The sequence below is a fragment of the Nelusetta ayraudi genome, unplaced genomic scaffold (genome assembly GCF_046127955.1).
Source record: "Nelusetta ayraudi isolate G7.1 ecotype Tasmania unplaced genomic scaffold, CSIRO-AGI_Nayr_v1 ptg000155l, whole genome shotgun sequence".
NCBI classification, from domain to species: domain Eukaryota; kingdom Metazoa; phylum Chordata; class Actinopteri; order Tetraodontiformes; family Monacanthidae; genus Nelusetta; species Nelusetta ayraudi.
The window spans coordinates 222895-290381 of NW_027466205.1; the positions used below are offsets into that span (position 1 = coordinate 222895).

At 47.0% G+C, this 67487-nt stretch overlaps 6 protein-coding genes across 9 annotated transcripts in view; 2 read left to right on the top strand and 4 right to left on the bottom strand.

Annotated features, from left to right (window-relative positions):
* Positions 1–284: 284 nt before the first annotated feature.
* On the bottom strand, positions 285–17062 carry LOC142880057 (enoyl-CoA hydratase EchA19). Its single transcript, XM_076013683.1, has 7 exons — positions 16750–17062; positions 15685–15855; positions 11320–11417; positions 10165–10309; positions 2091–2240; positions 561–676; positions 285–457 (listed from the first exon to the last, which is right to left on the bottom strand). The coding sequence occupies exons 1-7, from the start codon at positions 16883–16885 to the stop codon at positions 350–352; spliced, it is 924 nt and encodes a 307-aa protein (XP_075869798.1). The 5' UTR covers positions 16886–17062; the 3' UTR covers positions 285–349.
* A 246-nt stretch (positions 17063–17308) lies between these two features.
* Positions 17309–36283, bottom strand: pdcd6 (programmed cell death 6). 3 transcript variants are annotated; one of them, XM_076013686.1, is made up of 8 exons: positions 35997–36283; positions 35617–35816; positions 31346–31446; positions 26729–26790; positions 20215–20259; positions 19106–19276; positions 18602–18711; positions 17309–18268 (listed from the first exon to the last, which is right to left on the bottom strand). In XM_076013686.1, exons 3-8 carry the CDS (start codon positions 31426–31428, stop codon positions 18170–18172), a joined length of 570 nt encoding a protein of 189 aa, XP_075869801.1. In that variant the 5' UTR covers positions 31429–31446; positions 35617–35816; positions 35997–36283; the 3' UTR covers positions 17309–18169. The 3 variants fall into 3 exon arrangements, with proteins under 3 accessions (XP_075869801.1, XP_075869799.1, XP_075869800.1); XM_076013684.1 differs by lacking the exons at positions 35617–35816; positions 35997–36283 and adding an exon at positions 32840–33269; XM_076013685.1 differs by lacking the exons at positions 35617–35816; positions 35997–36283 and adding an exon at positions 32840–33255 and having other exon boundaries at positions 19118–19276.
* A 6538-nt stretch (positions 36284–42821) lies between these two features.
* LOC142880092 (uncharacterized) lies at positions 42822–44476 on the top strand. The gene is made up of 4 exons (XM_076013744.1): positions 42822–43131; positions 43532–43631; positions 43713–43836; positions 44359–44476. Exons 1-4 carry the CDS (start codon positions 43004–43006, stop codon positions 44448–44450), a joined length of 444 nt encoding a protein of 147 aa, XP_075869859.1. The 5' UTR covers positions 42822–43003; the 3' UTR covers positions 44451–44476.
* Positions 44477–44503: 27 nt separating this feature from the next.
* ipo4 (importin 4) lies at positions 44504–55131 on the bottom strand. Its single transcript, XM_076013745.1, has 31 exons — positions 54987–55131; positions 54676–54876; positions 54414–54500; positions 54066–54145; positions 53916–53957; positions 53679–53808; positions 53402–53581; positions 53249–53314; positions 53042–53143; positions 52144–52227; positions 51777–51932; positions 51211–51264; positions 51006–51115; positions 50788–50896; positions 49914–50043; positions 49689–49802; positions 49486–49599; positions 49287–49410; positions 48795–48906; positions 48508–48650; positions 48355–48432; positions 48160–48217; positions 47966–48071; positions 47673–47866; positions 47509–47559; positions 47198–47323; positions 46694–46920; positions 46447–46579; positions 46239–46343; positions 45648–45717; positions 44504–45531 (listed from the first exon to the last, which is right to left on the bottom strand). The coding sequence occupies exons 2-31, from the start codon at positions 54739–54741 to the stop codon at positions 45401–45403; spliced, it is 3282 nt and encodes a 1093-aa protein (XP_075869860.1). The 5' UTR covers positions 54742–54876; positions 54987–55131; the 3' UTR covers positions 44504–45400.
* A 2508-nt stretch (positions 55132–57639) lies between these two features.
* nanog (nanog homeobox) lies at positions 57640–59860 on the top strand. The gene is made up of 4 exons (XM_076013740.1): positions 57640–58246; positions 58563–58939; positions 59043–59207; positions 59440–59860. The coding sequence occupies exons 1-4, from the start codon at positions 57847–57849 to the stop codon at positions 59776–59778; spliced, it is 1281 nt and encodes a 426-aa protein (XP_075869855.1). The 5' UTR covers positions 57640–57846; the 3' UTR covers positions 59779–59860.
* A 403-nt stretch (positions 59861–60263) lies between these two features.
* tm9sf1 (transmembrane 9 superfamily member 1) overlaps positions 60264–67487 on the bottom strand; it is an 8277-nt gene continuing 1053 nt past the window's right edge. For both annotated transcript variants that reach the window (XM_076013739.1, XM_076013738.1), the window contains 8 exons: positions 67260–67470; positions 66347–66478; positions 65393–65515; positions 64962–65284; positions 64251–64405; positions 63979–64164; positions 62624–62897; positions 60264–61667 (listed from right to left, as the gene is read on the bottom strand). In XM_076013739.1, coding sequence (XP_075869854.1) covers positions 61274–61667; positions 62624–62897; positions 63979–64164; positions 64251–64405; positions 64962–65284; positions 65393–65515; positions 66347–66478; positions 67260–67466 — 1794 coding nt within the window. In that variant the 5' untranslated portion in view covers positions 67467–67470 and the 3' untranslated portion in view covers positions 60264–61273. The remainder of the gene's footprint in view (positions 61668–62623; positions 62898–63978; positions 64165–64250; positions 64406–64961; positions 65285–65392; positions 65516–66346; positions 66479–67259; positions 67471–67487) is intronic.

The window sequence follows — 67487 nt, forward strand, 5'->3', positions numbered from 1 at the left end:
AGCTTTGATGCGTGTGTGTGTGTGTGTGTGTGTGTGTGTGTGTGTGTGTGTGTGTGTGTGTGTGTGTGTGTGCGTTCAGTGCACGTGTGTGTGTGTGTGTTTGAATACTGCTACATGCAAAAAACGAAGCAACGCAAAAAAAAAAACAGGTCCTTCAAACAAATTGTGCAACTTTTTCTCGCTGGTATTTCTCAACATGTTCAATCACAGTTTGGTGTCACAAGTCAAACGCAAAAGGAGGACGAAAAGAGCCGTTTCCCGTCTTTTACAGTTTTACTTCAACGTTTTGCGGCCCATACAACCGTGTAGAAAGTGCAGTACTTGATCCACTGGAGGTCGACTCGTGGCCCTACGAGAAGGTCCCTCCTCTCCCTGCTCCTGTGGTGAACCTGGCGGCGCCGGCGACAGACTCTCCCAGGACGACGGGACTCCCGCGGTCGATCTCGTACTGCATCGCCTGGAAATTACGAATGAAGAGAGTCTTGGAAAATGCAGTTTGGGCCGAGCGGAACGCCCCCCGCCCCCGAACACGGGCTTTGCGGAGCTAGCGGGGGCTTCACCTGCTTGAAGGATGGAGCGTCGTAGCTGCTGTAGATGGCCGAGGAGCGATCGGCCCGCAGGCACTGCTGAGGGAAGGAGCTGATCTCCTCGGCGAGCCGCAGGGCCGCCTGCAAAGCTGAGAGTGGGGGAGCAAATGAAAGCCGTGGAAAAGTGGAAGCGACGAACAAAGGCTGATTTGTTATTGGCTCTTTCACTGGACCTTGTGAACATCGACTTTGGTATCCGTACTTGAGTATACTATTTTTTTTTTTTTTTTTTACTTTTACTCCCGACATCTGTACACAAACGTCTGTACTTTGTACTCCTCACATTGTAAGAAAAAAAAAAAAAAAACTTTACTTATAAAAATTTACTTATGAAAACAGTTGTTGTGGCTTGAAGTGGAACTATTTGAACTATGCTGTTGTGTTGTCTGTTGTGAGGACCTCTGCTTATCAACTTTTTGTTTCATTCATTCATTCATTCATTAAAAAAAGATACATTTTACTTAAGTTCATTTCAGACCCTGCACTTTCTTACTTTTACTTAGGAAGTAAGAAAGTAAGAAAGTACTTTCTGACTTTTACTCGAGTAAAAGTCAGAAAGTACTTTTACTTACGTAAACGTACTTAAGTAAACAAGTTAAATCAGTACTTTTATTTTAACCAGAGTATTTCTTACACAACTATGCATACTTTTACTTAAGTGCAGAATGTGAATACTTGTGCCACCTCTGCTGCTTAGTGACAGAAGAACGCTCGACGGTCTGTGCGTTAAGTCGTTGCTGAGCTCCGACACCCCCCCCCCACCACCACCACTCCCTCTCTCTGATGTTAAACCCAGGCTAAGCCACCATCCCTCGGACAGGCCAATTAGCCCGAGAGCTGTCTGTGGGAAGAGGAGCTTCCTAAAAAGAATCACGTTAATCTCCGTCCAACCTCACTGAGTCTGAGATTTGCCCATTAAAAGGGATTTTTTTTGTTTTTGTTCGAGAGGACACAGCAGACGTCGTGTTCCATTGAAAAATATGCGCGCGGCTTAACCCTCGCACTGCCTCGTCGGACGGACGAGCGGACAGAGTCGCTTCAGCCGGACGGTGGAGCCGAATAAAGAAAACTATCCAGTCCCTGCCCAGCATTTTCTTCTCGATCGCAAAACTGGGTCATGGCAATAATAACCGCACAAAGAAAATTTTATCTCTGGGCCGACAACTTCAAGGTCTCCCTTTATCTGCTTATTTGACTTTGATATCAAAATGCCCTTCAATGATGATAACGACGCTCTGTACTTTCTATTGCATACAAAGCACACACACACACAGACACCGTGTGTATCAGTATAATCATGCACTTTACGAACTAATTTTATTCATTTTTGTTTGCGTTTGCTACTCTACATCTGCTACTCCGGCCCGTCCCCAGACAGCTCCAGTCGTTTGATCATGACCTTGCACAAGCGCAGTCACTTTGGCTTTTTCAAGAATAAGGCCTTGTCAAGTGTATCCGTGACTGTCGCGTTCCATTCACAGGAGCGCCTTTCATTTGCAGTACCTTGGCCGTCGGGAACGACTCTGTTCGCCAGTCCGTAGGCGAGAGCCTCCTGCGCGCCGACGGGTCGTCCGGTCAGGATCAGGTCGAGGGCTCGGGACAGACCGATGAGACGAGGAAGACGCACGGTGCCCCCGTCGATCAGGGGAACCCCTAAAAATGAGACCCAAGCTTTTATTTGTTTTCATTCTTGAATTTTTTTTTTTTTGAACGTTAGCAAAGATTTCGCAAACTCCTCAAGCAGCTGAAAGATCTCCCCTCACCGCTGCAAAGCCATCGGTCGCACCCGAGGTTCACGGCCACCAGCGCTCCGTGACCTCGCAAACGGCCGAGCGCGTCCGGCGCACGCCCGCCGAGAAGCGGCTCGCCCGCCGAGAAGCGGCTCGCCCGCCGGGATTTTCTCATTTCCGGCAGAGGCTCCGAGACGCGCCAATATCGTTAAGGAAACATCGCGAGTGAATTTCGCTCAATGTGGAACCGACGCGCTTCCCGTGCCAGTGAAAACAAAAACGCAGCCGTGAAAGATAACAAAAAAAAAAAAAAAAAAAAAAGGCTCCTCTGTTACCTCCAGACAAACTCTGGATGGCTCGGCCTGGTCTCTCGAGACGAGACGACGGCGGAGGAGAGAAACGGTGGAGGGAATCAAAGTGGGAGCCCAGTGGAAGACTCACTAAGCCTTTGGCACCCGTCCTAATTTCCGGAGAGCGTAACTTTCGACCGTCCCGCCATCTTCACCCCCACCCCCCCCAGTTCCGTGCCACAATTCCTAAACTCCGTAATTCCTACCGAGCGGCTGATTCGCTGTGACCGCCCCCTTATTGAGAGCACATGTGTCGGACATGTTTTCATAACCTCAACTACCGCTGTGCCAGTCACAGTTTCCCCTCCCCCCCTCCCCGTCTCTCGTTTTGCAAGGAGTCTGCGGGTGAGGGGGCGATGATCCCGTTCGCACCCGGGCTGCTTTGTTGCCATTCGGGTGGGAACGCCGGGCGCGCCAAGCAAACGAGGAGACGTCGCTTGCGTTGGGGTGGCACAGAGGAATCCCCAATACAATCTCTGGTAAAGCTGTACGTCCGGGTAGCCTTGATAGCCTGGCAGCCGTAAGATCTCAAATCGTACTCGTCCATCTTGGGCAAATTCCGGTAGAAAGCATTTTTAGTTTTTAGTTCAAAAAAAAAAAATAATTTGAGTTCCATTGACCAGACGCTTCCTTTTTGCTTGTGACACAACCAGGAAGGTTTAAAGACTGCGGATGTTGCAGGTTACTTTGAAATGGGCGAAAATATTTTGGAAATATTTTGGAAAAACAATGGTGCCAAAAGTTTTTCTCAGTGAATTCTTTTTTCCCCTTCACTCCTGACTGGCTTTGGCAAGAGTTTTGTTAAACACCGCGAACCTTAGCATCCAGCCACCACGTCGCTAAACCTGCTGTACGATCCAATAGGAATCCCCGAGCAGTAGCAGCCGTGCTAAACTGGCTGTAACAAAGAAAATGGTTATTTGTCTAAATCGTTGCTGTATTGCAAGAAGGACTGCATTAGCCGACTGTCAATATGGCTGCACGGTGATTCTTTCTCCAGTGGCCACTCGAGGTACTGCAGCCAGAAAGCTTTTTTTTTTTTTTTTTTTTCCCCGGAGACCGCGGTACAAAAATAAACGGCTGTTAAAAGGCGGACAGGGCAGAGGCATGACGCATGCTCTACATATAATGCAGAAGCCAATACATGCAGAGCGTTCATCCAATCACCTTCCAAATTCTGCCTGTCCTTACCAATTTCTCCCCCCCTCGTCCCCTTTGTGGGCTCTCTACCAGACATTCCAAAGAAGTTTTGGAAAACATTCCATGTGGCACGCCGCGTTCGCGGTTCCTGGGCGCAACGTTAAAAGGGCCTCGAGCCAAAAAAATGCAGTGGCTTTCACATGTCAAGGACAGCCAAGAGCCGGCGAGGGCCCGATCCGCAGCCGCCGACACTTCTTTGCAAAGACAAACAGACAAGGGAGAGAGGAAGCGAGCGATTGACGGAAGCGCGTGGAGGCCCCCGCGGAGGCAGAGGAAGACGGAGGGGCTCGACCGGAGCGGAGCAGAGATAAAGAGCCAGGCTGACCTCCAGCCTGTCTGTCTTTTGCTTCTGCTGCTGCTGTTGGCACCGTCATATCAGCCAGCGGAAGGATCTGCCCCTCCTCCGCCCCCCCCCCGACGGCAGCACTCGTCTCCAGCACCTCCAGCCCCACTGATAGTCCCGTCTCTGATGTGTCCCGTGCGCCGGAATGCGCGCAGACCTGCGCTTTGTCACGCGCCGAGGGGAGCCTCGCGACTGGCAGCGCCTCCTTGAAGTAGCTTTAACTCAAAAGGTGTGTTTGTCTGGTGGAGGTGGGGGGGGGCGGGGGGGGGGGGTGTTGAAGATTTCTGGCTTTTGATCTCGTCATTCAGGACTTCATGGGGGATTTCTGTTTTGTTTTTTTTTGACATTCCTTCTGTTGACTTTGAAAAGATAAGTCAGTAACAATGCTATCGCACTGTTGGCGATCAATAATAAGGTAGAAGTGGCTGAAAGAGCACCTCTACTTCACGCTTGGTGAAGACTACGATGTTTTGTATCCTGTACGCCGGCAGTTCACTCCGAACTTCTTTTGCTTGCCCCACTTTTCGGAGTGCGCTAAAAGATCCAGTATGGAAAATCAGCACTTTGTGATCCCCCCAAAGGGCTTGTTTTGCCCCTTACCAAACCGGTGGAAGCCACAAGAAAACAGAAGAAGAAGCAAGAGAGCAAAGCAACAAGTTCAAAAGTGAGCGTTTTTAGGAGGAGGAGGAGGGGGGCAAACAGCACGGGGCTCAATTGAGGTTTTATTGGGAGGTTGAGGGGGTAATCGTCTGAGGCTTGGAGGTACAAAGAAGCTGTAGGCCTTATGTCTTGGCAGCAGAGTTGGATGTCATGCTTGGATGTGACAGAGTCGATGACACAGGACCACCACCCCCACCCCCGCCCAATGGGAAATCACGTCCCACCATCTCCTCACGGCCGATGTGTGATGCATGACACACTGCGGCCGGCCGCTCGCTGGTGCTGCTGGCATCCGCACCACATCAAAAGGCCAATCCACTACAATGGGGCTCCCATGAGGGTAATGCGATTAGGTCTGATGTGGATTAACAATTTCCGGACAGCTCCAGACTAAGACGGACACGGAGCGGGGGGGAAGGGGTGGGGTGGGGGGGGGCTTCAATTGGCTGCTTAGTTTAAGATGCTTATTGTGGTGTTGGAAGAAAAAGGTTCAGTTAACTGCGCAGTTAACCAGACTTTGTTTTTAACTCAACAATGCAATTTGTGTTTTCCGCCATTTTCAACGTTCACAGTTACGAGGCACAATAAAAAAATTAAATTAAAAAAGCTGCTCGCGGAACGCAAACAATTACCACAGGCCGCAAGTTACAACGCTATAAAAATTTGTCCGCCAAAAGTTTTTTCATCCCGGGCGTCAGTGGAGCAGCCTCACATTCAATCTTCGGCGGTTTGCAGCTTCCTGCAACAAGACGCCCGGCACTTCCTGCTTCAACTGAAGCTCTGCATAACTGAAAGGGGACAAAAGCGATCCGAGTATCGTCACCGATCTGGGAGAGGCACTTGTGCCCTTTGTGACGTCACAAGGGGGGGGTGGAGGGATGGGGGATGTTCTGCAGGACAGAATTTCAGCTAGAAAAAAGGGGAGGAAGCAGAAGGAGAAAAGGATGGACTTTTCTAACGTCTCCAGACTGGAGACACACTGTGCACTTTTCCAAAATCTGCCAGAGTCTCCGGTTGTTTTTGGCGTCTTCTGAATGAAAAAAAAGAACATCAGCAAACTTTCAGAGGGACATCATTTCCAATCAGCTCATCCACGTGCACGTATGTGAAGTCACTTCCATCCCTTCGCACACAAGCGCCGCAATGTGTCCATTCAGTCTTTATAGGGGGGGGGGGGAGAGCCCTCTGTTCAAAAGCGCAGGCACTTTTCTGGTTTAGGTGATGTAATCACCCGGAGTGGATGTCACTCATTTTTAAAACTCGGCGAGCGGCTGTTTGGATTGGCCGCCGCTTTGACAGCTCTGGACCTGAGGTTTTCGTTTGGATTCAATATGTGGCTTCTTCTTCTCCACCTCCTCCTTCTTCTACTTCTTTGGCACTTGCTTCTCTGTCTTTCTTCCAGGTATGAGAGTCAGAATTTAAGACGGCATGCGAGAGGAGGGAGGAGGGCAGGGTCGGTGTGAATGTTTTTTTTGTTTTGTTTTTTTTTTTTTGGGGGGGGGGTGGGTTCTCTCTTGGCGGTTTTGGATTCCTAACAGGAAATCTAAGACTTCTGTTGCAACAACCCAGCACTTCTTTCGCGGCCGCCCAACTCGGCCTCCATATCTAAAAATAAATATTCGCATCACCAAACCCTTTCATGTTTCCCCTTCCGCTTCCAACGTCGGTCGTCTCTGGTAGAAAAACTGGAATAGCGTCGTGCAGGGATCGTGTTCTAATTTCGATTCAGATCCCTCCGCCCTCGGCACGCAAGTCAGACGCGGGACCCGCGTGACGCAACCGCCTCCCTCCTTCTCATTTCCTCCGCGTCAGGGCAGAAGGGGCCCAGACAGGAAGCCGTGGGTTTTCGGCAGCCAATCCCGTGTCAGAAAGCTGTCAGATCCTTGCGGTTGCCATTGGCCCACATCAGAAGTGGTGCAGGGAGCCTCTGAGGGTTTCGGGGTTTTTTGTTTTTTTTTCTCCCCTTCCTTTTCAAACTCCAGCGCCAACGGGGGACTCCCTCCGGCTGCTGCCATCTGCGCCAGACCCCAAAATGCTTACAGAATTCCACCATTAAAAGCAAATCATCGGTAGGAAATACGGGGGTCTTTAAATAAACCTCGCATCCCGCGGCGCGGCACTGCGTTGGATGTAAATTGGAGAGGAAGTTTGGGTTTCAATTGTTTTATGTGGCTGTGTCTTTTTTTTTTTTCTTCTTTTCCTTATATCCAAACATAAGAGTAACATGAAGGAACATGTCATTAAATGTGAAGTTCGAGCCAGTTACATCTAATGGGACATTAACGACATCGGATATTAATCCTCTCGGTCTGGTCCAAGATCCGCTCTCTGAAGACCCCCATTTACAGTGGTGGAAAAAAGTTTTTGGACACCTTTGTCCATTTGTGATGCATTGTCCTGCGCTAAGAATCAGTGCAGTCGAGCCATATTTACCCACATGCTTCATGTGGACTGTTCTGTTCAGGTCAGAGGTAGATGTTGCAGCAATAGTACACCCCTTCTTATTTTGTCTTTTTAACAATAATCTAAAAATTTGGCATTGAGTACAATTTTAAGGGTGTCCAAAAACTTTTTTCGCTTTTTTTTTTGTAAATTCTCTGCTGGCTCCATCTTTCATAAAGATTTTACTGAAAGGAGTCCTTTGTGATGTCACAAAAGCTAAACAGCAACAAGAAACTACTCAAGGACTGCAGAAGTGCAATAGAAGATATCTGAAGAAACATCAAATGTCAACTGTTTGATTTTCGGAATGACATCTCCAGGATTCAAACCAGAAATGGAAAATGGTTCGAAAAGGTCAACGACCGATTGGTAACTTTCGATTTCCACAAGGAATCTCAATCGGACCAAAATGTATGTGCACGTGGTCAAAAACAGTTTTTTGGTGTGCTGGACTTCAATGTACGCCATGAGATATTTTGAATTGAATGACTAAATATGGCAGAAAGAGGACATCAAAAAATGTGGTCTGTCATTTGAGCCCAAACTGTGTCAAGGATTCTGAGACTGGAAACCTGCCTCCCAACAGAGAGTAAGTCCAGTGATTTAAGATCATGGACACACAGGACACTGTATCAACCCTACAACCACATGCGATCATGCAAAACTGAAGACGGTTTGATATCTTGACTGTTTTCTCAAACGAGAAATGGGACCTGAATCGAAGATTCAAACAATGAGTCCTGGAACTCTTCTCATTGAGAAAGTAAGAAGGGGAGGGGCTGCAGTGCGACTGAGGAAGAAGAGCCAAGGCGGTGAGTGAAGTTTTGTCCCAGTTTCATTCGGTCACCAGCGGACTTCCTTTCTTTCGCTCTCTGTCTCGATGAACCGCACACGCGTGGGCCGCATCTGCCCTACCGCTAATACTGTGATGCTACATGGGAACTAGCTTATTAGGACAGACAGACAGACAGACAGACAGATGGATAGAAATCACAATTAGCGTTGATTTGTGTTGTTGTTTCATGTGGAATCAACCACTTTTTTCGTCTTTATTTGGGCGTTTTCTGGCAATCCCACAGTTTGCCAGCCCAACATCGCTGTCCCTGCTTGACACTACAGTGCGAACGCCGCCTGTTGCCATGTTGTCGCAATGGAAACGCTAGCGAGCAGACGGTTGGAAGCAGGAAGGACAGCCAGGACAGCCAGTCGAGCAGAGGGAGGAGGGGGTGGAGGAAGAGGAGGAGGAGGAGGAGGCGAGGGGCACTGCCAGGATGCTCTGCTCCTGTTAAATTACAGGCTTTTGGGGGTGGGGTGGGGGGGGGGGGGGGTTTGGGGGGGACGATAAGGCCTGCGTGTGTTTACACTCGCAGGGAATCGAATTCTGCCAGTAAATTACAGCACGACGCTCGTATTTATAAACACTGCGGTCATATTTTCAAAACCAAACCCCGCAGCAGCAGCGCCGGAGAAACTGCGAAGCTGCCAAAGGGGGGGGGGGACGCCGCGATGGTCCGGCGAGGGCCGACTTTCAGCGGCGGCGGCGGCGGGGGGAGGGGCATGGACGGTTAGAGTGTTTACGGCAGTGTGTTTAAAACACTGCGCAACAAAAAGGAACGCAGTCCGGGTCACGGCGTCACGAGACGCCAAAGAAGGAAAAGTCGTGTTTATGAGGAAATGGCGCGACATAAATAACGCGCGAGCGCTGCTCTGGCCGCGAAGTGGAAACCTGGCAGCCGCCGGCCGGCTTCCTCTCCCACTTATCGAGGCTGCCCAGCAGACTGCGCGCGGCCGTGCCAAAAGGTCAGCGTCGCCGGGTGCGTTATCGCGGCGCAACTCCGTCTCTGCACGCGAAAACAAGAGGAGGCCTCCCCCGTCGCCCCGACCCCACACCCAACCCCCGGGTGATAACAGGGGGGACAGGGTAGCGGGGGCTGAAAAATAGAAACGCCGTCGGCTTCCTGGCATCCGGGAGACGGATGATGTGTGCGCCGACGAAAAGGAAAACACAGAGACGCGTGGACGGGACGGAAAAGTGGAGCGGGGCAGGGAGGGAAGGGTCGGGGGAGGGGAGACCTAGAAGCCCAGCTCTTCTTCTTCTTCTTCCTCCTCCTCTCCTTCTTCTTCTTCTTCTTCTTCTTCTTCTTCTCCTTCTTCTCCTTCTTCCTCTCCTGCTTCTTCTTCTTCTTCTCCTTCTCCTTCTCCTCCTTCTTCTCCGGCAGGACTTGCGCTAAATCTAACCTGACACCTGCGATGTTTGCAAAGCTCCCTTCACTCAGGCATCAATGTGGTACAAAGAGCCCAGAGGAACGTGTATGGAAGGTAAAGGCAGAACTTGGGAAGGTGGCTGGATGAGCTCTCTGCCCAAATGCGATTTGAAACTACCTCCAGGAGGTGGTTTCAATCAGTTTTGCAAAAATCGGACTGCATGAGAGCCATCCTGTTTCAATCTGGATGGGCTAAAAAATTGGATTTTGGCTGGCAGCCTGACTGCGGCCGAAGAGAAAATAAAAGAGTACCAAGTCCTTGTAGTTCTTGTGCTCTGGGACATCATCTTGCTGAAACATCCAATCCCGAGAACAGGGCACGTGCAGCATGTGGACTGCACTAAAATAAATTGACGACTTAAGGCTGATATTTTTTTTTTTTAGCTTCACACAGTGCACGAGGTGTCCAAAAACCTTTTTTCCAACACTGTGCAAGCAGCAAATGTGCATGAGGGCCAAAGAGAGGTGCATCAAAAGCTTCTCTCTCACAACCAAATTGCCATTTTTTTTTCTCTTCCTTTACTGGAAGAGCTGCGAGAAAAAAGGCTGCGGAGGCGGAGGGGGGTTGGGGGGTGGGGGGGGACGTACCGAAGCGGCGGCAGAACACGCCCATGACGGCGCTCTCCTCCACCACTCTCAGGTCGGCGAGCAGAGCCAGCTCCAGCCCTCCAGCCACGGCGAAGCCGCTCACAGCTGCGATCAGCGGCTTGGACAACTCCAGGCGGGACGGACCCTGGAGGAGACGTGTGCAATTAAAATAAAATATAAAAAAAAAGAAAAAAAGTGCTAAATTGCATGCCGTGCATAGCTTAAAAAGTGCTGGGAACGCACGGTTTAGAACAAAAAAAAACACGCGCTTTCGCGACGTGCGAAAGCGCGTCCACGTGAATGTAAATATTCGTACGGTCGGCTAATTATCCACGGTTTGTCGGCTAAACTGTTCCAGATTGTATTTCCTGATTTATTTCTGCTACCGGTCAAACAAAGCAGTAACTGATGGCCGGGGCTCGGCCAGCGCGCGAGGTGCTGCTTACGCTTGTCAAAGATGCGGCGCGGCAACTTTCTGCAAGGGAGAATTCGAAAAATGTACACACAGTCGACAGTTTTCCGGGCAAACCTGGTAAAACATGTTTGAAATGATGGGAAATGATCCATTTCCAGGCCAAGAGACTGTTTAGAAATGACAAAATATGGCACGCAGGGTGAGAGAGACTACAGTCCATCAATATGGAAGGAATTAACAGCGCACAGGAGTGATCACTCCGGGCTTTGGCTTTTAATTTAATTTTTTTTGTGGTTTAATTTTGAAATTTTGGAATGAAATCATGACAGACAGACTCGATTTAAAAGGGCAGGCATCTTTTATGGCCTGGTTCCCTTGATTTCTTTTCTTGTTGGTGAAAAAGCCAAAGTCATCACAGACTTTTCTGAGGCATTTCTTGCTCATGTTTTTTTTTTTCTTTCTTTCAAAGAAAGTAAATTCTGCAGAGAGCTTTTAAATGGACGGATTAGCAAAGTACGATTTTGTTTTTTTTTTCCTCTTGAAAATGGAACGTGCATCACTTTCTGGAACAACACACGTGCACGCATGCGAGGACTTGACAAACGCAGATCGTCAACACGACTTTGCGTTGAGAAAGAAGCACGAAATGCATTCCAAGTCGCCGCGGACCTCATCCTCTACTGTTACAGCATAAAATCAGACAGGATGTGCAGATTCCAGCCTCGCTAAGCGCTGCTCACCATTGGACCAGGACCTTTGGTGACATCTTGCTCCAATTTGAGGGAGGCCGTGTGATTGGCCAGCTCCTTCAGATCATAACCGGCGCAGAAATTCCCTCCTGGGGGAAGGAGACCGCAAAATTACAAAGTGTGGCGGCTGGAAAGTCAGACAGGAAGGGAAAATGACGAGCATGAAAAAAGAAAAAATATATATATTTATATAAAACACAACAAGCACAGCATATATATATACATAAAAGATACACGCACACACTATATATATATATATATACATATATATATATATATATATATATACATATATATATATATATATATATACACACATCCACATACTGTATATATACATAGATATACATGAGGTCTGCAATTTGGATCGCATCTCCGTTTTGGGGGCTGGCTGGCACACAAACGCTACAGACGCTCACTAATGGGCCCAAATGCAAAACGTAGTAACACACACACACACACACACACACACACACTATCCTCATTAATGGAACACAAGCCAACCGCAGACCCTCTAGTTGGACTGGTGCTGTAATTACAATATACCCAAAAGGCCTTCAAAAAGCTGTCACACGCCCAGAGATTCATAAAACTCCCCCCCCCCCAGCTCCCTCCCAAATGTAGCAGTAGTGAAAATTATGGCATGTGCCAGCAACACCCGTCACCCATGCAATTTTAAGGAAAGGAGGGGGGGCGGGGAGGAACATTGTTTGTGGAAGCAGCAGCTACAGTAAGCAAAGATCTGTTTAGACTCTCGGAGGGGGGGGAAAGGGTAAAGCAGGCGGAAAAGTATTCTAATTATCTCAGGATTTAAAGGGACGGAGCGCAGGAGACAGACATGAAATCCTTCCAAAGGAATCCGATAAATAAACACAGCGCGAGCCCCCTTCTGCGGGGAGACAAAAGAAAGGATTCAGACGCCGGGCCACAAGCGCTAACCCGGCTCAAGAAAATACGTCATTGGCCTCCCGCGAAGCAAAACACTTTGGTTTTTTGTGGAAACACAGGGGGCTGATGAATATGTGGAAGGTGGATGACGCAATCAGAAGCACATGTAGCATCGAGTCCAATCTCTCGCCGTATTCAATGTCAACTAAAGAAGCAGGCAAAGGGCTTTGAGTTTTTTTTCCAAGGCAAGTTTGACAGTCATCACGTTATTTAGCCCAGGCGGATCAATATTATATTCGCCGCGTTCAGACTGCCAGCCAAAAATCCGATTTTTAGCCCATCCAGATTGAAACCGGATTGCTCTTTTGTAGTCTGAACAGCCACAAATTTTGCGAAACAGATTGGAACCACCTTCATGTCTCAGTCTAAACAGCTCCTATATGACGTCACACACTACACGCGCTGGGCTACGCCTCCGCTCTGACATTGTTGCTACAGCAACCTGTCAAATGGGTCAATAACGTGGCCCAGTCCGAACAGTCGGATTCGAGAAGGAATCTGATTCGAATCAGATTCGCCTGTAGTCTGAACTGCGCCGCAAATCTGAAAAAGTCGCGAATGCCGTATTGTGCAAATCTTCTTCTTCTTTTTCATCCTGGACGACAAAACTCCATAAATCTCCAGAAAACCATAAATTCAGCCCTCTGTTTTCTCTTCTGCTGATCTCTGATTTTTTTTCCCTGTCAGGGTTTTTTTTCCTCATCCGGTTCCATGATTGAATGATGAGACGGCGTTGAATCTGCATGGATTGCACGAAGCCCGCTGAGGCAAATTTCCTTTGCGAACTTCGGCTACACAAAATGAAATTCTGTTCTGATTGATCGACTGATTGAGTTCTTTAACATCATTGGATGTGGGGTTATGCTCTTGTGGCAGCTCTGTCAAACTTCCAACTACCACTGAGAAAAACACCTTTGCTTCTCTTACGGGCAGAAACCAAACTACCGTGTGGTAATATTGAGAAAATATCCCAGGAGCCAAGTCCTGTATAAGAGAACCAATTTCGTCTTTCCCTGTCTAACGACACCGAGCTCATTTAAAATCGTTTCAAAAGACAGGAGAGCGCGTTCTCCGGCGAAGCGTTACAGCCCGTTTCAAAAAACCCCAATCGTAATTCAGGGGGAACGTTGTGCCTGTAGCGACACAGCTGGATTCTAGATCGCGTCCCGACCACAGACGCCCACAGAAACCTGAAGCCCAAACACTCCAAGTATGTGCCAGTCTGCCCCCGAAGAAATCTGCAGAAAGCCATTACTTCTAATTTAACAAAGTCCTTTTTTAGAAAAAAAAAAAAAAAAAAAAAAAAAGAGGGGAAAAAAAAACATGTTGACGCAGAAGAAAATGAAATCCGAGAGAGTGATCGTGTTGGCGCTAATTTGGACAAAATGGATTCCTGATGTTTTCAGGAACAATTTTGGCGATTCAAGCTCGGCCCGCCGGCTCCTCGTCATCTCTCGGTCGCCGACGTAGGCGGGCGCGGAAGGTCGGGGAGTGACCTCGAGATGTGGCGGCAGAGTGATGAGAATGAGAATCTCAGAGTCAAGGCGGGCCGGGCAAATCGAGCTAAATATCGATAGTGCCGATACCAAGGTGAGTGTTGGTATCAGATTGATACTTGTGTGATGGGACTGATTCTTTTGTTGCAGTTTTTCTTATAAAGACGTCTGGCAAATTACTCCAACTTCCTCACAACTTCCGTCATAGTCCAAGTGAACTCTGACTTTATTTTTTTGTAAATATCTGTGTGTAATGGAAGGTAGTTTTTGTTGCGTTGTTGAAATTGTTAGGTTTATATTTTGTTACATTGCTTTTTTATTTTGCACTCATGATATTTTTCTTAAGCAATTGTGTGTAGTAAAAGGTACAATAAAATGATTTTGTTATTTTTCTAATGTTCAATTGCTTTGTATTGTAGGTAGAACAAAAAAAAATATTGGTTTTGTATTATTACTATTATTTTATCACGATCATAAATAACTTACTGAAGGCAAAATCGCCATGATGTTTCTCCAATACTGGCCAACTCCAATACAATATTTACTTGGTATCGGATTAATCTCTGAGTCTGTCGACCACCTGCGCTCCAAAAAAAACACAATAAAACAAAACTATTTTCATCTTAAAAATCGCTTCGGCGTCTGAAGCGACAAAGCTAAAGAGTCTCCACACACACACGCTCGTGGCTCGCGAGGCCGCAGTGCGATTCGCAGAGCAGGCAGGTTGATCCAGGCTGAAGACATTATTTCCACTAAGGGGGAAAAAAAAAAGAAAAAGAGAGAGTTCATTCCTTGTGTGCTGATTATTTTTAGAGGGTTATCCGGAGCCGTTGCGTGACTCTGGCGTTTGGACGGCTGACACAGTGCAGGCCACCTCACAGGTGTGCTTGTGTTTTTTCTTTTTCTTTTTCCTGTGTGTGTGTGTGTGTGTGTGTGTGTGTGTGTGTGTGTGTGTGTGTGTGTGTGTACACAATGGTCCGATTACCTCGACACGTTTCCCGGATCTGAGGAGTCCGGAGCGCGAAAAGGCTGAGAAAGAGAAAGAGAGATGCACAGCAGGAAGGTGCTGGAGAGGAGGCGGCGCAAAGCGCTGAGTCCAGATGAGAGGAAGAGGTGACAGCTCAGAACGGCTCGGGAAGGAAATCAGAAAAGCTGCCGAGAGCGTCCAAGTTCCATGGATGGACTGTATTTGTGAAGTTTGGATTTTGCTTCATTTGAATTGAAACAGACTTAATACTTCCCTCTATTTGCATGCTGCGAGAGAGAAGGCTAACAACCCTAGCGTAAAGACAAGACAATGGCTATTTAGAACACTAAGTTGCGCCAGTACAGTAAAATCGGGAGATTTTTTTTTTGTTTTTTCGGTTTTCTTAATCGCTGGTTGTGTTTTGAGTGCGTTTCATGTGGTGCTCGTTTGGTAAGTTACTAGCCATTGTGTGAATGCCAACATAGTACGAGTTGTGAGAAATTGGTCCCAAGATCATTTCAGTTACAGTTCAAAAGCATCGCTGACATAAACACTACCAGTCAAAATTTGGACACACCTGTTTGTTTGTTTCTCTTTATCTTTACTACTTTCCACACTGCAGACACATACTGAAGACATCAATTATATGACCAAGATAAGTGGATTAATGTGGCAAAAGAAAGAAAATGTTAAATAGCTAAACTATACTTTATGATGGGTGGCTATTCTATATTATCTAAAATATAAAACACTTTACACTTTTTTTGTGTAATACAAATTCCATATGTGTTCATTCGATGTACAATGTACTGTAAATAGTCATGGAAAATTAAAAGAAAAACCATTGAAGTAGAAGCATGTGTCCAAACTGCCATTAAATCAAGTGCCTATGAGAAACACACTCATGAAAAAAAAAAAAAAAAAAAAAAAAGTTTCCTGTCTCACCTACGCCGTGCAGGACAGCCACGCTCAGCTCCGGGTCGCTGTCGAAGGCCTCCAGCTCTCGGAGGAGACGCCCCGCCGTCTCCTGGTTCACCGCATTCCGAGCCTCTGGGCGGTTTATCCCCACGGTAACCAAGCACCCCCTGCGCTCCGTGACCACCGTCTGTCCCGCCGCTGGTGACACGGAATGATAGAGATGCTGAGGCGTCACGTGGAGAAGGGGCCCTAAAACTTGAGGAGTCTGAAGCTAAAAGCGCGTGGCCGGACGAGGCGGGAAAATTTAACAGGCTCTGATATCAGAAGCGGTGATGGTGGACCACGACGCTGACAGAACAAGGCCAAGGCCCGGGCCTCGGCCGTGGCTCCGTCACACGGCCAGTTTGGAAATGTGTGTTATTGTTGTGGCTTGAGGTCGAAACGGGCCCTTGACCTGACATTGTTGTGGTCCCACAGAAGTCCAGCTGTCAACCGCAGCCGCAGGCGACTTCATCCAAAAGAGACCAACAGGGAAAGCAAAACACACTCAACCCGCTGCTGGAAAGGACTATTCCGCAGGAGAACAAAGAACTAAACGATGCATCGCGGGATCTGCACACTCAGCTTTTGACAGTGTAGTATATGTCGATGTACGAAATGGCATTTGATGCGGGAGAACAGGCTGAACATTAATGTTCAAAGTCAAAGGGGCACAAAGGTTTCAGGGACTTCATTTAGTGCTGGTGCTCTTGTTGGGTGATAATTCGATTAAAAAAAAAAAAAAAAAAAAACACCCAATCCCAAACGTTAACAAGTTCAAACTAGTAATGAAAGCAAACGTGGACTTTGTTGGGGTGGAGACTAAAGATGTAAAACCACATATTGACAAAAACAGAAAACACTTAATGGACATTAATATTTTTTGGGGGTCAGTACTTGTTTGTTTGTTTTTTTTACAATACTTTTATAAAGTCATGAGATAAAAATGAGAAAATGCACTTCCGAAACGTCTTCAAATGGAAACTTCATATTTACGAGGTCTATGCTGCCATCTTTTGGTATCGTTAGGTCAGTGCAGGTGACCGGCCTTACCTTCCCCCGTGTCCCCGCCGCCACTCCTGGTGCTGAATGGCTTTACTTCAACAGGCGACGTGCCCAGTACCAACTGCCAAAGTGTTTTCCTTTTGTAAAATGCTTCAAAAAGTGGTCGGAAGCGTGTTAGCGCCATTTCTTTGCAGCTAGCTTGACGAAGAAATACGTCCGCGTTCACTCGTGAAATGTTAGCCAAAACTATCGCGTTAGAATATCGTTTTCCCGCCACTTAATGTTGCAGGCAGGCTAAGCAGAATTGTTGTTTACTTCCATATACTACTTCCTGATGAGTGTGTCGCACATTTATGCTCCCCCGCGGAAACACGAAAAGGTCCGAGGGTTCTGTGGCACGTTGGTGCATTGCAGTGGTAGACACCTTTCATTTACAGCAGATGGCGACATCGAGCAAACTTTCTCCGTCACACACACACACACACACACACACACACACACACACACACACACACACACACACACACACACACACACACACACACACACACACACACACACACACACACACACACACACTTTTGAGGTGGAAGAAAACACATCAAACGGATTTTCATTCTTGTTTTTAATAAAAGATTTGTTTGTGTGGGTTTTTCTTCAACATTTTAAGGCATCATGCACCGAAATTAAGCCGCACTAAAGGCATTATGCCCCACCCTCTACCAATATTTCTGTGTTCTAACATCTGAGTTCTGCTGTTAAAAATAACTCTGTACAAATATGGCATGTAAGCTGGCATGTCAGTGAATCTCAAGTCAGGCGTTTCCTGATCTCACTGTTTTTGTAAACATGGCTTTGAGCAAAACAGGGCTGAGGGGGGGAAAAGACAGGGAGTTAAGGGAAAGCATGCTTCGACACGGGGCTAAATTTCCCTGAACAGCATGCAATACGTCTTACAATCGTATTTACAAAGCATAATTTTTTTTTTTTCCCCCACACTTTCTTTCATCTTTCCAGCTATTTTCTTAAGTGTTTCAATTAGAGTTAAGACATTTAAAAATGTTGTTGACGATAACGGACGAACAGATGTACAGACAGACAAAAGTGTGCCCATAATATTCCTCAACACCAACATAGCTCAGACTGGTCATGGATCACTACAAGTTATGTTTTGTTTTGTTTTTTTCGCCCCTCAAGTACAAACACACCAGCAGATGTACCTCCAGACATATTGTTCAAAAGTGTTATGAACGAAAATACAACTGAAATAAGATCAATTTAAATTTATAGCGTTCAAGATTAGTTACATGGTGTGAAACTGGTCCAAATCATGAAGAGAAAAAAAATTATCTTGCAGCGTCCACCTTGGCAAACGTCGCCGAGGAGATGCATGCCAACTTTGGCACAGTTCAGTCCTCCTGTTGTGCTCTTCTTTTCTTTTTTTTTTTCTTCCAAACATCCGCTTGAGTTATACTATATTGAAGACCATTGATAAATACTGTTCATATGAAACTTGGATCCAGCCATCCTGGTCCGTGTCGTACCGCCTGAACACGTCGGTCAATCTCTGCGGAGGGTGGGGAGAGAGAAGGAAGACGGCTGAGACAAAATGACGTTTTATTGTGTCCGCGGGGGAAAAAAAAAAAAAAATCGGCTTCGGCATTAATGAAAGTGCCGCGGGCGCAAGTGGAAGTTGGACGGGGGATGAATAATCAAAGAGAGTGAAATGTGTCTGCATAATTCAGCCCTCCTTTGAGCGCTGAATACCGGAGCAGCTTTGTTGTGATTTTGGGCGGTGGAGCAAAGAGCATTCATTACCGCCGTGATGTGAGAACATGGAGGGACTAAAAAGAAAGAGAACCACCAGTCAAGCGTTGAAGGACTTGCTGTGAAGTCTCACCTGAAGTACAATACAGCACTGGATGAAGTCATCAAAAGCTACCTGGCCCTTCCGCTGCCGGTCAAACTTTTCTATCAGCGTGCCGTAGAACTGATCCGACAGACGGTAACCTGCAAACACGGAGGTATCATCCATGACAAAAGTTCTTGGCAGAGCTTTGCTTTGCACACAGATTGGCAATTTAGACTGCATCTGGGAAAAATGGGACAACATGACATGCCGAATAACAGTTGGATGTGTATTTTTTTACAAAGTAACGTTCGTGGGAGAAATCATGCTTTCAGGTTGGCAGACAGAGTTGTCAGGAAGATCCTGGAAGAGGAAGTAACAGCACCATCACGTTCAAACTACAGAGCTACAAACTACACACCAGGTCTATTCAGAAGACGACAACGTGAAATGTTTTACCCAGAGAGAACCGTCGGTCCTACGAGCAGCTACGGGGCCCCTCCACCACACGTGGGATTTAAAATTGTATTAAAAAAAAAAAAACGCTTGCCATACTTTGCTGCTCACCAAATCCAGTCAGAGCCTGCCTGAGCTCGTTCTTGTCGATGAAGCCCGAGTTGTCCCGGTCGTAGGTGCGGAAGATGTTCTGCCAGTCCGTGATGTACTTCCACACGCCGGCGAACTCGTTGAAGTTCACCCCGCCTTTGTTCTCCCGGTCGAACATGGCTGCAAAGGGACAGAGACGGCAGAGGTAAAAAAAAAAAAAAAAAAAAAAGTAAAAAAAAAAAAAAGCCAAGAAATGACCTTCCAACAGAAGTCAGTGTTATCAGTCGACGGGCCTCTGGCTAGCGGAATATTGAACAGTGGATGGATGATACAGTAGGAAGGGATGTGCACGGAATTAACGGGGATTTAGTGTAAAAGTTGCACATCAAAAACCTTCAGACGTTCACACATTTACATAAGCCGCTGTGTAAAATATAATGCACTAGAGAAAATTTTTCTGGACTGAATGGCAAAAACTAATGGTTTCCAAAACCTTGCTTATTCCTCCGTACAATTGACTCTTTTATACATGTGCTTTTGTGTTTTGTATATAGGTAAGACCTGAATGTTTATTGTAATTACTGTAGCGTTTATTTTTTTGTAGATTATCGACTAATTCATTAATCGTTAGTTGATTGACCTGATCAATCAATAAACGATTAATTGATAAGCGGCGATTTTTCCTGTGAACTTAAATTTCACAATGAAAAATGTGTCAGGAGCACATTATTTAACCCTTAAATAATGTTGAGGGTGAAATGTGACCCATTATTACATTGGAGAACAGTAAAAACACCCTAAATATTTGTCCTCTGACTTTAAGTTGACTTCTAATGGGTCACAATTCAACTTTTATTTGAATAAAAAAAAGTTGTTTAAAAGTAACTTGCTCTAGGTATATTATGACCATCACAGCATCTACAGGTGACTTGCTCTTTCCTGCCACCACACTGTTAGAATGACTACTTGTGTAAAGAAATGTTCAATTAATTGCGACTAATTTAATTTAGTCGATTAATTTCTTAATCGACATTTAATCGATAATCAATTAATTGTTAACATCCCCAACATCTATTCTATTCTATTCTATTCTAAAAGGGAGGAGGGGGCATACTTACATATGATTGAGCGCACCGTCACCGGGTTGAAGGGAGTCCATGTGCCTGCGAGACAGAGCATCGGCGTTAACGGCAATACCCTGGTGAGTTACTCTGGAAGTGAAGCCACTTGAAAGAACCAAGCGGTTGCGTTACTGCGTCGTCGCAATTACAGACACACGATCTGTCGTAATGTGTTTTCTTACTTCCTCCCTCGCGCCAAAACAAAACCCAAGAGCCAATTTCATCTGTGGCTCTTTGCAGTCGGTTTCATTACTAATGTGCAACCATGCAAGATAAGGAAGCCATTTCATTTCAGTCGTCACACTGTCTTCCTTGGGTGGGTAAAGATGAGCGAGCGCAGGAGGTGAAGAGGAGAAGGCTTGGGAAAAAAAAAAAAAAAAAAAAACAGAAGAAGAAAGATGAAAAGAGAGCTGGACAAATGAGCCGCCGCCGCCGCCGCGGCAGCAGAGGTGAGGGGGCGTCGCTTTTGTTTCGCTTTGGCGGCGGAAACCCGAACCCTCTGGCGCTGACCTGAAAAATCACTCCCCCTGAACGTTTTCCAAAAGCAGTCGGGGTCTCGGGGTCGTGGCTGAGCAAAGTGTGGAAAAAACCACAGCGATCATCATGAGACTGCAGTTTTTACTGAGTTAACAAATGATGTAAAAACTCGCATGTCATGTCGCAGAGTAACGTGTGTTGGCCTTTTAAATGAATGCACATGATTCCAGTCGAGGCACGGGCAAACTACGGCCCGGGGGCCATGTGCGGCCCGTTAAGCTTTTTAATCCGGCCAACTGAACTTGAAGAAATTATATCAATAGTCAGTAAGTATAAAACAGCTGCATTTCAACCACGTTGTTTTACCGGTCATTTCAATCAAGGGCTACATACCGTGGGGCTTCAAAGACACATACTTTGTTGCAACGCTTTGGTTCATTTTCAAAGCATTTTCCCCCCCATGATATATTTTTTCCTCCTATGAGGTGGGTCACCAAAGCACTCCATCCATCTGCCCGAGCCCATTTTAGAACCTATCAAAAAGTTGGCCGACCCCTGTCCCAGGCAAAAAAAAAAAGTGAGTAAGAGACTTGTGCATAAAAGAATGTATCAAACCTAACGACACCGACACACACACACACACACACACTTGCCAGCAGACTGGGCCTGACAGACGGCGGCTGCCTGGTGTGAGGAGGTCAGTGTGACTCAAGATGTTTGTGCGCGGCCGTGTAGGCGCCCGATAGCCAACCGGGGGACAATCTGCCCTCTGTCCACTCGGCACACTGGGACTCTCTCACTCGCCGATGGTGGGGGCGGGCGAGCAGGAGGGGCAGTCGGCATGAAAAACACGGAGGGGTTGGGGGGAGAGAAGGAGCCCGTTGGAAAAACAGAGCGGAAAACCGCGAGCGTGCTCGGGTGACGCACTCGGACGCACGTGCCGCGTAAACAAACAGGAGCGGTCTCGCTGCGCATTAAGGGCTTAACTGTGTTTTTTGTTTTGTTTTGTTTGTTTGTTTTTAAACAAATATTTATCAACTTTCCAACGGGCGAAACCAGAATTCGGAGCAGCTTTTCCACGTGTCGTCCAAAAGTCCCAGAAGCACGCTAGAGCCCAGACTTCCTGAGCCGGCAAGACAAGCAGTTTCATGTTTATCCTTGAGTTTGTTTTATCATTCTATATTCTGTCACATATTCTTTATTATATATTCTGTTGTAGTTTGGCCTGTAATACTTAATGCTGTTTGAGTTGTTAACAGGGCTGTAAAAAGAAACATTATTCAATAGTGATTAATCGCAGAATCTTCGTAGTTAACTGCAATTAATCACGATTTGAATTGCATGTGTAAAATTCTGTTGTTTTGCATTCCAAGGCAGTTTAAAGCCCATCATGTAAAGCACTTCTGAGCAGAAATTGACCAGGGGGCCGACTACGGGTTAGTACCGTAGTAACGTTTGAAATTTGATTTAAAAAAATTTTTAAAAAATCACGCCATTATATTTAACTAATCGCGATTAATGCATTAACGCTGACAGACCTAGTTATTTTTTCCTGGATTATCTATGTCGCAAGTGTCCGAGTTTTTATTTTTGCTGACTTATCGTGTTTTAATATTGTTTTTTTTAAATTAATTTTAGGACCCCCGGAAGACAAGCTACCACTACTGTGATAGCTCATGGGGATCCAATAAACCAATAAACCCACGTGTTCTTTTTTATAAGATGTGTGCCAACAAGCAGGAGTCAGCCAAATCAATGTGTGTCATCCTCCATAAAAAAACAAAAAAAACAAGCATGAGCCAGTGGGTCAGTCGGTGACTCATTCTCAAGTGTCTGTGGGTGATGTCAGACGACGACGGATGACACAGCGGCGGCGGCAGCAGCAGCAGGGTGTATGCTGGAGGGGCCGAGTGGATCATCGCAAACACCGCCGACACCTCAGTGTCTCTCTTTCACTATTCAGCTGCGGGAAAAATTGAAACAAAACTAAAAACCATGCTGAAGGAAGGCATTCAAAAGCAAAAAAAAAAAAAAAGAGGGACAAAGCATGCAGAACGAAGCAGACCAGAGGATGAGAGACGCTGCTGCTGTTCCTGCTGCGAGTGCTGCTGCTGCTGCTGCTGCTGGCACTTCCACAGTCTGCAACGCCCCGATCACGTCAGCAAAATTCCAACGCTATCCCTTCGCCTATGCACTCCAATAAACGTGAAACAACTCATCGGCTCGAGTCGATTCAAGTTCTCGTTTCAACTGGTTCCAGGATGAAAAGACAAGCAATTAGTCATCTTCAGTTCATTTTTTAGCAGTTATTTATCCATTTGCCAATTCAAATTTCAACAGTTTCATCGGATCGCAGGAAATAACGGACTGACCGCATTTCTAATGGTGCGCTGCGCGTGAGCCAGTGTTCGCGAGAGCAGCGCGCGATACGAGCCGCTCGCAGGTGCGGAAGCGAGCTGGAGTCGCCTGGAACTCGGGGAGAGGAGGTGGGCGGGGCCTTAAAAGCTTGAGGAGCGAGGAGAGGACGGTCGGAGCGAGAGAGGGCAGCCAGAGGACAGCGTGTGGGAGAGAGAGGCAGAGCACAAAGGAGAGGGAAGAGAAATGATTTCCGAGGTATAAAACGCGCCGGACGTCCAAACGAGATGACCCACCAGGTGGATTCTGGCCGCAGTCGAAGCCAGCACAAAAACCCGGCCTTTGCAGCAGAAATAATTGCCGAGCCCCTTTTGTTGATGCGAGCCGCGTGGGATAATCATCCGAAACCAGGCCGCGTGCAGCGATCACCGGTCTAAAACGGGGACCGAAAGCAAACGTCGCTGCAGAGCCAGACGTCGCAGTCGTTCAGCAGCGCGAGCGGCCGCAATTGCCTCTCTACTCAAACTGGGGGTGAGGCAACCGCAGCGGATGCCTTTCTGGAGAGACGGAGAAGAAAAGAGTTGAACCTTAAGATCAAGCCTGGCAGATTAAGGAGCTGCGCCAAGAAAAAAAAAAAACAAAAAAAACCCACCATCCAGTCTCTCGGAAGTAGACATCAAAAGACGGAGCGGAGCGTTTTCCTGGAGCGGAGTGGGAGGAAGGGCGCCCGCGGCCATCGCAAAAAGCCCTTCGCAGGAGCCCGCCCCTATCTCGGCCACGTGGGCCTCAATTGTTCACGCCCGTCCTCCCCGTCCTGCGTCCGCACTGGTTTCCAATTGAACTGGTTTCCTTGCTCTCAACAGCAGATTCGACACAAATTCCATGCTTTTTGATCTTCGTCGGAGGACGGTCGAGTCCAACTCCACGCAAAAGATTGTTGGTTTCTTATTTTTCTTTATTGTCATTTCTTTAATGTCACTACTAGCACGTAGACCTCATTTACAGAAGCACATTCGCTGTGGTCGATGTGGGCTGCTTATCGGTAGCATTTTGAGCGTGTTTGCGAATGTGCGTCGAACCGGCTGACGGCGGCTAAATCGGAAGCCGGTCGGGACACAACACCCGTCGGCCTTAAGAACTGATCGGAATGGAGGAAAACATCACGCGGCGATGACGGAAAACACACATGTACAGTGCGTGAGGTCTGTCGGAATGAACGAACGGCTGCTTATTAGGGATGTTAACAATTAATCGACTGTCGATCAGTTGTCGATTAAGAATTTCCATGATTAAATGAAATCAGTCGCGATTAATTGAAAACATTTTTACAGAGGAAGTATACTTCAACCAAGTTAATTTTTTTTAAAAGAAGTCAACTTAAAGTCAGAGGATAAATGATGAAATTTAGGTTCTCAGGACAAATCGCCGCTCATCAATTAACTGTGAATCGATCGGTAAGGTCAATCTACTAACGACTAATGAATTCATCGATAATTTGCATCCCTACTGCTTATTAGATATTGACCCTGAAACGAATTGCAGGCAAAAACGACCAACAGCTCAGTTGCACAGGCCAACACACACACACACATACACACACACACACACACACTTTAATCAGTATGCTGAGCCGCAGCCGCTGCACAGCCTGATAAGAGCTTCTCTCTCTCTCTCTCTCAGCGCCGCCTCTGGCTGCAATGCCTCTTTTGTTTTCGCTGCCGGCTTTGAAGTGCCCAGAGAAACAGAGGGAGAAAATGTATTTGAATGTAACGGGGGGTGGGGGGTGAGGGGGGAAGACGGCTGTCGCGCACACGCAACACAGCGTTCGGGGCGCGCTGTATTTTGTGGGCGGGGCCGACTATGACCCTGAGCTGAGGGTCGTGAAGCTCGGGCCGCTCGCTTCTCGTCCTCTGAGCCCGCGTGAAGCAAAAGCGACTCGACGTGCCGGGATGTGAGAAGATGGGCCGCATCTTTTATTCAACGCCGCTTCCCCAACTTCCCCCGAAGGGATCGCAGGGGGAAGGGAGGAGAGGAGGGGATGGAGGGGAACCGAAACTCTTAATCCCGCTCGGACTCTCCTCCCGAGCTGGAGCGGCGGTCCACATCGACTACCCTTCTTCCGTCAACAGCAGCCCATCCCGTTTGTTCCTCTGTGCATGGATTTTGCTCTCCGCCCCGTTTTGAACTTCACATCATTAGCCAGAGTCAATTTGTTTCAATGCCGGAGCTGTAAGACTGCAGGAGCGTTTGTGAGGCGCAGTTTGCACCATGTGCAATCAGAAAAATTTGCACTTATTTGCCACTTTTTGAACAAGATCTTTATGTGTGAGACGTGGGCGGACCGGCAGCGAACGGACGTTGCACTTCCCACAACTCTTCTGTTTCCCTTGCAGTTGGGAAAACGACACTTTCAGTCTGGAAGACCCGGATCGACTGAAACAGTCGTCAGTTGGCTCGATGCCGATAATACCGAATTGTAATGACAGGAGCACTGCTAGCGGCCCTGTGCGAAAGAGGATTAGGGCCACAAGAAGAGAAAAAAATATTACAAGAAGGAGATTTTTATTTAACTTTTTATTTTGAGTTTTAAGTTGAAATTTTGTGAATCAAAACAAAATTTCGTGAATGAAGTCGAAATTTCGTGAATAAAGTTGACGCAAATAAAGTGGAAATTTTGTGAATAAAGTGGATGGTGGATTGACCCAGTTGCCTGCAGTTAAAAGTGAACGGTTGAAAACAGATGTAGGTTCACCCACAGTAATGTAATGTTGTTGACAGTAATTGCAAAATTTCTATTTTATTGACAAAATTCTGTGTTTTTATGTCAACTTTAGTCTCTAAACTTTGACTTGAATCTCGATTTCAATACTACAATTCTATCTTAATTTTTTTTCTCTTCTTGTGGCCCTCATCCTCTTCCGTAGTCCTGTCAATGAGCTATCTAATTTTGTATGTTTTCCCATGAAAATTGTTGACGATCAGAGCCCTTCATCCAGGTCACAGCCCTCCTTCCAGAGAAGTTCTGTCAGGCACCCTCCAACCAGTTTGGTAGAGAAGGACTTTTACATTCACTGCTGGTTTTACATACGGCTGTATGTAGTATTTAGTCTGTTGAGTTGTATGATGATGTTGCTGGTGCGTCCCCTCTTCAATTAAAGGACTTTTGAATCTTTATGACATTTTTTCAAACAATAAATTAAATGTAGTAGTATTGATAAAAGTATCCTCATGATATACATCCCTAGACATCACAGCACCGGTGCCACAGTGCCATGTGGTGAAACTACAGCCCGTGGTTATAGCTTCACGCAGGAGAAGCACATTAAGACACGTACGTGCGGAGCTGTTCTCGCATCTCCGCCGTCCCTTTGAAGAGCCACTGAGCAGCGTCTTCCGCCGTTTAGTCGCAGGACAAAAATAAAACTTGATCCACTTCACCTGCCCCCTCTGGGATAAAAATAAACCCGCTACCCATTTTCTGCTTGGCAGTAGCTTCAATCAAAAGACGGGGCGGAAAGCAGCGGCGTGTAACGAGGAGATGGAAGGGAGGCGGAGAGTTGAAAAAAGGGAAAAAAGAGGAGCAGGGAGGTGAGGGCAGGGAGGAAGCGATGAAAATGTGAGGAGGTGGTGGAGGAGGAGGAGGAGGGGGAGGAGGGGGAGGTGAGATGCGCGTACACACCGTTAGATAAGGCCTGCTGGAGCTCCGAGTCCGATATCACTCCGCTCCGGTCCTTGTCGACCCTGCGGGAGGAGAGCGCAGATTAGATCCACAACATAATGGGCACGCGGGCGTCGACGGCCACCGGCTGAAACCGGATCTCCCCGGGCACGCGTCTGCATCCCCGGCAATTTGCGACACAGAGGGCCGCCTGTCTGTCCGCCCAGCCGCCTGGCTAAAAGCCCACGCGGCCTCCGAGAGGGGAGAGAGGGTGCAAAAAACGAAAGTGGACGTTGACGGGACAATTTGTTGCGCTACCGGTTGAGGACGAATATACAAAGGTGAATATAAAGCGAGAAAAAAACTAAATAAACAGAGATAGCCAGAAGCTTTTTTTTTTTTTTTAAATAGCATAAAAAAGCTCTTTGATGGAGCGAATAAGCTGGATATAAAGTTCTGAGTCGTGACAGTTTGGCGATTAGCGAACGATTACGGTTTTTCGTTTTGCCTTTAACTGCGGATATGTTCTGTGAAAATTGAAACAACATCTTTTTCTATTTCTGTGTCTGTGCATGTCCACTGAAATGCAGAGATTTTGATTCTGGGATTTTTTTTGTTTTGTTTCTTTTCAATTATTGTGCAAGCAAAACACACAGAATGTCTTTGTGCGACATCCGGGCTTATTTTTCCATTGCCTCGTGTTTGACCGAGGTCAAAGCAAAGCTGAGGAATGATTTCCAGACGCGTCACGACTTTGTCGGTATTGTCTCATGACTAAGCAAAAAAGGGGGGAACCCCCTTCGGGGTGTGGCGCAGTGGAAAAAAGAGATACCAAAAGGCCATTCCTTTGTTTGCTTAACAACTTTGAGATATGCAGCAGCTACAAGTCGCATGCTTGTTTCTTCTTCTTGCCAACCAGTGACTTCATTCAGCAGCAGCAATGTGACATAATGGGGCTCCACAGTGAATCCAGTGACTCAGTCCCTCCGTTAGCAACCTGCCCTGCCCCTATTCCGCTCTGCAAACACAGTCGGAATACCAGGGGACCGGCAGTCCGCGAGGGAAACCCCTGCCTCTCCACCTCCCCTCCCCAGTTCTGTTTATACAGGACCGGCCGAGTCCTATGGTTTGGTTTGTGGGCTGGGTTTTTTTTCCGTCAGTTGTGACAGCCGCACCCCCCCCCCCGCCGCCATCTTTCACTGGGATATCAGCTATGTGTCCCTTCACCTAAACGAAGGCAAACAAACGTATGGAGGCTCTTGGCAACAGTCTGTGAATGGGACCTGTGTGTCGCAGAGGCCGCGGTGTATGTCGAACAACATATGCGGATTAGGGCCGTGCAATGAATCGATTTTAAATCCAAATCGGATTTATTAGTCAAGATTTAAAAAAAAAAAAAAAAAAGGGGAAATTTTTTAATTGATTGTCCTCTTGTGTGCTACCGAGATTGCTGTCTCTTATTTAGAAAATGTGAAATTTGTGCACTTTATTCCTTCATCGTTGTTTAAGATGATAGAAAAACATTTCATTTTGAAAGTGATGTTTTGGTGAAAGACAGTTAAGGTTGTCACTTCAGCTACAAGGGGGGTTAATTTGTGTTCTCGCTTCATTAATCCCAAAGGATCTCGAAGGACTCATCTTTGTTTGGTCAAGAAGAATGTGAACGTCGTCACTTGACTAAACCTATGGAGGATTTACAGTATCTTTCAGCTACACTTTAGGGAAATTTCTTTGCCATTTTTCTTTCAAAATAAACAGAAAATACTTGAAATAATTTATTCCATTGTCTTTTGTAGTTTTACCAAAAAATCAAGAAAAAAAAATAGTCATCGGGATTTTATTTTTGTCCAAAATTGCCCAGCTCTAATGCGGATGGTTTCAAAAGTAAAAGTATATATTTTCTATTTCTAACCGTCTTCCCTCCAGCCTGAGGCGAAGTCACCTCACCAGAACTTTACAAACACCAAAAACGTAATTAAAACAAAACTTTCTGCCCTTGAGCGCGCACTGCCGAGCATCTGGCTCTTCCATCTTTTAATGCGTCTGAATAAAGGGCCGTGTGTTATGAGCAGCGGGACAACAAAAACATTGTAGGGGGAAAAAGTTGCTCCACTCACTTTTTTTCCCCCTGGTTTTCATCATTCCCTGCGAGGGAACTGTCGTGCTGGAAAAACAGTTGGAACAAAAAAAAGGAAATAAAACAAGTCTTAGTTTCCGTATAAATGACCCAAGTACGAGGTGATGTCACTGTGGGAAAGGAGAAGGGAAATTTGCGCTTTCTCCTAAATTCAATAACTCTTTACGCGTTCTTCTGCGAGGTTCAACAGGCATCTTTGTCCGATTAGTCAGTCATGAGTCTCGGACATTGCACTGCGCCGTTTGTTCACTCAGCAGAAGCAGAGCGACGGCAAACAAATTTTGTTTTGTTTGTCCAGCGGTGGCATTTTGTTGTTCGGGTTAGGGTTAGGTTAAATGTGTGCGTCATTGCCTGAGAGATGGACGAAGAGTCAGACTTCCTCACAACTCGCGTATCTATTATTCATATTATAGATCCGCTAGAGGTCCAAGAATAAATTCAAGCAGAGGCATCTGGGCTGCGTTCCAACATCCAAACGGTTGAACTCTCTTTTTTACCGCTCAGCGAGAGGGAACACCTTGTCCTCGTGCAGTAGCGACCGAAGCTGCGTTCAGACTGCAGGCGAATCTGATTCAAATCAGATCTGTTCTCACATCCGATCAAAACTGAGGGGTGTGTTCGGGGCTGCTCAGACTAAGATGCATCTGCCCAAATGCGATTTGAAACTACCTCCCGTTGGTGGTTTCAATCTGTTTTGCAAAAATCTGATTTCATGTGATTTGTAACTGTTCAGACTACAAAATCGGTGGTCCGGTTTTCAATCTGGATGTGCTGGAAATCGGATTTTGGCTGGCAGTCTGAACGCGGCTCAAATTTGTGACTATTCAGACTACAAAATCGGTAGTCCCGTTTTCAATCTGGATGGGCTGAAAATCGGATTTTGGCTGGCAGTCTGAACACGGCTCAAACCTTGCATTTTTTCAATATTTTTGAAGCCATCCATCGCCTCCTCCGCTTGACAAAACCTCAAAGCCTGGCCGCATTCCACTCCGCGGCCACCGATTCGCCACCCGTCCTGCTCAAGAGGCGAAACAGCTTCCACACACGGCCGTGAAACGGAACGCATATGGAGACCTGCGCCTCCATAAAAAAACAAAAAAAAAAACAGCACTTGTCGTGCCGCTGAAATCACAGATCTGGAAGCCGCTGGCATCAGCTACGCTCTGTTGACTGCTCTCACATGACCGAGGGAATTCCAGCAGCGGTGTTGCCTGGCGTGCGGCAAGATGCTGCACGCGAGGCAGGAGCAGCACAACGTAGGTCCACAATTTGTCATTGTGGACCCACTGGGCTTTGTGATCATTAAAAAAAAAAAAAAAGTGCAGTGAACGGAAGAAAATGAGGGGCGAGGATGGACGAGACCTGAGCTGCAAGGCTGATTTCCTGAGGTTGAGGGTTGGGAAGGGAAGGGGTGGCGCCATTGATAAATAATTAGTGCGGGGTGTTTCAAGTCGTGCAATGCGTGCAGCATCTCAATGTTGTGAGAAAGCAAAGCAGTGGGGGAGAGGGAGAGAGAGAGAGATCCACTGCAGTATTACATAACTCAATCGCGTACTACAACCAGAGGGGCCACGGCACGTCAACTGTTTCCCTTCCCTGCCGTCAACTGTGACCTTCTCAGCTGCTGACACACTTTTTGAGTCAGGCCGCGCTGAAATGGATGACCGTCGTTGGGGCGAAAAGCGGCCATTGATAGTGTTCAACGTAAGCACAGGGCCAGTAAAAGAACGTCATTTTATGGCTTCAGTCAGCAGAGGTGAGTGATTCACCCACGTCCAAACGGAACGGCGAGGTGTGTGTGAGATTAGGAGGAGCATATTGCGTCAGGTAGAACCTCAACTCAGGAACTCTCTCAGGGAAGCACGGGGTCTCAAGGGGCAGAAAGACCACTTTGAGCATTAAATGTCAGCTTATATTTACTCTTACTAATAAAATTAAATAAAATTTAAAAATATTTTTTTTAAAAAAACCGTCGAATGTCGAAATGTTTCAGGCTGAGCGAAGCAGAAGAAACGCATTCAAGGACTCCTGGAGGTCTCGGGACCTCAGTTACTATACTATGCAGTGTGTAGTAGAGTAGTACACTAAAACACACGCGCGTACTACACGTACCAGGCTTTGACTGGTACACGTACAACACTTTCGCGACGATGACACTGTACAAAGTAGGCTACCGTGACGTACTGGCGCGCGCTCGTAATTAGTCCCCTGCTCTCATATCGCGGCGTTCACCGTTTCCAGGAAGAAAGCGCCGCGGCGGCCGAGAAAAACCCCGGAACTGAAAGGGGGGGGGGTGAAAAATCACTAAACCGACAGCGGGCAACTGCTGTCAGTCAAAAGCAGCGGAGTTCACATGAGAAAACCACTTGGCAATGTTACTCCACCCAAAGCCTTCCACTCGTCTTTTTTCCTTCCCTCGTCGCCGCGAACGGCGGCACTTCCCACTGCGGAGAAGAGCGGGGCAACTACGGGGAGACTGAAGCCGTCTTCCTCGCACTCACCTCTGGAAGATATTCCACAGGAAGCCCTGGTCCGCGGGCGCGTTCATATGCGGCGGGGCTTTGTACGGGCTGTGATACGCCATTTTAGTGCTCGAAGTGCTCTGTCAAAAAGAAAAGGGGGGGAAAAAATCAAGGCTAGTAACTCCAACCGGACTGGTCCGCGTCCGCCTCCTCCTCCTGGCGTGAAGACTGAATGGCTTCAGTCACACTCACTCCACCGCCAAACAGCACCACCCCGACGACGACGTTCACTGCGTGGCTGAACCTCACGCATTGCAGGCGTGGCCAATCATTCACCACTTCCCATGAGCGGAATGACGTCATATTTTCCTCTAGTTTTGAACAAATAAACGCAGTGTGTAAAAAAAAAAAAAGAAAAACTAAACGCTACAACACTAATTCTTATTAGTAAGAAATGTTCATGTTTGTTCGTGCAGATAGAATATTACCTTCTAGATGAATGGCTTTTAACTAGAGGAGACGGAAGCAAAAACAAATAGTCAAATTTTAATACTTGAATACAGTGTTCAACCATGCTATAAATTAGAAATTAAGTCACTTTATATTACTAACATCACTAAATATTTGTTTGTGTTTTACGAAGACTGTTTTATGTTTGAAAACCAGCAACTAAGTGACATGTTTGTTTACCAAACAGATCTATTTTTGAAACACTTGAACGCGGCTGTATACATCACGCCTCAATAACACGATTATGGATTATGAGATTTCCACACGATCCATGAACGCATCGCAGGTGTTCTTTTTTTTATACATATATATATTATTTCCAGCCTGAGCAGCGGGAAACCCTGATTTTCTTTCCCGCGTCACCTCATAGGTTTTCCACTTTTGGCCCGTTTATAAGCTAACTAAACAGATCTCAGGATGTTTTACTACCCTAATGTCCTGCAACGTCACACTGGATGTTTTTCCATAATCTGGTGAGTTTTCTAAACAATCCGCTCCAATTGCTTCCCTTGGATCGAAGCTCTTTATCGATCTGCTCCCTCGTTTCTGTTGCTTTTCATTGGGCTCCGACATAGCAAACGTCAGACATACAATAAGTGTGTTTTCTGCCTTCAGGTTAGCGGCGACCAGAGGTATCAAGGTCACTAGGAGAGAATATCTCAAAGTCGACGTCCAAAAAACATGGTAAGATTCACAATTAAAATGATGGTGCGGCTTATAGTATTTATTTTACAGCTCTACTGTTACTGTGAATAAAAATGTAGTTTTGATTAATCATGGCTGCCTTATAATGCTGTTTTTTTGGTTGTTGTTGTTTTTTTTTTTGTTTTTTTTTACTGTGATGCATTATTTTTAAGATGCCACTAAAAAACATAAAACCAAAAGATTTTTGAAGAATTAAATCACAGACCTCCAAAGAAAATTAGATAACATAACAGCGATGTTTCTCGATTGGAATATTCTGGAGTATATTCTTTAGGTTTGAAAGACAAAATATTGTCTTAAATGCATCTTGTGACTTACGTGCAGCGAGGACATTATGGACTATGTGACGGCTCAGGTTCCTCCGCCTCAACCCGGGCTCCCCAGGCCTCGCTTCTCTCTCTACCTGTCGTCCAAGCTGCAGTACGGAGTGGTCCTGGTCTTCCACAAGCAGTGCGCCTTCCTGCTCGGTGAGGGGAACCGGGTGCAGCTGCTCAAGCCGGGCTGCAAACTTTGACTTGCCAGCGTCGGTAATGTTAGTGATCGGCTGTGATGATGGGACCCATCACAGTGTTGCAATCTTTTAATTGCATCAGGCGAGTAGGACGCAGTTGATTAACAATGACTATTGATGAAGCGGCCAAATGAATTCAGATATCTCACTCAGCTGGATCTGTAAGTGGGCCTTAGTGGAAGTAGTCATCGGAATTCGCATTTTTAAAATAGGCTTTAAAGGGTGTTTCAGAAAATAAGAGACCAGACTCATTTAAATTAAAAAGAGTCACGACAATCTTTCTTCTTCTTCTTTTTTTTTTTTTGTTGAAACGCACTTCTTTCTTCATTCTTAAAAGTAACATTTTGTGCAAGATGACTTCCCAAGGTTGGGTCAAGTCCGAAGCTGTTCATCGATGTGCTTGTTGCCTCAGTCACCGGCGGGAAGATGCAGAAATCTGTCGCCACACATCTGCGAAATCCCCGTGACAAGTCTGATTGAGAGGGTGGCGCAGAGCTGACGAATCCAATATCGGCAGATGAAGCTCGGCAGCCTCTATTCATCCGGTTTTTAAATCACCAGCCCTGTCACTGCGGCGGCGGCGGCGGCGGCGGCAGGGAGAATCACAATCACGTCGTCACGCTCAGCGGGAACGGCAAAGCCACAAGGACGATTTTCCTTCCAGGACCCGATGCGGAACAGCCTGGCGTGATTCATTTTCCAATAAGAAAAAAATAAACCTGCTTTAGATCTCCAGTGAATTATGATTAACGTTGGGCCTTGGAGGGGTTGTTTAATGCATTTTTTTTGTCTTTTAAGTCCTTTTAAATTTCAGGTTTTAAAACACCAAACAGCTCAAACACAAACGCTAAAAATAACATCTAATTGCACAACATTGTCTGCATGCTTGTGCAGTCAACCTAACGACGTTCTCCCCCACCCCCCTCGCCACGCGTCTCAGCCAAAAAAATGTCCAACAAGTAGCCCTTGTTCCAGCGAGAGGAGAGAGCGCGCTCGGGGGAAAGTGGAAAATGACGGTGCTGGCTAACGCTGCTCCTGTTTCCCAGAGGAGGCCCAACAGACCATTGAGCGCCTGCTGCGATTCAACAGCGGCCCCCGTGTTGACATGGTGGAGTGTCACAGGTCTGCACACACACTGCACACACACACACACACACACACACACACACACACACACAAGAATGAACTCTAAGTCTATAAGCGGGAGACCTGGTGTTTTACTGAGTTAGCGATGGGCCGGGGTTGCTTCTTCGTTTGATAACTTCGGGAATAGTCAATGGACTGCGTCGTCGGGGCGGCGGCATTTTTTACGCGAGCCCTGCGGGTTTGCGCGACCGCGTCTTTACGACACTTTTGCGCGTCATTGATCGGCGTGGGAAGCCGTTAAACCAGGAGGTCAGACGTAATCCGCGTGTTTCTGGTCCGGGCAGGCCGGCCTTGGACATGCCCGACGGACTGCGCAAGAAGACTGAGTGCGAGGGCGCTCAAGACCCGTTCTTCGGCGTGATGGAGTCCCACCAGCTTCCCAGCCCCTGGAAAATACAGCAGCAGCACACGGCAGCAAAGGTAGATGACGATTATACCCACACTAAAAGTCCCGGCCAGTGGTGCACGGTGGCGATTGCGGACGGGTCAAAAGGGTTTGTCGGACACCCTCGGAATTCACAAGCACAATTATTGTATTGAGATTTTCTTTTGCGTGCGTTTTCAAAAAGGTTTGGCTGCACAAACAAATGGAAATCATGTTGTTGTGTATTGCCAGTGAGGCAAAAATAAGAAGACTAAATTCTTGTAGCTCTTCTGCACTGGTGTCTATTTTTTCTCTCCCCACCACTAAAAGCTGTCAGAGATAATAGTAACGGTAATAACAGGACCAAATAACCCTGATTAGATTATACAATGCAATGCAACTCAGCTGGATCACCTGCAGCATAAGTGGTTGTGTGTTCCAGGCCGCCATCACCGTGGCAGAGACGGAGAGCCTGTCGCCGGACATCCCAGAGGTAAAACTCCACCCGGCTGGGTGACAGCAAACCATCCCAATGCTTCCTGTCTTCTGTTTCTTTTAGCCTCGTACGACTACATTTCATACGAATTGGCTAATTAATTTCCCACCACTTGCAGTGCTTTATTGATCAGTTTGAGCACCGCTGCAAAGACAGAGCCGCGCCTGCTCCTGTTCGCTTTTCTCTTCACAATTTAATCTTCCCCGTCCGCCAGCCTTTCGAAGGAGAGGATCTCCCTGAACTCACCTCCCGAGAGCTCGACCTCCTGATGGAGGAGTCGGACCATTTCTTCGGAGGTGTGCGCTCGTCTCGCTTCCGTTCTGTTCCGTTCACGAGGCAGCGTTTGCATGTCCGCGGGCCGCTCTTCTTCTGCCTGCAGAAGAAAATTATTAGCGTCGTCTCTGTTGTGCGTTGTGTGTGTTGAACAGACAGCGATGGGCAGCAGCACCCCAGCGAGACGGCAGGCGCAGAGTCCGACCGAGCCGGGGCCTTGAACCAGTCAGTCTTGATGGACCCAAAACAAAAAAAAAAAAGCCAAGCAATTGTTGACTTGAACCTTGCTTGCTTGCGACTCTCACCCCGTAATGATTCACCGTGTCTTCGCTCCAGGCTGTTGAAGGACCTGCTGGGGCCGGAGCTGCCGGACAAGGAGCCTGGTCTGGGCACCGCGGCGGTTCCTTTGGATGTCCCCGACCTCGAGGTCACCCCGGCGAAGGTCGACCTTCTGACCCCGCCCTGTGGAGGAAAATCCGAGAACGAGGTGAGTTCTGGATTGTATCTGCGCGAATGTGCGGAGAGAAAAAAACAGAAGTGTGAACGAATACCGCCCGGGTAAACTAGAAAACAAGCCAATGATAAGGACGATGCCGACGTCATTGTGTCATTGTGAGGCTAAAAATACCTCCCATGCAGCCGTGCCATTGTGTAAGAAACACATGACCGTGGCAAAAGCGCTGACTTGCCGCCGTCTGCTTCGATTCGTGACTCATGGCGGTCGGAAACATTCGGAGGAAAGCGCGCGCGCGCATGGGCGTGTCCGCGCACGAGCGGTCCTGCGTTGAGATTTTCCAATGGGGACGCCGAGGGCTGCGGCCGCGAAAACGCACGGGAACCGGTTTAACTGGGCGACTCTGTGACGTCAGGTGGAACCTCCGCCAGCTGTTGTGTGCCGTCGCCGTGGCAACGTAGACGAGGATCGCCAACGTGGATGGCAGGCTGGATCTTGACTCATGAAGGCAGGAGGCCCTTAAAAAAAAAAAAAAAGTTAGTTCAGTTGATTAAAGACTTAAAAGTGTGAAATCTTTGGAGATTTTGAAGAAGAAACTGCGACATCAAGTGGTTACATTTTAGATTGCAGCGCTCTTTCACTCTCCCTTCCCTCCCCCGAGCTCGCCAGTGAACTACCGTGGCCTGCGCAGTGCGCACCCAAACCTGGAAGCCTCGTCCGCCTTCTTCTTCATTGGTTTATTTGAAGACGCGAGCATTCACCCTAAATACGAAATGCGCTGTCAGGTCATGGATGTATTATGAGAACTGGATACCAGTCTGGCAATATGGCGGCACACCGATTTTTTTCCCAGTGGACAAAAAAAAAAATCCCATGAGCCCAAAAAGCATTTTTCCCATAGACCGCAATACAAAAATAAACGCCTTTAAAACGGCTGACAGGACGACTGGGACCTGAAACCCGATTCATAGCAAACCTTTCCATTGGAGATACATTGTAGAATAGTTCTGATTGGCCAAATAGATCATGTGAGTTACAGAGGCATGATGGGAAGTGACAATACTGGCTTCCTTAGAAATATGCTAGTGCAAGATGTTAACTGCTCAACCCCTTGGCCTTGTACATTCATCGTTGTTTAATTTCCGATAAATAAGTCGCGAGCAGTCCATCCATCGTGCTGTCCGTCGTCAAGACATAACGCTTCCTCTCTCCTTCGCCAGGCCACCGTCGCTCCTCCTCTTCCTCCTCCCCCCCACAAGCCCAGGAGAGGCCGCGGCCGTCAGCTGGTGTTCATCGACCTGGAGATGCAGCTGTCAGACGCGGTCATGAAGGAGCAGATTGGAAACTCGCTGTTCGAGACGCAGCCCATGGTGACGTCGCATACGATTTTGTTTTTTGTTTTTTAAGCGCAGCCGATCGCCGTTGCATTTGTTGCGCAATTAAAACGAGCAATTTGGCCGGTTTGCCATCTCTGAAAGTATTTATTTATTTTTTGACATTTTTCTCCCAATTTGTTTCAAATTCGCCGCTTCAAAGACACACACACACTCGGCCGCGCACAGCGGGCAAATGTTGTTTACAGGCTAATGCACTCCTCGAGCCGTAATGCTGACCACTGCAAGTTTCTTGTGTTTTTTTTTTTCGAGCCCTGCCGCTCAGTAATCAAAGAGCCGGCATTGAAGGTCCATTCGCCAGGGAGTTGGTTAATTAAAAATCTGTCTCTCCGGTTCACTCCGGGGGGGGGGGGGGGGGGGGGGGGATCCCAGTGACTTTACATCCTTCCCTCTCTCTCTCTCCTCCTCCCTCACTCCATCTCTGTTTTTTATTTTTATTTATTTATTTATTTTTCCGTGGGCCTCCGTCAGAACAGCCAGAAAAATTCAGGGGTCAACGAGGCTCGTTCCAGTGATGCCAGTTAAGGTTCTCTCTCATCGTACTGTCAGGGCTTCACCAGTTAGTTTCCTTCAGTCGCTTGTCTTTGTCAAGCCCGATCAACAGCCGCACCGTCCGTCTGATGCTTTTATCCTTTTTCCACAGTCCAAGGTGATGCTGGACTTGCCCGCCATGAAGCGCGCCACTGCTGCTCAGCTCTTCGCCGCCCCCTGTGGATGTCAGTACCAAACGCTGCATGCCGTGTTGTGTGTTTGTCCCCGTTCGCCGCCAGACTTTCATGTCCTCATTTTTTTGGTCATTCATTGGTCCAGGTAGGTTTTCTCACATGGAACTGAGAGGAAAGAGAAAACACAGAACCTTTCCGTGTGGATTTTCTTTTTTTTTCTTTTTGCGCAGTCTGTGAGAAAGTCTTATCGGACGCAGAACTGCGGTCTTTTAATAGATCCAAGTCTACAAATCATCATAACACGCTGAGTGTTTTCCAATCAGAGACAACCTTGGAGGACCTCTGAAAGATTTTCTTATTGATCTGAGAACTTTACGGCAGCCTGCGAGTTCCTCTGACGTCCTCAGCAGCTCAACAGATAGAAGTTGCATTTTTATAGAAAGGAGCGTTGGGAGAGATTAGAAATCAAACAGGACCGGCGCACTCTTGCGTTCAAGACTTTGATTCTCCGTCCTGCTCTGTCACAATATTCATGTGCCTTAATCGTGGTAGTGCTGCAAATATACGGTTCACGCAATTGTATTTAATGGGCATCACAATGTCATGCCAGTTTTAATCTTATGTGATCCAAATATTTCAGACTTTTTTTTTTAATTCTCCTGACCTGGAGCTGCCTCGTGAAATTTTTCATCCAAAGAAATTTTATATAGTGGCAGAAAACACACGTTGCTTTTGTTTACAGCATCCTGACAAAGTGTTTTGTACGAATGAGGATTAGGGCCGAAAAATATATATTAGATGAAGGAGACTTTCATTTAGGTTGTCATTTCAAGTTTTAAGTTGAAAATTCGTGAATAAAGTAAAACATTTCATGAAATTGTGACTTTAATCTCGAAATTTCTACTTTATTCTTGAATTGGAAACTTGGAAAAAACAAATTCTATCTTAATTTTTTTTTCTCTTCTTGTGGCCCTAATCCTCTTCCGTAGGTTTGGAAGGATTCCTCTTTTATAAAAAAAAAAAAAGATTTGCCCCATTTCCTGTTGTCATAAAAGCAAATGATCAGTTCCTTTTTGTTTTGAGACTTCTGGGGGCAGAGATGCGACCTGTAAAGTGAACAAAACAGAGGTGAACTGCAGTAACAAGTCCTAAAACCCATCAAATACACAATCCCAACAACCCCAAAACACTCGAGTGGACAAGCGGTGACCTGCACATTCACCACACCGAGTTGAATTCAAGTGTGCCCGAGCCTTCCACAGTCTTGAGTCTTTATTAAAGTTTGCCAACTCGTTTCATCTCCTGCTTGGCCCTTGCACAGCCCTGCTCGGCGCCGACCTCCTGTCAGCGTGGAAGCAGAGCGCCGTGCTGCCCGCAGGAGCAGGAGAAGACGCCCGGGGCGGTTTGAAGAGGCGCCCGACGTCGGCGGAAGACCGGGACAATCTGAGGACTAGGGCGAGGAGACACCCGGGTCGCACCGAGGTTGGCGGCAAACTCAGTGTTCAAGTTCATTGGTGGGACAAAATTAAGATTAGGAACCCGGCGTCATGATTCTCTCTCTCTGTCTCTCTCTCTCTCCCTCTCTCCCTTTCTCCCTCCTCCCCCCCCCCCGCAGATGTCGAGCGAGTCAGGGCTGCAGTTGTCGGACGTCTCATGTAAGATTCCTCACACGTTTCTCTTCACGCCGCGCCCACGTCACATTCGTGACCTCTGCCCCCCTCCCCCCCCACCAGCGCTGGGTTTGATTACGGACAGGTCCAGGGAGAGCAGGTCCGCCGGCGCCGGCATCGCTCCAGTTAGCGGCTGGTGAGTCCCGGACGGCGTTTCACGCGTAGAGATAAATGGACGAGGGAGGTGAAAAGGAAAAAAGAAAAAAGAGAAACTGATGCTCGTCCGCAGGTCGCCACCAGGGGAAGAGAAGCCGTTCTCCATGGGACCCACAGCGGAGGAGGACAATGAGATGCCCGAGGCTGCGGCTGAGCACGAGATCGTTGACCTGCGCAGGTTACTCGCGTGAACACGCCTCCAAACATCCAGCAGGCTCACGTTGCAGCCATTGTGGAACTCGGGAAAACATCTGGCGCGACTTAAAAACTTCTGCTCATCTGGCCTGGACAAACTGTTTAGACTGAGAACAATTGGCAAACGCAAGACTTCTCCTTTTAAAGGGGGTTTTCTTCCTCATTAAACCACCACTGAATTGCTTGAGCCGAGCTTTCAAAAATCAGACACAATGTCCCTCGTGACAAATCCCCCCCCACTCTGCCCCTTTTGTAGCTGGATCTCTGCCCGCCTGCAGGGGTTTGGCCGAGTCGCCTTTGATTCTCTGCTGCCCCCGATGGCCAGCCGCGGCGACGCAGCTCAAACGATGTACCAACTGCTGGGTGAGGACGGGTCGCAGCACCCTGGAAAAACAAGAGAAGCCACTCTTGGCAAACATTTAGTCCCACGAGCACAGAAACACACACACACACATACACACACACACATACATCCATATATATATATATACATATATGTGTGTGTGTGTGTGTATATATATATATATATATATATATATATATATATACGTATATATACGTATATGTATATATATACATATATATACGTATATATACATATATACATATATATATATATACATATATATATACATATACATATACATATACATATATATATATACATATATACATATATATATACATATATACATATACATATACATATATACATATACATATACATATATACATATACATATATATACATATATACATATACATATACACATATATATACATATACATATATATATATACATACATATATATACATACATATATATATATATATACATATATACATACATATATACATATACACACACACACATATATATATATATATATAAATACTGTATACACACACACATGTATATACATATGTGTGTGTATATATATATATATATATATATATATATATATATATACACACACACACATGTATATACATATGTGTGTGTGTATATATATATATATATATATATATATGTATATATATGTATATATATATATATATATATATGTATATACACATACACACACACACACACACACACACACACACACACACACACACACACACACACACACACGTATATACACATATATATATATATATATATATAACCTGAGACATTTTCCCTCAGAGCTGCTGTCTGCAGGAGAGGTGTCAGCAAAGCAGACGGAAGCTTATGCCACCATCGCAATAAATGCTGAATCCGTCAGAAAGGCAGTCTGAACGTGCACTTCCACTGCAGTCCTGCAGAGGAGCAGTTCTCAGTGCGTTACATCCAGTTTAATGCCAGACTGAACCGGCCTTTAAAAGAATGTTGACAAGATTTATGAACTGTTTTAATCGGATTTTACAGCACGTTTACGCGGTAATGGTTGAATGTTTTCACCAAATTTAAGTGTTTGTATGGTAGCCCTTAAAAATTTTTTTTTGCATGAATTGACATTTCGAATAAAATGTTCCAACAGCCTTTATACCAGTCAAAGCTAATTTTTTGGTGTTATCGTTACACACTATGGAAAATATAAAGTTCCTGAAATGAATTAAGAAACATCAACAACTGATCATATGGAGTTTTTTTTCCTCGTCTTTACTTGCCCTCCGTCCCCCCTCACCACTTCCTCACGGCAACACATTCTCAAGCCTTTGCATCACGTCCATCCCTTCCACAGCGCCGCTGACGTAAGGCTGAAATCTGTATCGGGGAGGCATTCATCGCGGCTGGCCGTGGAATGTGACACGCCGTGTCCGGAGATAGGATAATGTGCGCGACAGAGGCGGATGAGCCACCGCGTGCCCCCTCGAGTTGGCGTCCCGCGCCGAGGATCGTTTCTCAAAAAAAACGTTCACGCTCGGCCGAGGGGGAGCCCATAAATCAAGCCGTTGTTCTCCTACGGTGTCAGAGGAAGGGCAAAGGACTGAGACAAATGGTCACGGCTCACCTCATGCGGGTATAATTGCCCACGAGGGTGTTGATGAGACCTCTTGGAATGTCCCGTCAAGCTAATCTATACGTTTGGGGGGTAAAAAAAAAAGTTATGATGCTACACATCATAAGAAGCCTTCTTCTGAAATGTTTAAAAAAAAAAAAAAAAAAAAAGACCTTTTGTTGTACCTGTTTACCCGTCTTTTATTTTTCATGCGGCATCCTTTGCGTTTCCTGCTAAAAACGGATGCTTTGTTAGCCCATTCACATTCAACATAGGAAGTAGTAGTAGTTGGGCTTTTCTTATTTCTGAACCGACTACCTGGAACAACATTGATGAAAAAAATTGAAAATTTCACTCAATAGGGGACCTCGTTGAAAACGGAAGCGTATTGCTGACTGCCGTGCTAAAAGCTAAAAAAAAAAAAAGAGAGAGAGAAAAAAGGAGGGGGCTCAGTATCACGTAATTATGTGAACGTTTCACGTTTTCACTGGGTAATTTTCGCGATATTTCATGATAACGATTTAAAACTGAACGAAAGACAAGATTTCTTAAGAGTTCGGCGCTCAATAAGTTGAGGATCTCATCATGTCTCAAACCGAGTTTGAAGTGCAGTTCAACCCCTTTCGTGCCTTGCTTAGGACTTTATTTTGTTTCGTTATCGTGAAATAACGTCAAACGTCAAAAGGTGAAACTTTTCACGTCATTACGTGATACTGAGCGCCCTTTTTCAGTACGGTAGCAACACGCTTGCGTACTTCAAAGTCTCGTTTTCAGAGCGGAAAAACAGAAAATACAGCTCTAAATTTAAGTCCTGGTCGCTCGCAGCCTTGTAACAAACACCATGTGTCCATCACTCCTGACAATCTTAATAAACCTCACGCCTGAGTGGCACATTGCGCGCCTTCATGTCAGCCACATACACAGGGGAGAGGGCAGCTGAAGGGTGGCGGGAGGGTGGCGGGGGAGGGGGAGGACTGTCTGCGACAACACTGCCAGAGACAAAAAGGTGCAGACACAGAGGTGCAAAGCAGCCAAGGGCGAAGTCTTGCGTTGCGATTCTTTTCCGAGATACCGATCGAAGAGTCAAACTGGCCGCCGACGAGGTAAAGCGCTCGGCCGGGGAGAAAGAGGAGCGGCCTGCGGGCGAGGATTCCCCGGAGACGCGGGGCAAGATGGTGCGGGTGGAGCTGGAGTGGGATATCCCCATGTCGGTGACGCTGCCGGTCCGGGTGCATCCCGACCCCGCGGATCAACGGTTCCCCTTCCTGGACACGACGCTGGCCGACCTGGGCATCAAAGAGTGAGTGTGTGCTCCGGGGAGAAATTGTCCCAACTTGCCACTCATTCTGTACAATGAATGGCCTTGCATGAAATTTCCCTGACCTGACCACAACCTATGAAAATAGAAGTTTAATACTTAAGACGTGAGCCTATGCCAATTGCCTTATGTTACAAAAACTGCTTTTAAAAACTTCAGAATGCAGACCCAGTATTGACCACGTTAGGGCAGAGCATCAAATTCCGCTGAGGCACTGTCAAAATTTCACGACTTATACAAAACGCTCAGTGATTTTACTGAGTTCCATGACTTTTTGGAAGTTTTTGTGGTTTTCCATGACCGTGAGAACCATGAATTTTATACAAAAGTCTTTTTCATTTTTTTTTTTTTTTTTTTTTTTTTTTGCACATGGTTGGGCCAGGTCGGACGTGAAGGAGAGGGTGGTGTGGGTGGACACCACAAAGACCAAGGTGAAGGACAAAGAGGGAAAGCTGAAGGAGAAAGAGACCACAGTCTTGGAGGTATTGGGAGACAAAAGTGGCTTCTGTCTAACGACGGGTTAGCAAAGTTTAAAAACAAATTTCTTTTTTCCCGTCAATTAGGTGAGAGTGAAAGCTCAGAAGCCGGGCGACAGACGGCTCCAGGAGGTCCTTTACAGCACTGAGGCCCACACCGACCGATACTTCTGTTCCAAAGGGAAGGACAGCCTGCCCTGGAAACATAAAGGTCTGCATATCACCGAGAGATATGAACGTTTGTTTCCACAGAGTTTGCGTTCAAAACCGTGATCTACGTAGCGTGCAGGCGATGCCATTGCCAGTTTGTGTAGAGTAGGCTGTGAATCGGGATCGCTCGTTCTTTTCAGCTCTATCCAATTCCCTTGTGAACGCCATCCATCCTGAACTTTGATTGATGGTTGTGGGGGCGGGGGGGGGGAAATATGTTCAATTCAAAATATTTCAATCCAATTCAAACATTGAGCTTATTTCTAATGTCTCCTGGTAACAAAGCAGTTCAACCCATGTGAACCATGCACTTTTTTTGAAACCCTATTTCCTGTTATGATTTGCCACTATCCTGCCGTCCTTTATTTTTCTGAATGACAGCTGGCAACACTATTATTACACTATTCTCAGCGTGATTCTAAAGAAGCGGTGAAATGTCGGCATTGGTCCCTTCAATTAGGAAGTACATCTGAGCGGATTTCAAAATAGCGCGTTGACGCAACGTGCCATGTGCGTTTTTCAGCGGAGAGCGGACGGCCGCCCGCGCCGATGACGGAGGCGCTGGAGACGCAGCAGGCCCACGTCGGCGAGACGCAGGAGCAGCGTCAGGTGTGAGGGGGGAGAGAGACGCGGAGGAGACGAAGAGGAAGAAAAGGAGGGAGCGTGAACAATTCAAAGATGCAAGTTTGCGTTTATTAAAGGATTCAAAGTGAATCAATTGTACTTCTACAGTGGCGCGAAAATGTTAAATGCCTTGACATTAACTGCATCATTTCCCATTGGTGTTCGTGACAATCTATGCTGCTTTGAGCACAAACTCGGGATGAGATCCGTGTTTTCTGGGAGGGAGGGGGCGGGGGGTGGGGGGTGGGGGGGCGGGGGGGTCGTAATTCTTCTTCTAAAGGTTTTCATGTACTTTGTGGGTTGTGGGGGTCTTTCAACTGCAACACTTTTGCCGGAGTTTAAAACAAAATTCGGCCAATTACCGAGACCCTCTTCATTTTAGCAGCAGGTACATTTTGAAGTGTAAGGCAACGCGAGAAGAGGGAGCCAAAAACAAAAACAAAAACAAAACAAAACTGACTCTCACCGGGGGATTTGGAATTAGAGAAAGAAAAAAATTCATCCACGGGCCGTGTTGACTGCGTCACACTCCGACGCTAAAAGCCGGACGTCGGTCCAAACGCTGGCCCAAAAAAAAAAAAAAAAAAAAAGTGGGCAGCGCCAATAAATAGCAGCACTTTTGCAGGAATGGCAGGGAAGCGGAATACAGAGGCGGCGGCGGCGGCACACGACGGTACGGGGTGATAAAACGACAGCAACAGAGCATGCAGAGAAGCACGTCAATTAAAAGTTAATACACTGAAACACCGACGAGGGTCACGGCAACAATATGAGAGAGGCTGAAGTGCTGCAGTTTGGGGGGGCGGGGGGGGGGGGGGGGGGGGTAGTGTCTCAAATCACTGTCCCGCTATTTGGCAACAGTGGAAAAAAAAAAGAAAAAAATGGGCTGGCTTTTGCAGAGTGGGAGGCAGTGTGTTATACGTGTTGTGCGTGTGTGCGCGCTACGATGCGGAGAGGACGGCGCTCAGTTTGGCCTGCTGCTCCCCGGGAAGCGCGCCGACAGCTGCTTGGAACTCGGAGGAGTGCTCCTGGGCAAACTGTTTCACCAGCAGAGACACCTTCTTCTTGGTTACTGTGTTTGGAAATAAGAAAAAATAAATAAATATAAAATAAAAATAAAAATCATTCACGAAATCAGAAAGCTGGGATTTTAAGCGGAGCGGACGAGGCCCGCTCTCGCCCACTCACCGTCATCCACTTTGCCGTGTCCGACGACGTGACTCGAGGCGGCCACGATGTTCTTCATGAGCCCCACGATCTGCGAGGAGACGGAAACGCAATTGGAAAAACACGCCGATGGCGAGGCTGAAGTCGAGCGGGGCCGCTCGACACGCTCCGCGCGCACGCGTGTGTGTGTGTGTGTGTGTGTGTGTGTTGTGAAGAAACACTCAATAAAGTTGCGGTGGAACCGAAAGACCAGATTCATGTTTTTTTTTGTTGTTTTGTTTGTTTTTTTTTTGCACCATCCGAGTCTACGCGAGAGGCATCGTTTCACCCTGAAGTCGCTAGAATTGGCTCAATTACCGTATTGTCTGGACTATAAGTCACACTTAGGAATGGAATGAATGAGTGATTTTTGAATGAGTGTGTGTGTGTGTGTGTGTGTGTGTGTGTGCTAGCCCTGGCCAGCGCCACACGTTGTCCACATGTGACACGTGGCAAGTAAAGATGAAACTGTTCAAATTTAAGTTTAAAAAAAACAAAAAAACAAAAACAAAAACATGGAAATGGGGAGAAACAAGTGAACAGTGTATGTATATAGCAGGACTTGTTCAGTACCAGGGCAGGACTGTGTGTGTAGAGCAGAGCCAGGCAGCCGAACACCGTCTTGTACTCCTCCACGTCCTCTTTGAGCGGGAGACGTTCCACCAGGGCGGGGACCACCTGCGGAAAGGCGACGAGGCGCTTTCAGAAAGTCCGACCGGACCCCGCCGACACTCGCGAAAGGGTCGTCAGGTCGTTTTGAAAAAAAAAAAAAAAAACGCACCTGCTCCAGAGGGACGGCGTCGATGTTGCTCATGATCATCCTGCAGAGGGCGCCGCACAGGTTGTCGATCACGCGGCGGTCGGACTCCTTGGTCAGCAGGTTGGAGAAGACGGAGAGCATCATGGGATAGTCCCTGCGCGTCGGCCGCTGAGGAAAAAAGCCGCCGTGACGTGGAGGCGCCAAAGCGCAAAAGGACGGACGGACGGACGCAAACGCGCGCGCGCGCTAGCTCGCCAAAAGAGGATACGACACGACGATGGGTCCGGCCGCCTGGGCCAGGCAGCCCAGGCCGAACACGCCGTTGTTGCGCACCTCCGCGTCGTTGTCTTTCACCCCGGCCACGAGGACGGGGAGCAGGCGATTGGACAGCCGGCCCGCTACACCCCGGCCTCCGGGCACATTCGCCAGGGCTTCCAGAATCTCACTAATGATGCCGATGGAGAAGGAGCGCTCGGCGTCCGTGCACGAGGGTTTCTACACAACACAAAGAGAATGGTTCATGTTTATGTCTTCATAAGATATATTTCATCAGCAGCAGTTTTCCTTCACATCGTGTATAAAAAAGCTAATAGATTTAATTCCTTCCTAAGACAGGCTACAGAAGATAAACATGAAACATATATGTGTATAAACACACACACACACACACACACACACACACACACACACACACACACACACACACACACACACACACACACACACACACACACACACACACACACACACGACCCCAACCCCAGAGACTCACAGCTTTGCTCATGATGAGCGGCAGCAGGTCGTTGAGATAAGGGAAGAAGCTGTCCGCAGGCACGGCGGCCACCACCAGCGGAATGCCCTCGCCCGCAAACTCCAGGAGCATGCTGTCGTACTCCGCCTAGGGGCCAGAGAGCACAAAAAAACTACCGATTTAAAAATTAGCCTTAGGCGGCCTAAACCGTGTTGACGGTCTCGACTAGCTTTTGGGCCAACTCCATTGCCTACAAAGGTCAGGAACTTTTATTCTTTACACGTCTTCTTTAATCCTTATTCTTCATCAACATAACAGCAAGAAGGAGACACCTGTTGTTGCTCATCATCGTCGCCGTCCTCACCGCTATCCTGGCAAACGGTCTGCACGGAAACAAAAAAAGAAAAGAAAAGGAAAGGAAAGGAAAGAAAAGAATGGGCCGAGGTTCCAACGCGGGTGACTTGTAAACGCCGCGAGCGTCCCGCCCCGCTCTCACCTTCTTCTTCAGCACGTCGCGGATGGCGTGGCTGACCTTCTGCAGGTGCCTGGGGTTCTTGAAGACGTGCTCCTTGCACGACTTGATGACGCTGTTCATGGACTCCAAGACGCCCATGACCACCTGGCGCTCCTGCTCCTTCTTCACCGTCTCCACGAAGCAGGGCACGGCCACGTTCAGCAGCTTCAGCAGGGCTGCGCGGGGGGGGGTGGGGGGGGGCACAAAGGTACGTAAAGGAGCTGAATTCGCTTAAGGTCGCCGCTTCATTAGGCACAAACGCCGCTTTGTGTTACCCTGCTGGTTGCCCTCTGTGGGATTCTCCTTCCACACCTTGTGCTGGGCTTGGCAGAACTGGCCCACGGCTCCGATCGCCGCCTTGCGGACGTCCTCGTGCGCGTACTGGGGCGGAAAGGCCGGGGTCAGCGGCTGGGTTATCGCAACGGGCGAGCGACGCGCCCTCCGACAAAAGGAACGGGCGGCGACTTACGTCTCTCAGGTCGTACACCAGCTGGAAGCTCGACTCCAAGTACGGCTGGAAGGCGGCGCTGTCGGGAGGGAGGGCAGGGGGGGAAAGGGGTGTGTGTGTGTGGGGGGAGGGGGGGGCACGGCGTCACACAACGTCAGATAAAACACGCGGGCGCCGCTTCTCCGCTGGCGGTCAGATTTCAGCGAGGCGGTTTACCCCATGTTGCACGCGATCTCCCCCAGCGAGTCGCACGCGTCCTCCTTCTCGTCGATGTAGGCGTTCTCCACGCTGACCCTGCGGCACAAAAATTCAAATTTGACTGGGGGGGGGGATTAATTAAAAATTGCCAACGCCGACCCCTTCACCCACCCTTTGACGTCGTGGAGGTCCACCTCCGCGTCGTCCTCCAGGAAATCGTCCTTCCCTTCCTCGCCGTCCTCCTCCTCCCCGTCGTCTTCGTCGTCGTCGTCGTCGTCCAGCAGGACGAAGGTCTTGTCTTCCTCAACGTGTGTCTGGGGGGGGGGGGTTCCGACATTAAAGGCGTTGACATGTTGCGTTCACAAACACTTTGCTTGCACTCAGCCGTCGAGGTCTTTTGTTTTTAATAAAAATCCGCCGACGTTTCCCAAAGTGCCGCCTGTCTGCGCGCTCCGTACCGTGATGCCCTCGTTGGATTTGAGGGCCAGCAGCATGACCGTCGTGATGGCGCTCAGGTGGGGGTGCAGGCAATCGGGGCTCACGGTGGACACAGCAGAGTACAAACTGTACCTGCGGGGGGGGGGGGGGGGGGGAGGGGGCAGCGCAAACACACATATCAGTGTGTGTGTGTGTGATGATGTCAAAAATTATGATTTTTTTTTTCTTTTCTTTTTTTCATTTTTGGAGATTTTGAAGAAGAAACAGCGACATCAAGTGGTTGCATTTTAGAGTGCAGCGTTGCGCCCGTCAGGTTGGGCTGGATTTTCCACACACACACACACACATGTATATATGTATATATATATATATATATATATATATATATATACACATATATATTATACACATATATATACACATTATATTGTGCTTTAACCAGTATAAAAATCATAAATCAAGCCAAATATTATACACTGGACCTTTACAAATCATTTGTACGAGCAACATACGTGCAGCGTCTCAGGTCGGGGTCATCAATGGTGTCGGTGAGGTTCAGTCCCAGCTGGACGCACTCGGCGGCGAGAGGGCTGAAGACGTCTTTGCCGATAGTTCGGGCGAGCACAGCCAGGGTGTCTGCCGGCGGCGGGGAAATCTTGACATTGCCCTTTTTCAAATTTTCAAGTCAAAACGGAAGCAACGTTCACCTACCCAGCGACTGAGTTTGCAGAGACCTCATTTCGTCCGTGGTGGCGGTGAGGAAGCCCTTCAAACTCGCAATAACCGGGGGGAAGTAGGGCACCAGCAGCTCCTTGGCAGCGTTGGCTGAAAGCAGCGATGCGGTCACTTAGCTTAAGAACGGCAAACGGCGGAACATCCTCCGCTCTCAGGTGAAACCAGGCGGAGCTTCTCACCGATGCCACCGATGGCGGAGACGGTGAGCTCTTTGATCTTGAGGTTCTCGCTGTTGTTGAGGGTGGACAGCATCGTCTCCATCAGGGTGGGAAGGTAGGACCCGATGTCTTCCCCTGTTCGGTGGGTCGGAGAGGGGAGAAATCATAAGTCAGATAAAGAAAAAAATATATATATCGATGTCTCAAAAACAAGGCGACGTTCCGCTGAGCTGTTTGTGGGCTCACCGAGGTTCTCCAGGAAGTTCTCGAGGGCGTAGAAGGCTTTGGTGATGTGACCGGTCTTGGCTTCGTTCAGGGATGACAGGTAACCCAGCAGCAAAGGCATCAAGTCGGCACAGTACTTGCTCACTTCAGGCTGGCGGGGGAAATAGGCAGCAAAGCAAAAACATTTAAAAAAGAAAATTAAAAAAAATCCACCGTAGGACAGTGTTCAGTTGTGCATCTTAAATTTAATTTAATATAATTTTCTTCTTGGAGTGTCCAAACCGATCATCAAGTCAGAAAAACATTGTACATATACAATACCTCTAGTAATACATTTAAAAAAAACATACTGTGCATCAATTTACAAAGATATGACTGGTACGGAGGAAAAAAAAATGAAGATAGAATTTATTTTTCTAAAGTTTCCAATTTGGGAATAAAGACGGCTCTGCGCGCAAGTCTCGGGGAGTTCCCTGATAACTGTGGGTCACCCTTGTGGGCTTACACCTGTTCTCAACAGTTGACAAAATAGGTTAAATCCACCATCCATCCAGTCTACTCGCCAATTTCCACTTTATTTGCGTCGACTTTATCCATGAAATTTATACTTCATTCATGAAATTTTGTCTCTTTTGAACGTCGATTTCATTCATGAAATTTCGCTTTATTCCCAAATTGTCTTTTCTATGTCGACCTTTTTCGCAAAATGTTGACTTTATTCACGAAATTTCAACTTAAAACTCGAAATAAAAACCTAAACAAAAACCCCCTTCCTCTAATATCGTTTTCTCTTCTTGTGGCCCGAATCCTCTTTCGTACACTAGAGATGCTGCGCCGTGGCCACCGCGTAGCTCCGCCCCCTGCCGGTGTTTACGCCCGAAACCGCTTGCCTCACCTGCAGGTGCTCCGAGAACTGGCCGAGGGCGAAGAGGGCGGCGCTGCGCACCACCTGGTCGCTGTCGGAGAGGCTCTGGCACACCGTCTGCAGCATCGTCGACAGCATCCTGGGGGAAGAGACAGAGGAGAGGGCGAACGTGCTCAGGTCCCAGGCGAACCACACCCCCCCCCCCCCCCGAGAGACGTCTCGCCCCGCGTCGGGCGCCGCCGTCTTACTTGGTGCGGATGTGGTCGGCGCATCCCTCGGCCAGGACGGCGAGGCACATGAGGCCGCCCTTCCTTTGGTAGGGGTTGTCGCTGGTGAGGCAGGCCTTGGCCAGCGGCATCTGCGGGGACACGCGGGTTAGTGCGACGGACTCTGGGGCGAGCGCTGGCCAAAGGCGCGAGCGCTAGCGCTGCCATTGGATTTGGCCTCGCTTACCACTTGAGGCAAGAGTTTCTCTGGAGCCATGTGGAGAGCCATGGTGTCAATAATCTGGAGAGAAAAATAAATAAATGAATGAATGAATGAATTTCGACATGTATAAAATATTCAACTGTCTGCACATACAGGTACTACCCAGAAAATGAGAATATCCTGAAAAGGTTGTAGTATTTCTGCAATTCTATTTAAAAGGTGAATTTGTAATATTATATAAACGAATAATATGCAAATCAACATATTTCATTTTTTTTTTTATTTCTTTGGATTTTGCTGATCAGGTTTTGCGGCTTAAAAAAAACCCTCAAATTCAAAAACTCAGAAAATTAGAATATTACATAAAGTCAAATCTTTATGAAAATCTTAATCAGCAAAATTACAACAGGGAATTGCTTGAGATATGTCAATTTGCGTGTAATGGCTCAATAAAATTTGTCGGTTTCATCTTTTATGTTAAACTGCCAAAATAAAACAACTTTTACTTGATAATCTAATTTTTCGGGTAGTACCTGTACAAAACAAAGAAACGACAAATAATGATGCAAATGATAAAAATGAGCGCCCACCTGGGAGGCGCAGTGCTTGGGATTGTCGTTCTCCTTGCTGTCCTCGTCGTTGTCCTCCTCGTCCTCGGGGTCCAGCTCGCCGGGCGGCGGCTCGGCCACCAGCAGGGGGAAAATGGCCATCAGGATGGGGTTCAGCATCTTCTGCTTCAAGACGGTCTGGAAAATAATAACAACTTTATTAATATGGCACGTATTACAATTTTTTATTATTTTTTTTTTAAATGCACAAAGTGCTTTACATTTGAAACAGAGGAGCAACAATAAAACATTCAAAAAAAGAAAAGAAAAAAGTGGAAAAAAACTTTTATGGAATTCCGGTAAACGAATGAGATTGTTCATTCATGTCTGGTGATGGCCCCGGCGTTACCTTGCTCTTCTGCTTGATGAGGAAAGCGATGCAGGAGAGAGCCTTCACCCTCAGGGAGTCGGTCAGCGAGGTGTCACAACCCACCTGGAACAGAGGCGGCGAGCAGACGATGGGAAAAGATCGCGAGAGACCACCGATGTACGATGAAACGTTACGACAGATTTGCATTTATGTTTTGATGCATTTATGCAAATCATTTGTGCAGAAGGTTTAAGTTTAGCCCACAGGACTGGTTGGACAATCTTGAAGGTTACGCTAAGCCTCAATTTAACCTTCTGCACCAGGATGACCTGGATTATTTCACATCAAGCGAGGGATTGATCCCCGGTCGGGAGCTTCAGTTCTTGCTAACAACATGAGGAAACAGGCCGTCATGAATAAAACAAATAGATGAGTTTGTGAAACAGTGGTGCGGTGGTTAGCGCCGCCGCCTTGCAGCATAAAAGCCTTGGATTCAGTCCCAAACACATGCTAATTGCGGACACCACCATTGTCTGTAGGTGTGAATATGTGCGTGGCGGTTTGCCTCTGTGTGACGGCCCCCGTGATGATGAAGTGGCGGCTTGTCCTTCGCCCAGACAAAGGTCCCCTCTCTCTACCGTACAGCTTGATACCTTTTTCTCTTGTTTTGTTTGTTTTGTCTTTATTGTTGTTGTTCTTTCGTGCTGGGTCTTATTTGTCATCTGCATTTGACTTTTTTTCAGTGCGTTTGTCTGCAAATCGTCGGGTGTTTTGTGACCACGTTTGTGGTGATTTCCCACTTTAAATAAAGTTGAATTGACTTGAATATACTTTATGAGATGAAATGAGTGGAGCCGTGTCTGAAATGTTTCGTCATACTGTGACTGCAAAAGAAAAATGACAGGATCGTATCTGCCACTCCGCATCTCGTTCTCACCTCCAAGCAGAAGCCGATGATGTCGGCAACGTGAGGGATGATGACGGACACCTCGCTCTCGATGAGCTCGTTAAACACCTCCATGGCCTCGCTGGCGTGGTTCTGTGCAAGCGGGGGGGAAGGAGGGGAAGAGGATCATTTAACGCGAAAGCTCCTCCTTCAACGCAGTTTGGGCGCAAAGCTCTCAAACGTCGACGGCGCGCCGACCTCATCCGCTTTGATGAGGTGCCTCAGGGCAACGATCAGACTGGGAATCAGGGCGCGCATCTGGTTCTGTTGCGGGAACAAAGAGGACGACGCGTTGAAAAAAAAAAATCAACCCATCAAACGGGTTCTGGTTCGGCTCGGTCGCCGCCTTACCAGCTCCGCCGAGCCGATGTACGCCGTGATGGCCGTCAAGGTCAGAATGCAGTAGTACAACGTTTTGGGGTTGTCGTGGTCCTGCAGCACGGCGCTCAGCAGCTGGAGCAGCTGGCAGTAGTGCGGCTTGAACGGCTCGGGGTTGGACTCCATCACCTTGTTCAGGAGCAGGAGGCCGATCTGTTTGGAGGGTGGAGAGTTGCTCTCTAACAAAAGTTTAAAAAAAAAAACAAAACAAACAAACAGACGACACGAAAAACCGAACGGAATACGGAACCTGTCGGTCTTTGGCGTTGCTGCTCTTGGTGGCTTCGCTGAGGAGCTGCAGGAGCGCAGGCCAGCGGTCCGGGGTCTCGTGTTTGACCATGACGGCGCACAGCTGGGAGAGCGAGTGCTGCACGGCGTGCCTGCAACACGTCATGCACGTCAGACAGCCATTCATTTATTTGGAATGACGTTTTTTTCTGATAAGAACACAAAATTCTGGGCCTGCAAAGGCGGAAGAGCTTATTACTCTGTTTCTTGCATGAAGGCTTGCAGCACGGCCGCTTTGAGGCTGCAAAAGATGAAGACAAATGGTCAAAATTAATAATTAATAAATAAACAAACTGTTTTTTTTTGGGGGGGGACAAATGTTCAGCGTTAAATGACACAATGCATCAACCTTTCCCTGTCGTTCGGGCTGATCTTCCTCCAGTGCTTCTTCACCCTCACTCTCAGCATCACCGCAGCCGACTGGCGTATCTGATTGGTCAGATTGTGTGTGTGTGTGTGTGTGTGTGTATGGGATGGGGGGGGGGGGGGACAGGGGTTAGAGAAGGCAGCAGAGACACAGGCAGAGGCATACGGTGTGATGGTGGCACTTGTTTCCGGCGGGATTAGATATCTGTTCTGATCGCTAAGCCACACACACACACACACACACACACACACACACACACACACACACACACACACACACACACACACACACACACACACACACACGGGCTGGCACAATACAATACAATACCTGCGGGTTTGGGCAGTTGCTCACGACAGCACATAGAGCCGGGATAATGGCTGGGTCTTTGAAAGCCTGTTTCAGCTGGACGGTCGCCTGCCAGAGAACAAAAGAGACGCCGCAAAGTCGCCCGCAGTCATGCATAATACACCCGCATGTCGATTAAAAACGACTCAACACGATCACTTCGCTGCTGGATTCTGCGTATTGGATTCCGCCGTGTGTTCGTGCGAAGTTGTTGTGCAAAAAGCGAACTTTTGAGTGGCGGTACCTGCTGAATGGCAGCGGTGTCCGGCAGTGACAGCTGTGACAGGATGTGCTCCAGGTCCTGCGTCATTTTTGACAGCTCAGAGTCACTTTCCTCCCTCCCCCCGACTTTCTTAATTCAAGATACGTCCGTCAAATGTCAGCGACTCCTCGTGCCGACACGTAGTTGTCCCTCGCCGGTTTGCAAGCAGCGTCTCAAATACTCCTGTCAGGGTAAACACATGGGTTGGAAGCGCCAAGACGACGACTTTGTCCGCTGAGAAGGATGTTTAAATGTATGCGAGGTGGGGGGGAGAAAAAAAACCCAACAACAACCCAAGACAGATTCGAGCCTCTAGCTCGTTCTGTTCCGCTAACGGCAGCAAAGGCAGCCAACACGCGGGACAGAACCGGCTGTGATGCCCATGTGGGTTCAGTTAAAGGAAAGCCTGCTGCCGCTGCTGCTGCTGTCGGCGGACTGAGCGCCGCACATACAGACAGCGCCACCCTTCGGTCGGGAGGTCACAGTACAACAACAAGTCTTGTGCAGATACGAAGAAAGAAAGAAAGAAAGAAAGAAAGAAAGAAAGAAAGAAAGAAAGAAAGAAAGAAAGAAAGAAAGACAGAAAGAAAGAACCTCAGTCGGCTATTAAAAATTAAAATAAGTATAACAAGTTGTTTTTTAAAACAGTATTTAATATCTGAGGAACTACCTCCGAATAATAAAGATATTGCACATAAGATTAAACAAGTTGACTATGTTTTACTTAGAAAAACATATTTGCGTTGTCTCTCTTGTCAAAAAGCAGTCTAAACAATGCTGATCTGCTTGCGTAGAGTATTAATAAAAATGCAACTTAGTGATGAAAGCACTTATGAATTTCAGATCATTTGCGCATTTGCGAGTTCAAAATAATTTTTACTGCTCACTTACATGTAACTATATTTGTAAAAAAAAATAAAAAAAAAGATTTCAGATGGATTGGAAATAGTGATAGCCAGATATTGACTTACTATTTTTAATATAATTACATATAATTACAAAGCAATCAAAGCAGTTTCCAAAACCCTACTGTTGAAGAAAATGGTTACCTCAATAAATAAACTCTTATGTAGAGTTTGCAGAGTTGGGGTCAGCTGAGTTTGTTTCTCTCACTCCACAAAACGCAGATGTCATTATGTCACGTGTGACGTTCAGTACTGAGTTTATCCAAAAACCAATATCAGTGGGTTATTATATCATTATTTCAAAACTATAGGGTATTTCAGATCATAACAATAACATAACATTTTCCCCAAACGAATAGTGAATTCCAAACAGCCCTTTTCACAACACCAGTTCCTTTAAAATTGACTTTAAAGAATGGAATGTGGAGGGACCTTCATCAAAGTCACGTCTGTTGTCGGTGAGCGCATATAAATGCTAATGGAACACAAAGACAATACAGCAGCTACAGACAAGGGCTGGACACCCCGCCAAAACCATAAACCCCACCCGTATGTCTGGGCAGGATCAAACTGCCGCTCTCAATCCGGACAGAGGCACAAAAAGGGCCAGTTTGGCTTTCTGTTCACACACCATCATCATTACCGCGATGTGAGCATTACCAAAACAATCAAAGCGCAGAGGCAGAGACAAAAGAACCAAAGCAGGGAAAACCCACCACTTTAATATGGTAATGTTTGTGAAGAGGAATGCAAATCAGGCAGTTTGGCCCATCATGTCACAAACAGCAGGGGTTGGTGGAGAACGTTGGAATGTGGAATTTGATGTTGTTTTTCTGTACGTGGGGGAAGGAAATAAAAGTAGTCTGGATTGCTTCATCATCAAAATAAAACTTGATTTATACGTGGCAGTGACTCGTAAAATGATGCATCCTCCCTACATGCCATCTTAAAAATGTAAAGTTAGTAAGGCAACAGGTAGAAGTGAGGATCTGTGAGCACCATAGTTTCATGCCAAGACAGATGCAGAATAAAGTATGTACAGAAAAGGTGGGAGGAAGTTGCACTATGTAAAGCCAGAGAAAAAAAAATGACTGGGTGCCGAGAGAGTAAAAGAGGTGGTGTACAAACGGTTTGAGTCATGATTAGTATGTTAGACTAGTGCAGCATATGTATGAGGTGTGCTGGTAGGTGTGACGGAGGAGTTAAAGGCCTGCATCAAGAGCACCCACTTTTTTCTCTCTCTCTCAGTGCTTATTATGGGCTTACAGGGAGGAGGGTCAACAGTCCAGGGTACGGAGAGAGAGGAAAAGAGATGAAAAGCACAAATAGGGTCGAGCGGGAGTCAGTCGTGACGTGTGATAAGAGTATTGGCAAGAATGAAAGGTTGGAATGGCCATGGAGGAAGAGTGAATTTAATGCGGGTCAGTTGCTGCTGTGAGAAGAGAATGCAGATGAGGAGGAGGCAGACGGTTCGCCGTGGTGACTGCTAAAGGAACAACAAAAAGAAAAAGCTTGCTTGGATCAAGTAAATACATTTATTATCAAATAATGTGTAAAAGTACTATTAACGCAACACAATGAATTCTAATCAATAGAGCATGTTAAAAAAAAAAGAAAACCAGAGCTCACCAATCTATGTATTAAGCCAATTGAGAATTTAAACCATTTAAAGTGATTGGAGATTTTTTTTAGGAATATATTTGAGCCCAGGGGTAGGTCTAGATAAGTCCATACTTCTTCCTACCCCCCTTTAGAACACTATTTATCTGATACTGTTCTGTTGTCTGTTTCTTTCGCTGTTTGCTTGTCTTTGTTTTTCTTTCTTTTTTTTTTTAAATAAATAAATAAATACATATATATATTTAGTTTTGTTTCAATCTCGAAGGTTTTGAGCCCAAGCCAGAAAAAAAAACGCACAAACGTTTCAAACGCAAAGGTTAAAACTCGGTAGCCAATGAAATGAGAGTTCAGCCCCACCTATCACATGTCCACTGAGACACGCCCACACACGTGTTTATAAACAGCCGGTGCGCCGCACACTTGCACTAACGTAAATTAACGCGGTTAACGTGGTGATGTGCTCCTTGCACATTTCTGCATTGTAACGTGGCACTCGAGTCTTTTCTTCCTCAACCATCCCAAAAGTTGCGTCTTCGGCGACTAAGCCTGTTGATTTTGGATCCCCCATTTCCCTCACACTTTTTGTGTTTCGGCGCTTTTTTTTTTTTTTTTTCTTTTCTACTCGCAAATGGCAGACTGGAAGACGCACTTGAATTACAACTACACACCCGCGTACCATGCCTACGCCTACGGGCTCCTGTACCCACATGGTTTCGACCAAAACCACGGCGGCAACGCCGCCGGAGTCACCAATGTGAGGGGCAACCTCGCGGCACCGACACCGGCCTACCAGGCCGCCAGCGCCGTAAGAGCTCAGGAGGAAGAGTCCCCGCCGCACAGCCCAGAGGAACACGCCGGGAACGTTCAGTACCACTACCCGAGTTCGGTGTTCGAGTACCTCGGGGCAAGCACCGCCGAGCGGCTGATATTCAAAGGGCTGTGCCGGGCTTCCGTAGACGAACGACCGAAGGAGGCCAGGCAGGCCGGAAGTGACACGGCCAGTGACTCCGAAACATACATCTCACCAGGTATTGAAACCGTTTTTAAAGAATCGCCGAGAATACAAAAAAATGTCAGGAAAAGAGTTGGCGCCAAAACCAGCCGCGCTCGACACGGAATTCTCGAAGTATAGTGGTTTTTAGTTGAGGTTTAGTCGAGTATTACTGTATTTTTTGTCATTTATTTTTCTTTTTCCGTTTTTGCTAAACTTGTATTTGTTGATGGTGAATTACTAAAAGTAAGTTTGTAGGATGGGATTCAATGAGTCTTCACTTCTTCCCACGACTACTGAAGCATTTCAATGGACGAGATAATATCTTACCCATTTTGTTTTCTCTACCACAGGTTCATGGAGTTCTGCCAGCAGCAGAGAAGGAAGTCAACCCCAGGCTGACTGCATAACCTGGGCCAAGACCGACCAAGACGAGGCAAGCGGCAGGAGCCCAGACACCGACTCGTGCGGTTCTCCCATAGAGGAGCCGAGGTCCTATGTGGTCCTCGGGAATGAGCCCAATCACAATGACGAAGGCACGGCGGCTGTTTCTCACATGGAGGCGAACGCCCCGAAGACGCCAACGGCAAACACCCCTAAATCAAAAGCCAGGGCGACCTTCACGGATTCTCAGATGAATATCCTCTCGGAGAGATTTAGCATGCAGAGATACCTCTCTCCGTCTGAAATGCGGGGCCTGGCAGAAGTGACCGGGCTCACCTACAAACAGGTGCGGAGGCTGTTTGGATTCTAGAAAGAGAAAATTCCAAAGTTGAAATCCACAATATTGCCTATACTGAAATGTGTGTCGTTCTTTTTTTTCTTTTTGAAAGGTGAAGACCTGGTTTCAGAACCGCAGGATGAAGCTAAGGAGGGAACAGAAGAGCAGTGGCACCGTCTGGGGACCTGAACGCTACGCCGCCAACAAGGACCGCCAAGCCGGCGGTGCACCCCTCAACTGTTCGCCGCTCACCCCGCCTGCAGTTTCCCACGATTATGTACGTTTGCATTCCATGGCTATTCTAAACTTTGCGCACTTGTCCCGCCCAACGCTTCCTGTCAAGTTGTGACAGAGAGACAGTGGCTTGGACATAGAACAAAGTCGTCTTTAAATGGAGGTCGATTCGTAGTCCTGCTTTGACCTTAAAGGAAAGGCGAAACACTCACGGAACCTAAACCTATGTGTTGAAATTCTTTCGGTGCTAAACGCAAGTCTCTCTGTGTCTGCAGTATCGCGGAGACGCTCGGCCCCAGCTGAACACCCAGCACATGATGGAGGCCGCTTTGAAGAACCCCGCTTCCCAGAACCTGGCCTTCTACCTGGCTACAATGGCTCCAAATTCTGGATCTGCCGGTTACCCGTCCTGGTCCTCCATTCCTGGCATGCCCCAGACGACGGGGGTCTGGTCCATGCCGCCAGGGATCTGCCATTATGATTACAACCCGAGTGCGTTCAACGTGGCCGGAGGGCCCCCTGCAGAGATCGCAAGGCAAGACGGGAAAAATGAAAGCAAGCGCGTGGATAACCGCTGCCCTCCAAACACAGCACTGGTAAATGTTAGTCAGTAGTTGTGCTTTTTATGATTTTTTAATTTTTTTTATATTTCACATGTGGCCCAACAGCCGTGTATTCTATCCTTTTATTTTGAAAGTTTTATTTCCACATATTTTCCAACTGTACATATGCCTTGTTCATAGTTTGGCCATTTTTATATTGTGGAATTATGTATTTTTATACTATGTATTTAATGTGAGTGTTTTTAGGGTTTGGGTATGCAAAATCTGTCCAAATTAAGTGCATCCTTTGTTTTCCCAGTACGGGATGTGGTCACGTGCACATATTTTCTTCCATTTAAGGGTTACTGGCTCGTACACTGTTGTCTCTGTTTCACTTGTTTTGTTTTGATTGCATGATTACACTGGACATTTTAATTACCCAAAAGTCCACATTAAAGCAAAAAAAAAATCCACTCGTGTTTTGTTAGGAAACTTTTTTTTTTTTTTTTAATTTTATTTAAAAGATATTTACAACAAATCCATGGAGACAATATTACTCCCTTCTCCAATATCTCAGTTTAATACAAAGGGCATCGCCCTTTTCTCTACTCCATTTGTGAAAGTACATTTGACATTGTCAGTTGAACCCCTCGTCCTGTAGAGCAGTGACAACGCTGAGAAAAGGTTGAAACAATTTAAAAAGGGAAACTTCTAGTCTAGTTTGTTTACACAGAATGTGAAACTCTTTGAAGTCTTTTAATATTGACTGTTTTTGCTGTGACAGATCTTAATGTAACAAAGTCAAAAAATTGGGGGAAATCGTATATTTGTGCTGTGCAGTTATTTAGAAGATTTTCAAAAGCTTGACTCTTGGGGGAAAATTGTATTAATGGGACTCGACACGTCTGTGAAATGAACTACTTGTAACTAAAAATGTAACTTGTCAAATTTCTCTGCTGTTCCAGAATGCAAGTTGCAGTGTGAAGCTCCCGCAGTTCACACACAGATTTCGGTGTGGATGTTTGGCTCCTGTGTCAAACTTTCCTGTATACTCAATCTTTTATGAATTGGTTGAAAATTTCTTTGAAAATGTTGACTTCCCTGCCCAGTGTGCCTTGGTCATCATAATAATAAAAAAAAGATTAACTCCCATAATGGACCGAGACTGTGTGATTTCCACTTTTCAAATTGAAAAATGAACCATTTCCATTTTTTGAGACTCGCCCAAAATCCTACCCAACCACAAAAAACACAAACGAGCACATTCCTGTGCTGCTCCTTAAGTTCACTGCCCTTTTATGCAAATTTTCTTACAATGTACTCTCAACAAAAAACAAGCAAAACAAATCCCATGTCCCCCTTCGAGGTGTACCTTCATTTCTATTTGTCCATAGCAGTGTCCCTTCAATCATCAAGAACAGCTCGTTAAATCAAAAACTCCTCAAGTCTGACCCCAAAAAGCAGATGTGTCTATGTTTCGTAGGGTTGGCCGATCGCCGAAAAAAAAACAAAAAAAACGTAGCCCACGTGTGCTACGACCAAATGGGCGTCCGCCGTGACTTGTCACCTAGTCCATCTTGAGGCTTCGGTAGATGTGGCGGATGAACGCCAGCGAGGCCCAGAACGACACGCTGCCCAGCATGAGCGAGAAGACGAACGCCGTGAGCAGGGAGTAGCCGAAGAACTCGGTGGTCTGCACCAGGCCGCTCATGGACGACCGGTTCCGGTAGTAAAAGACCGAGTAGACGAAGATGAAGAGGCCCGTGGAGCCCGTGCTGAGCACGCTCCGCCACCACCACTGGTAGTCCTCACCGGACAGCAGGAAGTAGGTCAGCGCCACCGAGATGCAGGCGCCCACCGAGAGCAGGATGGCGAAGACGCAGAGCAGGATGCCGTACAGGGTGTAGTACTCTCGGCCCCACACGGTGGCGAAAATGTAGTACAGCTCTACCGAGATGGCACTGGGGAACGAATGAATGGATGAAAGATTTTTTACTTGCGCAACAGGTATACAAACAATTTTTTTAAAATTCATATGAATTTTTTTTTTACATATATTGATACAAACAAACAAAACTGTGTCCTGTTTTAAAAAAATGAGTTGGAAGAAGTCCACACTTTTTTTTATTCAGACCCCTTTTTTTACTAATCACACAATTGTTATAATTCTGGTTCTAAATGTATATACATATATCCATCAAACAAATACCATGCAGTATACAATTTGTTCTATTTATAAACTCGTCCTCTTTCAGATACCTACTGAAAAAGCATTGTTTGTGCATCTTCTTAAGAGGCTAAAAGCAGTGTTAATTTTGTTTACGAAACATTTTTGTCGTAGTTATCGTCAACGACCTTTTTTTTTTTCTGACTAGAATGATAACTCAATCAAAATTAATTCACAAGGACCAAGATGATGACGAGGCGTATTGAAATTTTCGTCAACAACCAAAAACGAGACGAAAATGTCTGCCAGAGACGAGATCCAATCAGAGCTCATTTTGTTTTTGTGGCGGGAGGAGTTGGGAAAATAGTTGGGAAAGAAAACCAATCAGAGCGCCGCAGTCATGAAATTACGTAGTACGCACGCACGGATTATCTGGTACAGACTAGTGTGAGACCAAATGTCAACACCGGGGGAAAAAAACACTTTCCAAAAGCTGTGGCGCTGCAATTTTAGTTGACTAAAATGATTATGATATTTCGTCAACTAAAACTCGACTAAAACTAAAACGATTTAGTTGATTAAGTTATGACTAAAACTAAATAAGATTTTAGTCAAAAGACTATGACGAAAACTAAATCAAATTTTGCTGCCAAAATTAACACTGGCTAAAAGATGGCCAAAAGAACTCCTCACAATAAAATCCAAACTAAAATATTTCCATGGTGCTCGCAGAAGTGCGAAGGCGCTCACCTGAACGGAAGGAAGCCGCCGATGGCCATGTGCACGGCCGTGTGCTTGTACCAGGGCTGCGGGGGGATCTGCCGGGCGATGTTGCGGGTGCGACAGGGCGCCTGGAAGCTGCCCGCCCGGTTCTTCCCCACGATGCCGCCGATGACGGTGAGGGGGAAGCCCACCAGCACCCAGGCGCCCAGCAGCAGGAGCACGGTGGTGGCCGGCAGGGCCTGCGTGGAGCCGCTCCACCAGTGGATGGAGTTGACCACGCTCCACGTCAGGAAGAGCGGTGCTGGGAGGAGGAGGAGACGGACAATGTGTGATAATGAATGAATGCATTTAATTAAATGAGGCCAGGAAGTGTTTAGTATCGTGATTTTCTTTAGATTTATAGATTACTTTTTTTTTTTTAATCGGAGCCGGGAGCCTTAGTATCGTTCTATCGTGTCATTTTTTTTTAATTTTTAAATTTTTTTTACGTTTTCTGTACCTGGAAAAACTGTAAATGTGCTGCCTATTCTGTAGACTGTTAAATTCTCGAGTTAAATCTAACGATAGCCGGGTTCAGACTGCCAACCAAATACAGCAACCTGTTCAGTAATGTAATGCGGATTTGAGAAGGAATCGGATTTGAATCGGATTCACCTGCAGTCTGAACGCAGCCAATAAAATTGCAAAGTCTTAAATACATTGACTCGACTGTAACACTTGGTCATTAAATACCTTTCTGACAGGATTTTGATGTGTTTGAGAGAGACATAGAAGTACATTTTTTAATTGGGAATTTCTATTTTAAGACCTTTTATGACAGCCTTATTCATCTCTCACTGGTTTTGATTTTTTACATTTGCCCAGAGCGTTTACAGTCGTCTCGTTTAGTTTTACTTGCTTGTGATTTCCTTTGAGTTCTCACCTGGAGGGAGTGCCGTAAAACAAGCAGTTCACCCCCAGGGACTTGTGAAGTATTCCAATTCTGGATTTGAGCGATAACTGCAGAACTGGATTTTCTCGAGCGTCTTGGCACAAGGAACAGGAACATCGGCTTTGAGTGTTTGAACACACAGCAGCAGGATGTCGAGACAGGCACTCGGATCCTGTCTTGTGGGCACGTCCAAGATAGGTGAAAATACATTAAGTATACAAGGTCTATTGTTCTTCGGGCTCAGTTCTTCTCAAGCAAGGTTTGAGCTCTTGGGTGGGACCGGACACGGCTGAACTCTCGCTCATGACCAAACTATGTGCTGTGTCACACAGCAAATGATGAGGCAAGAATATCGTAGGAATACAGAAAATACCATGGAGGTGTGACTGAGGACTTATTGCTCAGTCAGATTCTGACCTGCAGGTAGATACATCCAAAAAAAACGTCTCACCGGAGAAGAGCGACGAGGTGAGGATGATGTTCCACACCCAGCGCTGGCCGCCGATCTGCGTGTAGAAGCTGCACGACACGTATCCGGACACGCAGCTGGTCAGGGCGTACACCACGATGGCGGCCGAGTTGATGGAGCCGTGGTGGTGCACGTTGAACATGCCGAAGAGCGCCATGACGATGATGCCTGTCGGGACGCGAGACGGGGTCAGTTCTGCGGACGGGCGCTAAAAATTTTCGCTCGAATCGAGTCGGCCGACGTCGACGGCTCACCGGTGGCGAGAGTGAGGAACTGGGCCCCGACGCCCAGCACGGCGCAGAGCAGGCCCTTGCACGGCGGGAACCTGAAGACGTCGGTGTGAATGATCTTCCAGCCGTTGTCCCCTTGGTCCAGGTCGTCACAGCCGCCCTCCTCCTCCACGTTGTACCTGCAGGATTTGGAACAGGTGTGTAAAATGCTATCTGCACTCTTAGATTTATTTATTTTTTTTTAATTTTTTTTTAGTGTTTATTTAACTGGGACGATACATCTAACATTGCCACAGAAAAGGGAAAAAAATGTGATGATGTATAGAAGACATCTAGCTTTAGCTAATTTGCAGTCTTAGTCCCTGGTCTTTTAAAATACAATGAGATGCTGAAAAACCAGTTCAAAAATAAATGATACCAATGCAGTGAATAACACACAAACAAAAAAATATTATCAAATCTTATCAAATAAAAAATGAAAGAAGAGAAACTGTACTCTTGCTTCCCAAAATGTACATTTACATTTTCCTTTCCTCACTTTGAAAACCTTTGTGTGAATTTAAAATTGTGCTTTATAATTAAAGTGGATTGGATTGGATTGTCAGTGCCTGTAATACAGTTCTACTAAAACAAGTTTTACAGTGTGATAACAGTTAAAAAAGACAAATTCATGTGGATTTTTCCACCGTCAACCCAAGTTTAGGGCAAAGCCTGCGAGTTTCAGCCGCGGCCGACCTGGCAAAGTCGTTCTTGAGGACCCGCATGAGGATGATGATGACGAAGCCCAGCAGCAGCACCACCAGCACCAGGGAGTTGATGATGGACAGCCAGTGGATCTCCAGCGTCTTGGGGAAGAAGGAGTAGTCCCTGAGGCGCTCCCCCCTGCGGGAGTGCGTGAGAGGGGTCTCGAACCAGCGCACGCTGTAGGTGTGGGTGACGGTCAGGCCGGGCGCCCCCTCCAGCGGCACGGGCTTGACGTCTTTCACCGACACGTTGGCAAAGATGACCGACTCGCCGTTGTACTCGATGTTGAAGTCCAGGTGGGTCCACAAGCCCACCTGTAGTAGGAGAAGAAATATAAAAAAAAGTCAGAGGTCGGAGGTTTCTTCTATTTTTTTTTTTTTTTTAAACCACTTTACTTTTAGGAGACAATCTGGAAGACCGACCTTGTGGCTATGGGGCAGGAATCCGCTCTCCTCGATGTATCCCACAAAGCCCCAGATTGGGATGTCGTCCAAGACAAACTCAAAGTAAAACAGCTCCTCAATGGCCTCGTGGAGCTGCTCTATCTGATGCACACAAACACACACGCATACACAAGACATTCAGTCTGACAGCTCTGAAATCTTGTTCCATCGACTCCTTATTCGCGCGGGATAAGTGAAGTCTGCAATTTACTCCATATCACTGACATTAATATCACATCCGCTTCTGTCGCAGGTGCAAAGCGGCGCTCAATGGCGGCTACGGCGGCGGTAAGCGTTTGGTCACATTATACGCTCGCGGCCACGGCGACTGTAAATAAAATGTCAAAGCAGCGACGGGCGACTTCTGAACAATGTGCAGTTGTTGGATGGGAAAACGTGTCTTCCCACGTGCTGCTATATGCAAGTCATCCATCTCGCTATCTTACGACATTTTGCTCTTTTGATTGAGCGGCGCTTGCTCGTTCTTCGAAGGGTTTTCAAATACTGTATTTGCGCTTAAAACGCTGTCAAAACCGCCACTAACAATTCTACCCCCTGCAGCTTCCATTTATCGAGAGGAAAATAAAATAAAAGCAGAAAATACACTCCAATCCCTGAGACAGATTAGACTCACACAGGACGTCTGCGCATGGCGGAATGTGGTTGGTAATTTGCGGTGGGCGTTTTCACGTTACAAACGACAGACATGGCAAATTTGCCCAGGATCAAGATCACAGACGTCCTCCGCGATGATTACAAATTATTACCCAGGTAAAACTAGTCCGGTGTGAACAGGACTTTAGTCTACTTTTGGGAACCTGTGCCTAATTGAATAGAACTCATGATCGTATCAGGAAATCTCATATGTTCTGGCTGTTTTCGGATCACGAGCTCCCAGGCGAGTCCTCTGGTTTGTGTCGTGTCGACAAATACCTGCGTCTCCGTAAGGGTGAGGTGGCACAGAGGCTTCTTCTCCACGTTCTCCCGGAATCGGATCTGGTACAGCGACTCGGCCATCCTGTCCCCGTCCAGGACCTCGCCGAGACTCAGGGACTTGTGATGCACCTGCGGGGGAGAGCATTCATCAGAGCGGGGCGGCAGCGGACCTTCAGGGATGCCCTCCCCGATCCTGACAACTCGGAGGAAGCCGAGCGTTCAATCCTCTGGGGCCAGAAGTCGCCCAGGCAGTTGAACAACTCTGAGGCGGGTGGATGGAATCCTGTTCAGAATTGTTGCAGCGCAGCATCTTAAGCCGGGAGGGGACCTGCGGCGCATTTCTGACGCTTTGCGATCGACGCGGCTCTTTAAAAAAAAAAAAAAAAAAAAAAATTCGCCACGGAATTGCAGCTCTCGCAGCCGAGACAAAAGTGGCTGGGATGAGGATCAGCATCTCCAACCTCCCTATGTCTCCCGGCCAGCCTGGGGAAAGTTGATGTCGGTGGCCGAGGGTCTCGGCTTCCAACACTGCTGACAACAAAACGCAAACACATAGTAGCTCCTGGCAACTGCGATTGTTCCTGCCGCTGGCTATTTCGTGCTAGGTGAGAGAAACGCTCAATAAACTGGAACAAATCTAACTGGTCTGATGGGATGTGGCAGAAGCAGTGGGTTAACTGGCCCGGGGACTTTTTAAGATTTGCCAGAACCCCTCTGGAGACCTGACAACAACAACAACAACAACAACAACAAAAAAGCTCACTATTGGATGTCCAGCTCGACCGAACAGCACCGCAGAGGTGCTGCGACGCAAACAACGGCACCCGGCTGTTTCTGTCACATTTATACGGCACAAGGATGTTCTCTGTGGCGGCCCGTGAACGCGGCGGCGAACAGAAGCGACACTGACCTTCTCCGGCCTGCACACCGGCAGGGTGTAGTAGTGATACGTCTCCTGGGGGTTGTGATAAGGGCCCACTTTGTTGACATAGAGAGTCACATTGTCCCCTTGTTTGTATCCAGTCGTCCAGCTCGCCAGCGCACACAGGATCACGATGCGGTGCAGCCCCATTGTCTTCTGCCAGCCGCCTTGTCGGTGTCCTCTTCCCAACTGCATGTTCCTGACGGCGGAGGTGGA

Excerpts from the sequence above, each read along its gene's own strand:
- LOC142880057 (XM_076013683.1), bottom strand. The coding sequence starts at position 16,885 with ATGGCGCTAACACGCTTCCGACCACTTTTTGAAGCATTTTACAAAAGG. Across the intron at positions 15,856-16,749 it reads CGGCGGGGACACGGGGGAAG|CGGCGGGACAGACGGTGGTC; the intron begins GTAAGGCCGGTC and ends CCGTGTCACCAG. Across the intron at positions 458-560 it reads ACGCTCCATCCTTCAAGCAG|GCGATGCAGTACGAGATCGA; the intron begins GTGAAGCCCCCG and ends CGTAATTTCCAG.
- pdcd6 (XM_076013684.1), bottom strand. Across the intron at positions 20,260-26,728 it reads CCAGCAGGCCTTATCTAACG|GCACATGGACTCCCTTCAAC; the intron begins GTGTGTACGCGC and ends TCTGTCTCGCAG. Across the intron at positions 18,712-19,105 it reads TGGATTTGGTGAGCAGCAAA|GTTACCGTCTGTCGGATCAG; the intron begins GTATGGCAAGCG and ends CCGTGTTTGCAG.
- LOC142880092 (XM_076013744.1), top strand. The coding sequence starts at position 43,004 with ATGGTGCGGGTGGAGCTGGAGTGGGATATCCCCATGTCGGTGACGCTG. Across the intron at positions 43,132-43,531 it reads GCCGACCTGGGCATCAAAGA|GTCGGACGTGAAGGAGAGGG; the intron begins GTGAGTGTGTGC and ends TGGTTGGGCCAG. Across the intron at positions 43,632-43,712 it reads AAGAGACCACAGTCTTGGAG|GTGAGAGTGAAAGCTCAGAA; the intron begins GTATTGGGAGAC and ends CCCGTCAATTAG.
- ipo4 (XM_076013745.1), bottom strand. The coding sequence starts at position 54,741 with ATGACGCAGGACCTGGAGCACATCCTGTCACAGCTGTCACTGCCGGAC. Across the intron at positions 51,933-52,143 it reads TCATCAAGCAGAAGAGCAAG|ACCGTCTTGAAGCAGAAGAT; the intron begins GTAACGCCGGGG and ends ATTATTTTCCAG. Across the intron at positions 50,044-50,787 it reads AGTTCTCGGAGCACCTGCAG|CCTGAAGTGAGCAAGTACTG; the intron begins GTGAGGCAAGCG and ends TTCCCCCGCCAG.
- nanog (XM_076013740.1), top strand. The coding sequence starts at position 57,847 with ATGGCAGACTGGAAGACGCACTTGAATTACAACTACACACCCGCGTAC. Across the intron at positions 58,940-59,042 it reads CCGGGCTCACCTACAAACAG|GTGAAGACCTGGTTTCAGAA; the intron begins GTGCGGAGGCTG and ends TCTTTTTGAAAG. Across the intron at positions 59,208-59,439 it reads CTGCAGTTTCCCACGATTAT|TATCGCGGAGACGCTCGGCC; the intron begins GTACGTTTGCAT and ends CTGTGTCTGCAG.